Below are 72,089 nucleotides of genomic sequence, written 5' to 3' on the forward strand. Positions count from 1 at the left end.
AACAGCGGAGTAACAATAACATGCGGTAAAAAAAGAATAAAAAAATCAAAGTAGTAAGAAAAATCAAAAGTGAAACCGGAATAACATCACAATAATAGCAGAATAACAGTAGAATAACAGCACAATAACACGTGGTAAAAAAAAATTAAAGTCGTAAAAAAAATCAAAGTCGTAAAAAAAATGAAAGTGATGTAGAATAACATCACAATAAAATGAGAATAATAACAAAGACAATAACACGGGGAAGAAAAAAAGAAAAAAAAATCAAAGTTGCAAAAAAATCAAAGTGACAGCAGAATAACAGCACAATAACACGTGGTAAAAAAAAGAGAAAAAAAATCAAAGTAAAAAAAAAGCACAATAACAGCATAATAACACAGAGGTAAAAAAATAAGAGTAAAAAAAATTTCAAGTAAAAAAAAAATCTGGTACAAAACGAAAAAGAAAAAAAAGGTAACATAATGAGAAAATTAAAGAAAAACATCAGAGAAAAAAAAAAGAAAAGTGGTAAAAAAAAGCACAATAACAGCATAATAACACGAGGTAAAAAAAAAAGTAAAAAAAAAAGTAAAAAAAAAAAAAAAAAAAAGTAAATGACAGTGTTTTTATATGACATGTAAGATTAGATCTTGACCATTCATCTCTAATGTAATCTAATGGTTGAGATTTCCCCAACTCACAACTCACCATAAGAACCAACTCACCAAATCCAATCTCTATATATATATATATATATATATATATATATATATATATATATATATATATATATATATATATATATATATATATATATATTGTGTTTATTAGTATAATCAAGACTTAGAAATTTCAAGATAACGATTTGTAGATGACGATGAGCGAGTGGCGGTTTAGAAGTGGTTTGGAAAGGTGACTGTCCGGTGAGGGACTCGCGGTGGTTTGGAGCTTAGGGGAGCTTTGATCAGTCTTGTTCTCAATCTTATTTCCTGCTTAATTCTGATGACGATTTGACGGGGTCTATCCAATTTATGCGTCATTGCCTTGCTTAATTAGTGTAGTTGGAATCATCTTCCTCATTAACTTCAAGTTCGACTCAGATCTCTCCCGATCATTTGCATGTTCGATTGTTCAATTAATCGGCCTCGGTTTTTTGTGAATTGTGAAGGATGGAGATGAGTCTGTTGGATGTGTATTTTATAGTGATTCTCTTAGATTGTTTTGAGAACTGATTAGCTATATTTTTGGAAGGATATCATACATATCTCATTCACACTTCATTGTGAAATGATTATTCTTACTTCCGTTGATTTAGGAATCAGTCATTTTTTTAATTCCCTTAACACTTTTCTCCCTTAAATAACGGCAATCAGTTCTCAAACTTTAGAATTTTAGGATTAGATTACTGTTATAACTGATTTAGCATATAATCTACATGATTTTAGCATTTGCCATATTAACTTTTGGAAAATCTCCATAATTAACATAATTAAATCAAAATAATTTTAAAAGAGCAATATCCTATTCCAAAGAGTGAATATTCCATTTTGAATATGCAATATCCTAATCTAATTCAATATGCCAGATTCGTTTTTTTTAATGGTTTACTGTGTATTTTTTTTTCAATTATTCTAATACTCTAAAATAGCGACACGTCATCCTGAAATGAAAATTTGTGATGCCATGTCAGCTTTTTGGCAGCTGCATTAAAGAAATATATGATGATATATGATTGGCAATAGAGGGGTAGCCCCTTGCCTTATAAAGTGATAACGCCTCTCTTCTTTTATCAATATGGGACATTCACATGTGGAAATATATGGGTGATTTTCTTCACAATCATCGATCATTAGATTCAATACAAATTATTAAGATCATTTTAGGCAGGTGTACTATAGAAGATTAACTATAACCACTACAGTGTATAGTATTTGTGTGATAGCTATCTCAATCAACAGAAGGTTAAGTTTAAGTTGATGGTTGAAATTTAATTGATAGACTAATACTTTATTAATATGGAATATCCGAATATGTGGTATGTTATCAAGTTTAGTTAAATTATGAGTCTTTACTATTCTTTAATATTAATGAAAATGTGCATATATTATAATAAATCGGAAAAAATTGGAAGAATCAAATTCTTGTATAAGACATTTGATAATGTCTCAGTCTCACCTACTCATGCATCAGCTCACTAATTTACGTGGTTTTCATACATACTCCGTACATTTGAGCTACTATTCTACTACCTCCTATTCAGGATTTTCTTCCCTATTTCCTTATTCAGTTATTCGGGTTTTCTTTCCTATTTCTTTTTTTGGGTTGATTTGTGTGATCCAAATTCAATGGCATATGGGGTGATGTGTTTTGTGTGGTTCAAATTAACTTTCTTATTTCTTGTGCAAAAAGTAAGGGAAAGAATATAGTGAATAAGAAGGAGTATATAAACAAGTAAACAACCATGACGTGAAGAGAGATTTTATCAATCTACTTTCCTCGAGAGAGGTAGTAAAAAAAACTCCCTTGCGGTACAATCCTCATTGTGAAAAAAGGTAAAAAGAAATAATTTACTCCGTATATGCCTTGTAGACTACCTTTTTTTTATAAGGAAAGGAAACTAAGTTGAATGAAATCCAATTTATAACATCCTCACGGATGTGAACGGTAAAGAAAGTCGAAACTTTTAATTTACCAAAAAAAACACATAAAATAACTAATAGAGATATAGGGCAAAGTAGAAGTTTTCAATAAGAAAGGCAGAAACTTCAAACCACTAGGAGAAAACAATTCCAACAAAAAAAAAAAAAAAAAAAAAAAAAAAAAAAAAACTCAAGAAGATAGACAACAAACAAATCCAAAATCAGAACTTACGAAACTGATGAAAAATGCAAAGAAGAGAAATAAATTCCGATCTATAGACAAGATGCTGGGAAAAGAAGATTTATGATATCAAATCCTTCAATATTAACACTGTTTTGCTAAAATCAATATAGGATATTAAGATTAAAAAAAAATCTAGTTCAATTCTTGAATTAATACCATTATTCTTAAATCTTAGATTAGGTAAAACTCAAGAAAAGTGGGTAGAAGAAATTTCTAATAAGAGAGATGAAGAAAAGTTGAGGAAGAAACCAAAGAGATTCAATCCCATTTCCAATTTCTGGAATTTTTTTGCTTTTTGAGAGGATTTTCTCTCTCTGCCTTGTAGACTACTTACATAATCTCAGAGCTAAACGCCTAAGCACATAGACGAATTTGACATCCAATTTTGAGGATTACTTCCGTCCCAAACATTTACTCCCTCCATACCACGCCAATGGTAACATTGACTTTTTCACACTTGTCGAGACACGTTTTGCAACGTGAATATCTTTAGTTACACATTATTAAAAATTATTAAAATTTGATATTCTTATAGCATTCGCGACGATAAATAAAACAAGATCTCACATGACTATAATTTGTCTTATAGATTAAGAATAATATCGAAGATTCCCCACGATCATGAATAGTGCCAAGATTCTCAATGTTACCATTGGTGTGATAAGGAGGAAGTATTTATATAAAAAAAAGGTAAACAAGTTACTGAACCAGTAGTAAAATTTGTAGACATCCGAAAAATTATTATTTTATTATAAAAAAGATTGTGTACCAAAAATTTTCCTCTGATGATTTTTTTACCTTGTGTTTTTCCCTTGGTATCAAATGAGACACGAGCCAGTCAATACAATATTGGACTAGGGTATTCGAATATAGGACTTATTTTCCACTATATTTCTTTCTTAACCACCAGGCTAAAACCTAGTAATTATTTTTTTACCTTGTAAGTTTATGTCACCAAAGATCCAAGTCTATATAAGAATCAAACTCATCATTTTGATACATTTCATTCCAATTAACACCTTTCTTTAAAGCCGGTGGTGTAAGAAGCATACCCTCAGCCATACTATCTATTAAAGCCGGCATATTAAACAAAGCTTCTTCATCCCAAAATACCCCTCTAGACATATCTTGTGCAACACTCTTTTCTGCACTTATATTACTTCTTGGACAAGTTACTATCTTCTTTTCTTCAATCTTATTATACTCGTCATATAAAGAGGTTGAGGTTGACGATGATGAACAAAGATCAAACCTAGTGGCTTGGAGAGCGGCTAGCCTTATGTCTCGAGCTGAGTTAGACTTAGGTCGGGGAGCAAGCTGAACCGAGTCAGGAAAATTAACAGCAGCTCGCTCCCCTCTTAGAGCTAGGGCAGCTACATCGTATGCCCTAGCTGCTAACTCAGCTGTAGGATATGTCCCTAGCCATATCCTACTCTTTTTATAAGGCTCTCTAACCTCACAAACCCATTTCCCGCCATCCCTATGTCGCACACCACGATAAATAGGATGTCGGGTCTCCTTAAACTTTTTTCTACCTGCCTTCCGTTTTTTCGGAAGGCAGGAAGCTCCACCATGCACAGACACTGGAGTTGATAAAACGGAATGTGAGTCTGAGGATGCTGTATCCTCAGACTCACCGGTACTAGACGCATGAGACGAAATTTGTGTGTTCATTATTATTGTGTGGTACTTGTATGTAAGTACTATGTACAACTATGGAATTAATTGAAATGTCATGGGTGAGAAATGAGGGGTTTATGTAGGAAGTTTGGTTTAGGGTGAATTAATTGAGCACGTGATGGTTTTTGTGTAGGACGTTGTAATAATGCACGTGAAAAACGAGTGTGGAAGATAAAACAACAACGTGGGGTAATAAAGATAACGGCGGTAAGGACGGTACAAGCGACGTTTAATGAGTTCGTTGCCAAGTATTAATGCGTAACGGCGTGTTGACGGCGTTTGAATAAGAATACGAGTAGTTGTTATTCGATCTTTTTGTCCCCCACCGTGCACGCAAATTGATATTGACCTGCGTGCATTTTCAACACTTTCTATGATATTTTCCTAAACTCTTAACGATTATTGACTTGCATGAATCTTTACTGGTGTAAAACCGTCTTACGGTATAAGATCATTAAAATGCAAATTTAAATAACGTGTTAATTTTTTAAATCATTTATTGCACTAGCTCTTATATCTACATTAAGTTAAAGGGAAATGATAAATACAACCCACTGGGTTGTATTTAAACATTTAATACCCTTCTATATTTGGTATTAATTTAAAAATTAGAGAGTAAATTACACATAAATCAATGCAATTAATGTATAAGTTAACTATTTATTAATACAACCCAGTGAGTTGTATTTATCAAAACCCTAAGTTAAATTTATAGAATTATTTTTCACCCTCTTATATACACTTTTTCATCACATATTGTAAAACTTTTTTTTTCTCACATGTACTGAGGGAGGGGCATGAGGTAAAAACATTAAAAAGAAAGTTAATAGACGTTTTAAAATGGAATTGATTCAGATCATGAATGAAGGTTTCACAACTTAAATAAAAAGTCTTGACCTACTCAGTTTTGTATAGGTAGGTAGTAATAAGTCTTATTTATAATCCTTGTACGAAGTAACTTACAATAAAGGTGATATGCCCTATCTTTACCAAAAAAAAATGATGGTTTAAATAAATTTACACTCCCTAAGTTACAACAGTTGTAAATAAGAATTTATGATAACCATGATATTTGTGCTCATTCTGTTATATGAGAAAATATCATAATATAGTAGTATAGAATTGTATTTATAAAAACCCAATTTATCATTTATAGGTCAAAACCCTACAATTATAACTTACAACGAGAGTATAAAACTATTTAAACTAACATTTAATTATATTATTATTCATCCGCGCCTCCCTAAGCTCAAATCCTGACTCCGCCATTAATTATAAGTTTAAACGATTATAAGTTAGACCAACAGTTACATACATAAGTATATATTACTAAAATTAGATAACTATGGACTAGATATTTGATAAAATGAATTTCCTTATTTACGGAAACACAGCGTATATATTTATTTATGCTCTCTGTTCTGAATTAATTAGAGGGTTCATATTATGGGCGTTTCTAGAGGTGTACGTGAGGTTAACATCATAGACATTTTATGAATCGCTTTTGTTGTGCATCGGGTAAACTCACGAGTATACGTAATAGCCTGCAAACCATTTATATCTGGTAAGTCACTCGAGAGTGACATGTTCGAAGTGTAGAAGGCATAGACTCGGGCCATAAACACTCCACAAAATTACTCTTAAAAAGACTTTAGACCTAACAAGTCTCCGAGAATTTCCCACAATTTTTAACCATTAATAATACAAACTCTTTTGGAAAAAAAAAAAATTTACTCCTCTCTTAGATTCTTCTCACACTCTAAAGTAGTGCTCTTTTCCCTGTGCGACAATTATGTTCTTTACATAATTACATTGCACTTAAAAAGTAGGAGAAAGACTTGCAATTATTTAGGACCCAAGTCTCACTAAACTCAAAACAATTAAAGTAAATCACTAACATATGCTCTATATACGCAAGCACCTTTAATTAAATTACTAAATTAAGCATTTTTGGTACGTAAATTACTAAGTTAATCATCACGTACAAAATTTATAAGTGGAAAGATGGGTAGGGTATATTAGTTGGTGAGGGTGGGTGGGGGACTAACCCATGATTCACGACCCAAATTAAATAATTGCAAAATAGAATCTTGTTTATCATATCGTTTCTCTATTCCAAAATTATTATTCCTCTTGTTTTTAAATTTTAATGGTTTAACTTTGGTCATTAAGTCTCTTCAACTATAGGAAAATGTATATCGTCATATTTATTATTCCTTACATATCTTAAATACTTTCGACGCCAAAAATATATAATACTCCGTACCATTTAAGGAGTATAAATAAAGTAATAAACGTAGTAAGGATTACATATGATAATGTAATTGGGTGAGAGCAGACTTTTAACACCAATTCTCATTGAAGACGGGAACTTTTCGTCACAAGCCGAAGATGGGCTAAATATCGCCATTTTAACGACAAAATGTAACCATTTTAATGACAAATTATTCTAGCTTAGGAAATAAAAATGGTAACTTTTTAAGTAAAATGGTTACATTTTCGTCTTAAATGGGTCACATTTTACCCCGTCTTCAGCTTGTGACGAAATGTATCCGTCACAAACAAGATGCTTTGGACTTTTAAAGGTGATGGGGCATATTCTGCACCGCTGACCAAGTCAACACACTGAGCAAGGTCAAAGATATCCACAGCAAGTCAACGACTTAGACTGCCTAGCCGATGCAGCCCATCGGCCTGCTAGCCAGGGTATCGGCATGGCAACCCGCCAGCCGGGGCACATATCCGCGTACTCACATCCAAGACCCTACGGCCCGCCGTAGGTCCATCGGCCGAGAGGGTAGAACGGTCTTTCCACCTGATAAGCCACTTGGCCACTTGGCCACTACGTGACAAAAGGTGAAAGCCTATAAATACTCCTCAACCTTCATTGAGGAAAGTCTCTCACAACTTAACCTAAATATACTATTCATCTGGTAATATCTCCCTTATCTCTCTACAATACATATCTAGCCAAGTAACACAACTTAATCCTTTGAGTTTACTGACTTGAGCGTCGGAGTGAGTACGCTTGGCACAAAGCCAAGCCCTCAGTTTGTTCATTGTTGCAGGAGAGGCCGAGAGGAACGATAAGGACGAGAAGAATCCAACCAAAGACATTACTCTACAAGCCACGGGTGGTAACGATACTTGCTCTGGAATTACACCCGGAACAATTGGCGCCGTCTGTGGGGATAGATACTAGAAGCTAGTCACATTCATTCCCAAACAAAAAAAAAAACCAACAAAAACCCACCCAAAAAGCTAAGAAAATGTCGAAACAACAAGATGCAGTCGTAACCGACGAAACTGCATTTTACCAAGATGATACTTTCAACAATTCTGGAGTCATACAGCCCTCCACCGGCGGTGTAGTCCAACCGGAGTTCGGGATGCCATCAATACCCGACACGCCGCTGCCAGCCAACCAGGTCACCATCATGGGACATGTGGTTGACATAGCAAAACTGAAAACGCTCCTAGACCTAATTAGTAGTACGCCTGCTCACACTGTCACGCCGACAAGAGCGGCGGAAACTGTCCGGGAGACCAGGGCCCAAAATGTGACTCCGAGAAATTTGAACGGAGCACTAGGAGAAGCTGACCCAGCCAAGTCACCGGGGGAGCCCAAAGTGGGCGCGGTAGACCTAAGTCCTTCCCGCACTCGTGGGAGGGCAGCGTCCCCGCCGCACGAACGAGGTTCACCCCGAAGGAGCCAGAGGAGTCCGACTCAGCAGAGTTGGAGAAGAAGTCCGAGTCGAAGAAGGAGCCCCTCCCGCTACGGGGGGAGGAGCCAGGTTAGGGACGCAAGGAGCCGATCGCCGCGTATCGTTCGACACGTGGTCAGGCAGCCCCTTAACGCCTACGTCTTAGAAGTCCCGGTGCCAAATAAGCTCAAGCTGCCACCCCTGTCATACAAGGGGGATGGTGATCCCGTCGACCACGCTGAGGCCTTCGAGTCTTACATGTCGGTATGGGAGCAGCCCGATGAGGTCTGGTGCCGAATTTTCCCAACAACCTTGCATGGGATGGCTCAGAGCTGGTACAAAGGGCTTCCTGATGGCTCGGTGTACTATTACGCCGACCTGAAGGGCGCCTTCCTAGCCCAGTACTCCTGCAATAAGAGAAGGGCCGTAGAGACGTCTGACCTCCTGACTATCAGACAGGAGGGGGGCGAGTCTCTCCGGAGCTATGTGAAGAGGTTTGATGAAAAGGTCCAGCAGATTCGAGAAATTAATCCCGAGCTGGCGGCTTTCGCGCTAATGAAGGGCCTCCCGAGGGGAGATTTAAAAAATGAGCTCATCAAGTGCGGAGGCCTGAGCATGGACGCCGCCAGGCAGTTGGCCGAACAAGCCATCAAGGTAGAAGACTATCACAAGGCCTGGGTAGGCCCCAGCGAAGCCGAGCACTCAAGGGAAAAGAACAGCCCGGGGGAAAGACGCCGTGGCGACAACAGGTCACGGTCCGACGAAAGACACCGTAAGAATGATAGGTCGCGGTCGGACAAACCCGCCTGGAAGCAAAGTCCGGCGGATACCGGGGGAGCTCGGGAACGTACTACAAAAAACGGTACGAAGATCGCACCCCCCTGGTCGCATCGGCTGCCGAGGTTTTCGCTTTGAGTAAGAACGAGGGCCAGAAATGGGAAAGACCCCCTAGGCCGAGGAGTGACGGTGACACGAGCCAGTACTGCGAGTACCACGGCCACACCGGACACCTTACCAACGATTGCCGACACCTGAAGGATGCCATTGAGGAACTGATCCGAAAGGGGAGCCTCGGCAAATATGTTGCCAAAGGCCAAAAACCAGATGCCGGCGGATCGAACAGCAAGTCCACCGCTGAGCGGTTAGGAGTAGTCAATGTCGTCATCAGGGACAACGAGAGCAGTGGGTCCGCTCATGAGCACAAACGGCCCCAGGATGAGCCTCATCCGGCCATCAACTTTGTGCCCAACACAGCAACCCCCGCCCCCAGCATCCCAGACATGACCATTGGACAAGAAGACTACGATGGAGTCGTCGCTTCTCATAGCAACCCACTTACAGTCCGCCTGGACATAGCCAACCACTTGGTGAAGCGATGCCTAGTTGACACAGGCGCCTACACAAACGTTATGTACAGAGAGTGCTTTCTCGGCCCGGGACCGAGGATCGAAGATCTCGAATCCCCGCACCGACCCATTGTACGACTTTTCTGGGACGGCCTGGTACCCCTGGGGTCGGTTAGATTGCCGGTGAAGTTTGGCGAGGGGAATACAGCCAAGAGTGTTATGTCTGAATTCATAGTCATCGACGGCGTGTCCGCCCACAACGTCCTCGTAGGCCGAGTCACTTTGAGCGAAATCGACGCTGTAATATCCATCAGGGCCCTGACACTGATATATGTCTCAGACCGGGGGGAGGCGCAGAAGCTCACCTCGGAAAACGAAGACCCCGATTTATGGGAGGTTTACGCTAATAGCTCGAAGGCCGACATCGTTATTATCAGCCCAAACGGAGACGTGTTTGAGCACGCCTTGAAGCTTACCTCATTGGCCTCAAGCAATGAATCCAAATACGAGACGGTAATAACCGGAGTTGAGCTAGCTAAAGCGCACGGAGCGGAGCGTATCATGGTGACGACGGACTCACTCTTAGCGGCCAACCAGATCAAAGGCGAGTGCGAAGCCCAGGACTACGGGACGATCGGGTATCTAGTGAGGGTGAGAGCCGTCGCTTCAGAACTAAAATCCTTCCCGGATACGACGCCCCGGATCCGGAACGATCGGACCATCGGCATGGTCGAAGGAGCGAGAGACCGAGGAGGTAGAGATTGACCCAGCCGCACCATAACCATCGGTGTCAACCTGGAACCAAAATTCAGAGCCGACCTCCTGGACCTGCTGAGGAAAAATAAAGATGTTTTTGCATACTCGGCGGCCGAGATGCCCGGCGTAAGCCGGGAGGTGATTGTTCACAAGCTGAACGTACTCACCACCGCCGCCTGATCAAGCGAGAGAATGAGGAACTCCTCCGTCGAGAAGGACGAGGCCATCAAAGCCGAAGTAGACAAATTACTAGCGGCGGGTTTTATCATGCCTTGTACTTATCCTGAGTGGTTAGCCAATGTTGTAATGGTGAAGAAGTCATCGGGGGCATGGAGAATGTGTGTAGACTTTACCAACCTTAATAAAGCATGCCCCAAAGATTGTTATCCCCTGCCTCGAATAGATAGTCTGATCGACGCCACAGCGGGCTACACCATCTTGAGCCTCTTTGGACGCCTTCTCGGGATATCACCAAGTGTTTATGGCCGAAGAAGACATGCCTAAATGTGCATTTATCACCGCCAACGGCACATACATGTACAAAATGATGCCGTTCGGTTTGAAGAATGCCGGAGCAACGTACACAAGGCTGGTGGACAAAGTGTTCCAAAACCAAAAAGGGCGAAACATTGAGGCTTACGTCGACGATGCTATTGTCAAAAGCAAATCCGACAGCGGGCATCTGGCCGATTTACACGAAACATTTTGTTCACTAAGGAAATACAAGATGAAGCTCAACCCAATGAAATGCAACTTCGGTGTCCGGGCAGGTAAATTCCTAGGCGTACTCGTCAGTGCCAGGGGCATAGATGCCAATCCAGACAAGGTCCGAGCAATCCTAGACCTACCGGAACCAAGGAATCGGAAAGAGGTTATGATGCTGACCGGGAGAATGGCGGCTCTCGCTCGTTTCATCTCTCGGTCAGCCGACAAAAGCACCCCATTCTTCAAAGTGTTAAAAGGAAATAAAGACTTCAGCTGGGGGGAGGAACAGAGCACGGCTTTCAAACAACTAAAAGCTCACCTTCAGACTCTCCCAACTCTGTCCAGGCCGATACTGGGGGAGACGCTATACCTATACATAGCAGTTACCTCGGCCACGGTCGGTATTGTGATCATCGGGAAGAAGACAAACAAAGAACACCCAATCTACTTCGTCACCAAACATCTTTGTTCGCCGAGAGAAATTACCCGCTAATCGAAAAAAGCAGCCTTCGCCGTCGTCATCGCCACAAGGAAGTTAAAACCCTACTTCGATGCACACCCCGTGATGATCCCCTAACCGATCGGCCGTTGGAGAAAGCTTTGGAAAAGTTTGAGCAGTCCGGCAGGCTCATCAAATGGGCAGTGGAACTCTCTGGTTTCGGCATTCAGTACAAACCAAGGCCTTCGATAAAGGGGCAAGCGCTTGCAGATTTCCTGGCCGAATGCACATATCAGGAAGAGCCAAACCCAGGCATATGGGAGGTCTACACCGACGGCTCCTCCACGACGAACGGCTCGGGAGCCGCATCCTTATCATCGGCCCCAAACGGGGACGAGTTTGAGTACGCCCTGAAATTCACCTTCTCGGCCTCAAACAATGAGTCCGAATACGAGGCGGTGATAACCGGAGTCGAGCTAGCTAGGGCGGAGCGAACACATCGTGTTGAAGATCGACTATTTGTTGGTTACCAACCAAATCGAGGGGAGTATGAGGCTCGGGACGACGGAATGGTAAGGTACCTGGAGAGGGTAAAAGCCGACGTAGCAAAATTGAAATCCTTCCAAATCCAGTGCGTTCCCAGATCCGAGAACAATCGGGCCGACGCTCTCTCTAAGCTGGCCAGCTCAACCATCAAGAATGTCAGCCGAACCGTGCTGGTAGATATCAGGAATGCGAAAAGCATCACTGAGACCGTCGGCATGGTGGGTAACATAGAGACCGAGACAACGTGGATGACTCCTATAATGAGATACAAGCTTACGGGTGAAGCACGGAGGGCCGCAATCCCTCGGCCAAAATAAAAAGGATCGCCGCTGTGTACACTGGTATTCGAAGGGGAACCGTATAGGAGATCCGTAATAAGACCACTCTTGAAGTGTGTCGGTCCGGCCGACGCAGAACTAATCGAGAAATTCACGAGGGCATCTGCGGACATCACATGGGGGCAAGAACACTAGCCCACAAGGCTCTCCGAGCCTGGCTACTTCGGCCCACCATGCTTCAAGACTCGAACGAAGACCAAGAAGTGCACGAACCGGATCCGATGCACGCCCGGTGATACACGCTCCCTCCGAGACTTACAGTAGGTGCTTAGTCCCCTTCCCTTCGCGCAATGGGGGATGGACATGCTAGGGCCGTTCCCAACAGCCTCCGGAGGAAGGAAATTCTTAATCGTCGCCGTCGACTACTTCACCAAATGGGTTGAGGCCGTAGCAGTACCAGCAAAGACCACAGCAGCCGTCAGGAAGGTAATCTGGGAAAACGTTATAACCCGCTTCGGATTGCCCCAAGTTATGGTATTTGACCACGGTCGAGAATTTTGGAGCGACCTAATAATGGCGGTTAGAGGAGCTGGGCATCAAGTTTGCGTACTCCTCCGTCCGCCATCCGCGAGTAACGGCGGCGGAGGCGCCAACAAAACCATCCTCAACGGCTTAAAGAAGACAGTCGAAGACCTTAAGGGTAGGTGGGCCGACGAACTACCCGGCGTCCTATGGTCCCTTCGAACCACAGAGAAAGAAGCAACGGGATACACCCCCTTCCACCTAGTCTACGGCTCCGAAGCAGTCCTGCCGATCGAAGCGACGGTGCCGACATTCAGAACGACCACCTTTGACCCAGTTGAAAACGAGGGGCCTAAGGGCTTCCCGGATCTCGGTCGAAGAGAGCGAGACACGGCACGCCCTGAACTTGGCCGTATATCGAACCGGATGAAGAGAGCCTACAACCGAAGAGTCCACAAAAGGGACTTAAAAATAGGGGACCTAGTCCTAAGGAAGTTACGCCACCAACAAAGGAAATATTCATGGCAAACTGACGGCCAACTGGGAAGGTCCCTACAGAGTGGTTGAGGAGATGAGGCCGGGTACATACCGGCTGACAGACATGGGAGGCGTGCCCTTGATGAGCCATTGGAACACCGACAACTTGAGAAAATACTTTGTATAGCGGCGGAGGTATCCAAACCCATTGTGGACACCCCAGCGCACAATCATAACATATGAATGAAACGCCCAGGTTCTCCATCAAAGTGTCTGTCCCCTCCGAAATTCGCCACCAGACGAGGGAAGAAACGCTATCGAAGCCGCAACCCCGATTACCTCGGTCAAAACCGAGAGCGACGGGGAACACGACGGCCGATACGCTAAAAGAGAGACGTACACTCAGCGCAATTGAGACGCCAATCTAGCAGTCAATATGCCTACGATTACGGACGCTTATCGAAGCCGCAACCCGATTACCTCGTTCAAAACCGAGAGCGACGGGGAACACGACGGCCGATACGCTAAAAGAGAGACGTATACTGGCCGCAATTGAGACGCCAATCTAGCGGTCAATATGCCTACACGAGCACGGGACGCTTATCGAAGCCGCAACCCCGATTACCTCGGTCAAAACCGAGAGCGACGGGGAACACGACGGCCGATACGCTAAAAGAGAGACGTATACTCAGCGCAATTGAGACGCCAATCTAGCGGTCAATATGCCTACACGTTTCGGACGCTATCGAAGCCGCAACCCCGATTACCTCGGTCAAAACCGAGAGCGACGGGGAACACGACGGCCGATACGCTAAAAGAGAGACGTATACTCTGCGCAATTGAGACGCCAATCTAGCGGTCAATATGCCTACACAGTTACGGACGCTATCGAAGCCGCAACCCCGATTACCTCGGTTAAAACCGAGAGCGACGGGAAACACGACGGCCGATACGCTAAAAGAGAGACGTATACTCAGCGCAATTGAGACGCCAATCTGGCGGTCAATATGCCTACACAGTTACGAACGCTAAAGACGTTGAACACAGTTGAGACGTGCATTCGAACTACCTCGGTCATGCCGAGTGTGGAAACGAGCGCACCCAATCAGTAACGTGAAAAGACAAACGAAGAACTATGATCGAAGCCCCGGCCAAGCCAAAGGCCGGCAAAGATAACTTTATTACAGGTAATTGCAAGGAGAGTACAAACGACGGCCGTCCCCATGTGGGTAGCCTAAACTCTACCTACCAAAGTTTTACAAAAAGCGAAAAAAACAAAAAAAAAAAAAAGCAAAAGATTACAGACTTGGGATTTGAAGCGCCAAAAGGATGGCAGGGAGAGAAGGCTCAATAGTTGGCCCCCGAACAGCTGAAGCTATCCGAGACGCCGGGTGAGTCCGGTGACGACCGCCCGTCTCCCTATGCCTGCCGTTGCCCTCCATCTGTAGTAACGGCATCTTCGGTGGCCGGCTTTGAGGAAGGCTGACCATCTCCAAGTAACTCCTTGGCCTCAGCTGTCTGAGCCGCCTTCGCCGCTTCCGCCTTCTCAGCAGCCGCTGCCTCCGCAGCCTCAGCTATCTCATCCATGAACTGGTCATATTTATCCCACGGGAAGGAGCCGTCGGGGACAGACCTTCTGATTGCCTCCCTGGCCGCCTCCTCGGCCCGGTCCGGGGTGGACGCACATTTTAGGGAGGAGATCATCTTGGAGCATTTCAATATCCTTCTCTTTTTGAGCAAGGATAGCCTGCACATTACTGAGCACCTCCGCCTGCTTATGGAACCGACCCTCCCACTCGTCCCTCTTGGCAACCACAGCGTCGTAGGCGCCTTTATACCTATTCCGCTCCTCCATCATCTTGGCCGTGGCGCCATCAGCATCCTCAACTTTGGCCCTCTCAGCCCTCAGCAGCTTTTCAGCCTCCTCCGCACGCCTCACAGCAGCATGAAGATCCAGCTTAGCCTTCCCGGCTTCCCCCTTCGCAGCGGAGAGATCAAGCTGGAGCCTTGTAATCAGCGGCCGGATTGGGCGTAGCCTTTTCCTGCTCTATGATAAGGAGGCGGCCGGACGACTCCATCTCCCCACCTCTTGTATATTTTCTCGCCCTCCGCCACGAGCTCGGTGGGAGTAAAACGGGGTAAGGAGTCCACAACGACGTTTTGGTCACCGGCCTTCTCGGCCCGCCTTCTCGCCGCCTTCTCGTGTCGCCGTTCAGGAGGTGAAGCAGCTCGCCGACGATGGATCTACAAAAAATTTACACAGAGCATCCAGGTCACCTTGCGTTGACACGTCAGAAAGCCTGTCGTCAGGAATACCCAACGAGCCGGCTAAATCCGAACCACAAGTTAAATCCGTACCAGTTCGAACCCTCTTAGTTGGAGTGCTGGTGGAAGCAGGCTCCTCCCCGGCAACGGCGGAAGCAGACGGTGGGTCTTTCCTCTTCCTCGGAGAAGGGACCTTAGCAACGGTCACCTCCTCCTCAGAAATGTTGATCACCTCCACATGAGCCTTTTTTTCGGCCGCCGGGGTCGAAGAGGAGTCGCCATTGATGCGGCCGCCGACTTGGGACGCCGCCTTCTTCGATCTCTTGCACACCACCAAGAACCCGTGCTCGAGCGTCTCCCGATCCAACGCCTTCGTCTGTTTGTCCATGAGTTCGTTAGGGGACACTCGGCGATCCTTCACTTCAGCCGTAGGATGACGGGTGAGAACCTTCCCGTCCTTATCAAGCCCCAACCTCCCCAAGTCTTTCTCTGACAGATCCCGACCAAACCGATCTGCAAGAAACCGAACAAGAGTTACATAAAGGAAGTAAAAGCGAAGCTCAGAAAAAGGAACATAGCAAGCAAAGGTGGGCCTCACACCGACCCCACTCACCCCAGCTGAGGGCCGGTATGGGGCCGACGCGACATAGCATCTCGTCCTGAAGAATAATCTGAGTCGGGGGCAGCCATCCCTCCTCAGCATCAAATAGCTGCATTGCCCGCCTCTCATCCGCAGAAAGAGGGACAAAAGTAGCGTCCATCTTAACCTTGTTACCCCGGGAGACGTATTTCTCATACTCTTCCCGGGTCTCACACCGTAGGTGAACGGGGCCCTGAAAAGACCGAGGCAACGGGTAGTCCTCCGGCACTTGGACGTACACCCATCGCTCTTGCCAGTCTTTGCAGGAAGTGAGTTTGTTTACGGAGACATATCCCGCTCCGTCTCGCACGCTTATACCACCCCACCCTTCGGGCGAATGACGGCCGAAGACTATGAAGTCGGCGGAATAAGTCAACCGTAGGGACCTCCCCTTTAAAGAGACAGAGCCATACAAAGCCAATTATCGTCCTCATGGCCAACGGATGCAGCTGGGCCACGGCAAGATTCATAGCTTTGATGATGGGCACGACGTGTTCGTTCAAAGGAAACCGGAGCCCGTACTCCAAATGCCTGATGTACACGCCGATATGACCCGGGGGAGGACAGCAGACCGCCTGACCCTCCCGAGGGAGAACAATTTTGTACCCCTCACCAAGGAAGAAGTGATCTCCGAAAAGAGTTTCTCCGGAGCTGCTTGCGAACTTATTTGTCCAGGTACGGTCGAGGCCAGTCGTACAGGCCTCACCATGGTCTGGAATAGCCCTCCTCCCACCACCAGCGGGAGCCCCCTCACCGCGATCCGGGGTAGTAATCCTCCCACCGTCACCGGGAGCCCCCTCATCTTCATCCTCATCTTCCAACTCCTCCAGGAGGGCCATCTCAGCTACAGGGGAAGGAGACCTAGGCCCCCCAAACCTTAGCGGGATGGCCTCCAGTATCTCCTCCTCATCAAAACGCGACGGGGAACCCCCCGGCGCAGAAGTACCAATCCCGGCATCAGCAGAAGACATGATTCACAAAAATTACTAGCAAGAAAAAAATAAAAGTTTGTTTGTTTACCTTAAAGAAAAACACTCGCCGGATCAAATCTTCCGAAGATTAAGAAGACAAAGACAACCCTTGAAAGTTTGGAGAGATGAAGATTTTAGAGAGAAATTTTCGAAAATTAAATGGAGGCCAAAATCACGGAATAACTACCCTATTTATAGAGAAAAGCCCATGAAGAAGGACCAATCAGGGCACAGCCCATGAAGCGTCAACCAATCAGCGAACACACACGTGTCAAGCATGCAACCGCGGAATGTCAATCGTCGCAACAGTTGAATGTCAATCAATGCAACAGTGACCAAACGTCTTCAACACGCCTACTCACATCTCTTCGACTGTTCATCTCCCTCAAACAAATTCCTAGGTATCTAGTCTCCGCCGGCTACCGATCAACCAAGCCAGGAAGCACCGGCCGGGGGCAATCCAAATCAACCTAAGACTCTCGGCCCTGGTCTCGGTCTCGGCCAGCGTCATGTTCTTTTCCACATCGGATACCCTTTACGCATCCATGTGGAGGGGGGATATGGTATATGGAGCGGCCTAGCAAGAGCCACGCTGGTACACAAGAAGACACCGATACAGAAAGATTTTCGAAATTTACTCTGCAGAATATACGCTCGGCATACATCGGAGCCCATACCACGGCATAGACTACGCTGGGGGCAAATTGATGGGGCATATTCTGCACCGCTGACCAAGTCAACACACTGAGCAAGGTCAAAGATATCCACAGCAAGTCAACGACTTAGATCGCTTAGCCCGATGCGACCCATCGGCTGCTAGCTAGCAGGGTATCGGCATGGCAACCCGCCAGCCGGGGCACATATCCGCGTACTCACATCCAAGACCCTCGGCCGGCCTGCCGTAGGTCCATCGGCCGAGGGTAGAACGGTCTTTCCACCTGATAAGCCACTTGGCCACTTGGCCACTACGTGACAAAAGGTGAAAGCCTATAAATACTCCTCAACCTTCATTGAGGAAAGTCTCTCACAACTTAACCTAAATATACTATTCATCTGGTAATATCTCCCTTATCTCTCTACAATACATATCTAGCCAAGTAACACAACTTAATCCTTTGAGTTTACTGACTTGAGCGTCGGAGTGAGTACGCTTGGCACAAAGCCAAGCCCTCAGTTCGTTCATTGTTGCAGGAGAGGCCGAGAGGAACGATAAGGACGAGAAGAATCCAACCAAAGACATTACTCTACAAGCCACGGGTGGTAACGATACTTGCTCTGGAATTACACCCGGAACAAAAGGTATCTATGGGCTGAAGCCGTCTCCCAGGGCCTGGTCGGAAACGAAAGCCGGAGTAGAGCTCCTTGGCTCAATAATGGTGGAAAAAAAATCGCGGAAAAAGAGAGCTCTTAAGGGCTATAACGTCGAGTGATTGTGTCAAAATGCAAGTAGAATACTCAAAAGATACTCCATCCTATTCTCTAAGATCTTCCATATTTCCTTAAACGATAAAATCACTAAGATCTTCCACTTTCCTTATTTGTCTATTATAATCTCACATTCTCTCTCTTACTTTCATTTACATCCACATATCATCATTCCACTAAATTCTACCCAAAAACAAATGTGGAAGAATTTAGTGAATAGAAGAGAGTATTTCAGAAATAGTGTAAAATGTAAATATTTCAGAGACAAAAGTATACTCCCTCCATTTCGATCATTTGTTTGTCTATTTATTTTGGAGTGTCCCTCAATTGTTTGCCTTACTATTTTAGGAACGTCTTTGATTAACAATTGGATCATCCACACTCAATTTGATTCACTTGTCATCTAATAATTAACCTCCTTTTATCTTGGTCTTCGTGCCAAAATCAAAGGCAAACAAATGACCGGACGGAGAGAGTATATTTACAGGGCGTTTGATTGGGGAAAGGAAAAGAAAATGGAATCAAGAAAGAAAAAGAAGGGGAATGGAATGGGGCTATGTAACACCCCTAATTTCCGTAATATAATTCTATAATTTATTTTCCCATATTTTATATTTTATTTTCCGGGAAAATATCCGTCTTTTATCTTTTGGGCTCGTTGGGCTCGAAAATCAGTGAAGACCCGTTCCTCCTTTGGGTCTCACGTGAATCTTAGGGTTGATGGGTGAGTTTTGGGCCTAAACCTAGAATAAACCCATGAGCTTCTCTATAAATATGAAGGGAGACCAAACCCTTGCTCTTCTTTTCTCATAATCTCACAAAACCCTAAACCTAATTCTCTCCTCCTCTCTTCCTCCTCGTGCCGCGCGCCACCCTGCCTAGGGTTTCGTGCCGTCTTTCTTTCTTCTTCGTTCTTCATCATCTTTCGTGCCTAGATCAATCCTACTTCTTGGATTTATCTATCCTCTTCGTAAGTTTTTATGTTTCGCGTAGTTTTATAGTTTTTATAGTTTTTATATATATATAAGTATATTTATTAGATTCGTTGTCTTTGGCACGTGATGATTCATAAAGGCGTGGAAGTTGCTCCTGGAGAGGACGTTTACATCGTTGAAGACGATCTTTAGGGTTATTTGCTTAATAAGGTAACTAGGTGTTTTCTTTTAATTGTGTTTATGCCAATTGATGTAATTAATATGATTTAATGATTGTTTTGCATGATTGGTACATGTTTGATTATTTGTTATCATGATTAAATATGTTTTCACATGTTCGTATATGTTTAAATGTATTAATTATATATCATATGTTGGTTATGTGTTTATTATGGGTGTCATGAGCGTAATTAGGGTTTACGAATAAACCCTAGTGGCGGCATGATAGGCGGCCAAGGGTTCTTTCCAAGGTTATAGCTAAAGCTAGTATAACATTGATGATGATTCAAGCGTTATAGCTTAAGTTAATACAACTTTGGGTAGCTACTCTAGTTATGGCTGGACCTACTATAACATTGAAGAACGAGATAAGGTTATAGCTGTAACTAATATAACCCTGAGATTTATGGCTCAAGGTTATGGTTAATGCTAGTATAACTTTGAGTTTCGTATCAAGGTTATAGTTGAGGTATGTATAACTTCAAGTTATATATACTAAAGTTAATGTAGAGGTTACTATAACCTCGCATCCGGAGTTTATGTTATGGTTAGGGTTACTATAACATTGAATGGTTAATGTTAAAGTTATAGCTGAGGTTACTATAACATTGAATGGTTGATACTTATTTCACATGTTATGTGGTGTTCAGTTTCATTATATAACGTTGTGTTTGCATATATCGTTTATTGCTCTTGTTCATATGATTGTAGGATAGTCAGTTATATTATCCTATGAGTTGATAGTGATGTTATTCACATGTATGTATAGTCAGTTATACTGTGCATTGTTTGTGGGCTGGTTGTATAGATGACGTGAGGTATCAGTTATATACCAAACGGAATGAACTAATGCAACCCTTCGGGGTCTGGTGTATGGTATATGGTCGGGGGGGTAATGGAGGCAGTTGTTATACGCTCTATTCCCCGAGTGTCGTTCGGTGTACGATTATTGCACCGAGAGTCCGGCCAGGTCTTAGACATATAGGCGGTGGTTATACGCTATACATAGTACCTTGGATGCAGTTGTTATACGATCCACACCGATGGAGGCAGTTGTTATACGCTCCGTCAGTTAGAGGCAGTTGTTATACGCTCTAAGGCGTTCATTTTATACACCGTGCTTGTGATTAGAGGCAGTTGTTATACGCTCTAGTAGGTTGTTGGTTTGGTCACATGTTACGTGGTCACAGTGGTTATATGATGTGCATGATGTCATAATGTGGTTTGTGTTATGCGTCGTCACATGTTAGCTGATTTGGAGTAAACGTTTCGAATACTTATCTTTTTATGCCATTGTTTTGGTAGTAAGTTGTTGTCAAGTTTTCATGAGTATAGATGGTCTCACATGTTTACTAGTTTTGCATTTCAATTGTTAATGATTGTTAGTTATATTCAATTGTTGTAAACATGACTGGGAGAGCATCTAGTTACTCCCGACTGATTGTCGACCCCCTTCTCAGGTTGTTCAGATTGTTGCTGTTTTGGATGATATCTTGCTGGGAAGTTGTGTGCGGCGAGATGAATAATAAATTAGGACCTTACTTTATGTTTTAAGAACCTTGAATAATGTATTAGTTTGGTTTTGGATTAGTAGCGAACCGGATTTGGGCTTGGTGTTTCCGCCACCTTGACCCTTTTATCAGTATCGTACTCTGATATTCTCTTTATATAAGTTTTTCCTTTGTTTTATAATCCGGGTTGTTACAGTTGGTATCAGAGCGAACACGCTCCCAACTCTCGCTTAGTTGATGACTAAAATAAATGACCTAGTTAATGAGTGAGAGTAAATGGGGTAGAAACCAATAGGATTGGTTGGTTTTCTTATGTTTGTAAAGTGTATGAGTAGTTGTTTGGAGTGGTACTTAGGTTCTACCACTTATAACGAGACTTCGTTCTTGCAGATGGTACGTAACGCTAATGGTGAGACCGATGCTGACCGCATCAGAAGACTAGAGGCCGCTTTGGCATCTATGGCCGAAGGTTTCACCAACCACCTCAACAACAACAACAACAACAACAACAACCACAACAACCATCCGCAACCGACTGTGTTTGATCGCTTTGCTCGTCATCGTCCTCCGACTTATGATGGTGCGAATGATCCTACTGCGTTAGAGGCTTGGATTCAAGAGATCGAGAAGTTGTTCCTCGCTACGGGATGTCCTGAGGATCAGAAGGTGGATATCGCCACCTATTATCTGAAGGACGAGGCCGACAACTGGTGGGCTCTTGCTAGAGCTGGTTTGGAAGTTCAACCAGGATATGGTTGGGCTCTTTTCTCTGAGGCTCTGAAGAAAAGGTTTTATCCTGAGGAGATGCGCTGGCAGAAGGAGCAGGAGTTCCTTCGTCTACAGCAGGGTTCCATGACCGTTGAGGAGTACACCAACAAGTTCGTGAAGCTGTCACGTTTCGTTACTTCTGTAGCTATGGACGAGGTTTCGAGGACTCGTCGCTATGAGAAGAATCTAGCTCCTAAGGTCCGGACTGCTATGTCTGGCATTCCTTCAACTTCTTTCCAGCAGGCTTATGATCGTGCTCTTAGCATCTATGATTCTGTCCTTGCTACCGAGGCTGAGGAGAGTGCGAAGAATAAGTTCTTGAAGAGGCCTTATGTTGCTCCCAGTGCTTCCCAGAAGAAGCAGAAGTTCGAGGCTCGTTCGTCTTCCCCGCGTGTTCAGGGTCAAGCTAAGAAGGACTGGTCTTGCTTCCGGTGTGGAAATGCTTACCATCCGGGTAAGGACTGCGACGGTAATGTTCTTACATGTTATCTTTGCAAGTCACCGGGTCACAAAGCTGTTGACTGTCCTCAAAAGCCGAAGACTGATGCTCCGAAGACTAGTGCGCCGAAGGCTGATGCTCCCAAGACTGGGCGAGTGTTTGTTATGAGTCGTGCTGAGGCTGATGCTAATCCTGATGTGGTTACGGGTACCTTTCTCGTTCACTCTTTATCTGCTTTTGTTCTTTTTGATACGGGTGCATCGATGTCTTTCGTATCCGAATCCTTTTCCGTCCGTGCTGGACTCTCTTCCTCATCATCCGTTCATACCTCTATATCCCTTCCTACGGGTGAGATTGTTTCTTGCTCCGTTCTTTTCAAGAACGTACCTGTCAGTATCGCAGGGGCGATCCTTCCTGCCGATCTCGTCCAATTCAAACTCGGAGAGTTTGATGTGATTTTGGGTATGGATTGGTTATCTCGCTATGACGCTAGGTTCCTATGTCGTGATCAGAAGATTGTGCTTAAGAGTCCTACAGGTTCGAGGGTTTCTTATCAAGGTGTTAGGGTTACACCTACGGTCAAGTGGGTTTCTGCTATGAAGATGGTTAACATGGGTAGAAAGGGTCATCAGATCTATCTGTGCAGTGTCCATGGTGTTTCAAATTTGAGCCTAAGCTAGAGGATATCCCCTGTGGTTAGGGAGTTTTCCGATGTCTTTCCGAGTATCTACCTGGTATTCCTCCGAGCGAGATGTAGAGTTCTCGATTGAGTTCTTGCTGGGCGGTCCCATTTCGAAAGCTCCATATCGAATGGCACCGGTGAGTTCTGAGGAACTTAAGAAGCAACTTGAGGAGATGATCGATAAGGGTTTTATCCGACCGAGTGCTTCGCCGTGGGGTGCTCCTGTTTTGTTCGTTAAGAAGAAGGATGGTAGTATGCGGTTGTGCATTGACTACCGTGAGCTGAACAAGGTTACTATCAAGAATAGGTATCCTTTGCCGAGGATCGAGGATTTGTTCGATCAGCTCCGTGGTGCTAGTGTGTTCTCGAAGATCGATCTGAGGTCAGGTTACCATCAGATTCCAGTTAGGAATGAGGATATTCCTAAGACTGCTTTTCGTTCAAGGTATGGCCACTATGAGTTCGTGGTGATGCCGTTTGGTTTGACGAATGCACCTGCCGTTTTCATGGATCAGATGAACCGCACTTTCAGCGAGTATTTGGATAAGTGTGTCGTGGTGTTCATAGACGACATACTGATTTACTCGAGAGATGGGGCTGAACACGAGCGTCACCTTCGTGTTATCTTGGAGATTCTGCGTAAGCAGAAGTGGTATGCTAAGTTCTCAAAGTGCGAGTTTTGGTTAAAGGAAGTTACCTTCTTGGGTCATGTGATATCTGGCGATGGAGTTATGGTTGATCCGTCGAAGATTCGAGCCGTGGTCGATTGGGAAAGTCCAAAGAATGTGAACGAGGTTCGGAGTTTCCTTGGTCTAGCTGGGTATTATCGTCGGTTTGTACATGATTTCTCTAAGATTGCGAGACCGATGACTCAGTTAATGAAGAAGGAATCCAAGTTCATTTGACCGAGGCTGTGAAGTCGCTTTTCAGGAGTTGAAGAAAAGGTTGACTACCGCTCCTGTGTTGACTCTACCAGAAGATGGCGTTGAGTTCGATGTGTTCTGCGATGCGTCTAAGTTTGGGTTGGGTTGTGTCTTGATGCAGAAGGGTAAAGTTGTGGCTTATGCTTCTCGTCAGTTGAAAGTTCACGAGACGAGCTATCCGACTCACGATCTTGAGTTAGCAGCAGTGGTGTTTGCACTTAAGCTGTGGCGACACTACTTGTATGGAGTCTCTTGCAACTTTTATACGGATCATAAGAGCTTGAAGTATATCTTCACTCAGAAAGATCTTAACATGAGGCAGAGACGTTGGTTGGAGTTGCTTAACGACTACAAGATTGAAGCTGATATCATGAGGGTAAGGCAAACGTGGTTGCGAGATGCTTTGAGTCGCAAGGTGTGTCATGGTATGAGATCTGTGTTGGTGTTACCCGATGACTTGAGTCGAGAGTTCCAGAAGATGAGCCTTGAAGTAGTTCTTCCTGGTACTTTAGATTTGAGTGCGATGGTTGCTGAACCCGAGATCCTTCATGAGATCCGAGTTAAGCAAAGAGAGGATGAATACTTAGAAGGAGTTCGAGTCGCTATAAGCGAAGGGCGTGCCAAAGACTTCGACGTTGGACCTGATGATGGTCTACGATTCCATGGTCGTTGGTGTGTGCCTAGCTGTGAGGTCTTAAAATGTAAGATTCTCAAAGAGGCTCATAGTACTCCCTATTCGGTTCATCCTGGTGGTGATAAGATGTATAAGGATCTGAAGCTAAAGTTTTGGTGGCCGGGTATGAAGAAAGAGATCGCCGAGTTTGTGAGCTGTTGCTTGGTTTGTCAGAAGGTTAAGTTCGAACATCAGAGACCTGGTGGTCTACTGCAACCTTTGGAGATTCCCACATGGAAATGGGATTCGATTTCGATGGACTTCGTTATGGGTTTGCCGAGGTCGCCGAGAGGAATGAATGCGATTTGGGTCGTGGTTGATCGTTTGACTAAGGTCGCGCATTTCATTCCGATGAAGGAGACTTGGAGTCTCGAGGAACTAGCGAATGCTTATCAGCGTGAGATCATTCGTCTTCATGGGGTTCCTAAGGATATCATCTCTGACCGTGATCCGAGGTTTTGCTCTCAGTTTTGGAAGAAGCTTCAGTTAGCTTTGGGTAGTGAGCTTAAGATGAGTACGGCTTTTCATGCCGCAATGGCGATGGTCGGCGAGCGTACGATTCAGACGCTTGAGGATATGTTGCGAGCTTGTGCTTTGGAGTTTCAAGTTAGTTGGGAGAAGAGTTTACCGCTTGTGGAGTTCTCCTACAACAACAGTTATCAAGCTAGTATTCAGATGGCTCCGTTTGAGGCACTCTATGGAAGAAAGTGTCGTAGTCCTTTGTGTTGGGACGATTCTAGTGAGGCTGTCGTTCTTGGTCCAGAGTTGGTTCAGGAATCGATTGAGCAAGTGAGGTTGATCCGCGAGAAGCTTAAGGCAGCCCAGGATCGACAGAAGACGTATGCAGACTTGCGGCGTAGACCGATTGAGTTTGAGGTTGGCGATAAGGTTTTTCTTAAGGTTTCGCCGATGAAAGGTGTTAAGAGGTTTGGGCTTAAGGGAAAGCTTAGTCCTAAGTACATTGGACCGTATGAGGTGCTCGAGAGAGTTGGCGAAGTAGCCTATAGGTTGGCTTTACCTCCGAATCTGTCGAAGGTTCACGATGTGTTTCATGTGTCGCAGTTGCGTCGTTATCGCAGTGATCCATCACATGTTCTACAGGCTGATGTTATCGAGGTTGAACCTAACCTGACTTATGAGGAACGTACTGTTCGCATTTTGGAACGTCAGGAGAAGAGGTTAAGGAATAAGGTTGTGCCTTTGGTTCGGGTTCTGTGGAGAAGTCAGAAGTTCGAGCAAGAGACTTGGGAAACCGAAGCGTCTATGCGAGAGAAGCATCCACATCTTTTCGAGTGAGGTAGTTCTCTTATCAAGTTTCGAGGACGAAACTTCTTTTTAGGGGGTTGGATTGTAACACCCCTAATTTCCGTAATATAATTCTATAATTTATTTTCCCATATTTTATATTTTATTTTCCGGGAAAATATCCGTCTTTTATCTTTTGGGCTCGTTGGGCTCGAAAATCAGTGAAGACCCGTTCCTCCTTTGGGTCTCACGTGAATCTTAGGGTTGATGGGTGAGTTTTGGGCCTAAACCTAGAATAAACCCATGAGCTTCTCTATAAATATGAAGGGAGACCAAACCCTTGCTCTTCTTTTCTCATAATCTCACAAAACCCTAAACCTAATTCTCTCCTCCTCTCTTCCTCCTCGTGCCGCGCGCCACCCTGCCTAGGGTTTCGTGCCGTCTTTCTTTCTTCTTCGTTCTTCATCATCTTTCGTGCCTAGATCAATCCTACTTCTTGGATTTATCTATCCTCTTCGTAAGTTTTTATGTTTCGCGTAGTTTTATAGTTTTTATAGTTTTTATATATATATAAGTATATTTATTAGATTCGTTGTCTTTGGCACGTGATGATTCATAAAGGCGTGGAAGTTGCTCCTGGAGAGGACGTTTACATCGTTGAAGACGATCTTTAGGGTTATTTGCTTAATAAGGTAACTAGGTGTTTTCTTTTAATTGTGTTTATGCCAATTGATGTAATTAATATGATTTAATGATTGTTTTGCATGATTGGTACATGTTTGATTATTTGTTATCATGATTAAATATGTTTTCACATGTTCGTATATGTTTAAATGTATTAATTATATATCATATGTTGGTTATGTGTTTATTATGGGTGTCATGAGCGTAATTAGGGTTTACGAATAAACCCTAGTGGCGGCATGATAGGCGCCAAGAGTTCTTTCCAAAGTTATAGCTAAAGCTAGTATAACATTGATGATGATTCAAGCGTTATAGCTTAAGTTAATACAACTTTGGGTAGCTACTCTAGTTATGGTTGGACCTACTATAACATTGAAGTACGAGATAAGGTTATAGTCAGTAACTAATATAACCCTGAGATTTATGGCTCAAGGTTATGGTTAATGCTAGTATAACTTTGAGTTTCGTATCAAGGTTATAGTTGAGGTATGTATAACTTCAAGTTATATATACTAAAGTTAATGTAGAGGTTACTATAACCTCGCATCCGGAGTTTATGTTATGGTTAGGGTTACTATAACATTGAATGGTTAATGTTAAAGTTATAGCTGAGGTTACTATAACATTGAATGGTTGATACTTATTTCACATGTTATGTGGTGTTCAGTTTCATTATATAACGTTGTGTTTGCATATATCGTTTATTGCTCTTGTTCATATGATTGTAGGATAGTCAGTTATATTATCCTATGAGTTGATAGTGATGTTATTCACATGTATGTATAGTCGGTTATATCTTTGTGCATTGTTTGTGGGCTGGTTGTATAGATGACGTGAGGTATCGGTTATATACCAAACGGAATGAACTAATGCAACCCTTGAGGTCCAGTGTATGGTATATGGTCGGGGGGGTAATGGAGGCAGTTGTTATACGCTCTATTCCCCGAGTGTCGTTCGGTGTACAGTTATTGCACCGAGAGTCTGGCCAGGTCTTAGACATATAGGCAGTGGTTATACGCTATACATAGTACCTTGGATGCAGTTGTTATACGATCCACACCGATGGAGGCAGTTGTTATACGCTCCGTCAGTTAGAGGCAGTTGTTATACGCTCTAAGGCGTTCATTTTATACACCGTGCTTGTGATTAGAGGCAGTTGTTATACGCTCTAGTAGGTTGTTGGTTTGGTCACATGTTACGTGGTCACAGTGGTTATATGATGTGCATGATGTCATAATGTGGTTTGTGTTATGCGTCGTCACATGTTAGCTGATTTGGAGTAAACGTTTCGAATACTTATCTTTTTATGCCATTGTTTTGGTAGTAAGTTGTTGTCAAGTTTTCATGAGTATAGATGGTCTCACATGTTTACTAGTTTTGCATTTCAATTGTTAATGATTGTTAGTTATATTCAATTGTTGTAAACATGACTGGGAGAGCATCTAGTTACTCCCGACTGATTGTCGACCCCCTTCTCAGGTTGTTCAGATTGTTGCTGTTTTGGATGATATCTTGCTGGGAAGTTGTGTGCGGCGAGATGAATAATAAATTAGGACCTTACTTTATGTTTTAAGAACCTTGAATAATGTATTAGTTTGGTTTTGGATTAGTAGCGAACCGGATTTGGGCTTGGTGTTTCCGCCACCTTGACCCTTTTATCAGTATCGTACTCTGATATTCTCTTTATATAAGTTTTTCCTTTGTTTTATAATCCGGGTTGTTACAGCTACCTCTAATCTACTTTCACAAATTCTCCCTTATGACGGAGATACCCGTCGCAAACTTGCGACGGGTACCATTTTGTCTCACACAAAACCCATGGGGTGAGAGAGAGAGCACATGGGGTGGGTGCCCACCTTGTCCCCTCTACCCATTTCCACTCACATAATACCCGTCGCAATATCCGACCCGTCGCAAGGGAGACCTACTCATCTACTTTATTATTTGGTTTGTTCAACAAAGGAATCAAAATAACACTAACAACCACCCTTTATGCTCAACTACCAATCACCACCACCATCAATGGCAAAGATCACCTTCGACTATCACCTTAAGCAGCCGCGGTAGTTCTATCATTGCCGGAGATTCTCCTGCCCCACCACCGTACTCAACCATGCCCTTATTTTAAACACCTACCCCACCATCACAAACACCACTAGAAGCCTAAAAAAACACTCCCCCACCATCGAAGTTCACTCCCTCGCCTCTAAAAACCCTTGATTGGGACGGGGGAGTACACTTCGGCGGTGGAGGAGAGTTTTCCAAGGTTTTGGATGGTGTTTATGATGGGGGTTTCGATTGACAGTGAGGAATTGTGGGGGCATGAGTGTCATGGGTGTAAGTGGGCTGAAAGTGTCTCCGGCGTGTCGGCTTTCGCATGGTGGTAGTAGCTTGCGGTGGTGGCAGCGGAGGGCTTGGTGGTTGTAGTAGCTTGCAGTGGTGGCAGGCGCTGGATTTAAAGACTGTAAAATCCGACGACGAGGTGGCTGTGGTGGTGGTCATGTCGTGTTGGTGGCAAGTGTGGTGGTGGTCACAAGTATGGTGGCAGTGATCAATGGTTGATGTGTGAGGTGGTTGAGACTTGAGAGCAATGTTATCAGGATCGGGATTTTACTTTGGATCGATGGGGAGGGTAGGATCGAGTCGGTAGAATCGGATCGTAGAATCGCAAGATTCTACAAACTTACTAAATATAATTTTTTATTTGGTAAAAACATATAATTGAAAACCAAAACACTTACTGTATTTATTAATATTTATTCATAAAATATTGGTAATTAATGATTTTAGTATCATTGTATGAACAACTTACACGAAATTTGGGTTTTACGGTGTCATTATATAAAAATATATATTAATTTTTTTTATTATGGAATCCGATCGTAGTATCGTATTATGATCTCATCTCTAGAAATTTTCAAATTAATAGGTTCGTAAGATTCTACAACAATGATAGAATCATTGGATCCAGGATCGGTCAAACATTTTTGGATCGTAAAATCGTAGAATCGTTGAATCGAATAGCGATTCTGACAACAATGCTTGAGAGAATGAGGGGTAATGAGTTAGAGGGAAGATAGGGGGAAAGGGAATGATTGAAAGAGCCAAACAAACACCAACAAAGAGAATCAATCACTTTGATTCTCTTTCTATTTCTGAATACCACCAATCAAACGCCCCCTTAATGTATCAAAACAAATGGCGTTAACTCTTTTTTGCTTTCAAGTATTTGATTACAATGGACAGATACTTGAAAGCAAAGAGTGAAGGTCACTTCATAATTTGAAAAAGGGGTATCGCTGCCCAACACACATGAAACCATTGATCTTGCTTAAGATGATCTTAACTTAAGACCTCTCACAACCTCCTTTTATTGCCCCCTTTATTCTAATCGGGGGGAGAGAACCGTGTTAAATCAAATGGTCTTAAACAAGCATTGGTGCACCCGAAATGTTTGTCCAAATCATATACGAGCAATTTTCATACTAACATAGTCAATAGTCATGGCTCGTGAGTCACGAAGGTATACTCTTAACTCATAAGTCTCTAACACCATTACATCAGAGGACCACAAGAGGTTGCTTATGTTTCCACACCATAAATAACTACTTTTCTAAAACATTAATATTCTCAAATGTCACGTTCTTTCACATTATCAAAGGTCATTTTATGGAAATGCATCAGAAGTTATGTTATGATCAGTGACCACCTGCGGCCGAGATGGGTCGGTTGAGAAAGAACCTTGACGCTTCTTCAGGCTTGCCATTCTTTTCCGATGTCCTCGTCCTTGTTTATGTTGGTCCCACTCATGCGAACCACGAAGAATCCGGTTTCCACATGCCTGTATCAAGTGGAAAAACAAAATGTTGGGTGAGAACAGTTTGAATGATGTAGCTTCATGGAACTACTTTTGAAAAGATTGAAATTGAAATGGAGATGTTGACCTCACAAGTGTACACAGTCCACAGATCCCTTTCAGTGAGTTTCTGGATGACGGCATTGCTTGTGCTGTTTGAGCCTGGAGTTGAGATCACGTCGGAAGTGAGAAAAGAATCGATAACCTTTGCAGCTGGTTCGATAACTTGTACAGTCCATGTATCCTCGGACTTTCCTGATAACATGAAGTTTAGTTTGAGTGTCATTGTACAATATGTAATTGCCTACTACGGAGTGTTTTCCAAATGAATATCAGTGGTGGAGCTAGGGGGGCTAGCAGGGGCGCTCACCCCCGCTGGCGGATGGAAATCGCAAAAGTTTTAGTTAGAATTTTCGAAAAAAATTCAAGTTTCCCTTATACTATTATCCGTTCGCCTCCGCTGAAATATTTCGCCCCCGTTGGCCTCAAATCCTGGCTCCGCCACTGCAAATGATACTCCTTCCGTTTCTTTGATTCTTCCAGCAAAGAAACTCATAGAGGGTACGATTATAACACGGATTGTTATACTCCGCTCACCTTCCAATCCTACCAGGAGCAGGAATAAACTGGTGGTTTCATTTCTTTTAAAAATGAGAAATGAAAAAAAAAAAAAAAAAAAAGCAACAGCGATCATTTCAAAAAAAATTATGTGAACAACTCGGCAACAATTATGGAGTATAGATACGCAAGATGCCAAAGAAACCTATGGAGTATAGATACGCAATAGTTTCAATCTCTTGCATCAAGGCAATAATTATGCGAAATAGCAGATATGACGAGGTAAAAAAAAATTACCACGCAAAGATTCTGTCGAATCCACAAAATGAATGTTCCAGCCAAATAACGTCTGCAATCGCTTTATCCTCCTCTTCTATAGAAAACAAAAATCAGCAACAATTAGCTCCTTTGTAATTAAGATTCATCATGACAAATCTAAACATGCTTCACAATTCAGTACCAAAAAAGTTACGAAGTACATCAGTAGAACATGAGACTTCCCATGGATGACCACAAAACTCAAAGAGGAAGCTTTTCATGCGGTAGATTGATAGGTATCTTGAATTTAAGTTTAACACACAAAGTTCAACGACTAAGTCACATGAGGTTGATGGTCATACACAGCAAGACGTTAAGAATAGGGATTCATAGATTGCGTTTGACAGAACTTTTAAGAATGAAACTCTAATTTCAAATCATTACCATTTATAATGAGACAGAACCAGTACAGGCAACTAACAACAAAAAGGCAGAAAGCTTACTTGCCGACGTACGAGTCTTCGTGTGTTTAACTTCAGTTTGGAAATGGCTTCTTCTAGTAGCTCTCTGGTTGGGGAACCAGAGGGAAGACTCAAAAATTCCCTCACATTGCACTTCAATGAAGCTGATTCTTCATATGAACTTTCTATAGCTTTCCTGCTTTGGGAATTGAAAGCGCAAAGAAAGTCTTCAAACTCCCCGACACCAATAGCCTGCCTCAAACCTCGTGTATAGTCGGCATTCATGGTGTAAATATCATAAACTTCATCGAGCAAACCAGCCTCCATCATCAGGTCCACTCTTTGATCCACAAATTGATCCAGTACAGAGAGAGATGCATCAACACAGATAAAACAGCAATTGTATCTTGAATCATTCCCAAGACAACCCCAGTTCTGTCTGCCACATAAAATTTGAAAAGTTTAGAAAACAACAATTGACAATGATAAAGCCTTCGACTCACAATGGTTTAGGGCAGCTGAAAAGTTTAGTGAAAAGTTCCAAAGTTTATCCAACTTAGACATAAGGCCTTGTTTGCTTTTGATGTTTGGAAGGGGGGTGGGAGGGAGGGAGGGGGTAGAGCAGAGATGTTTTTCTTCCAAATACATCTTAGATTCGAATGATTTTGTTCTGACTTGGAGGGAGGAAACTGGATCCCTCCAAATCTCTACACCCGGGTAAGGGGTAAATCTCTCAATTTAAGACACATCATTGGCGTGAGAAGTTTATCTGAAAGTCTGAAACTTCAGATCGTCAAGGCAGGAAGTGCCAAAAACTATAGTTATTGGTTTCTGAGTGAATATTTTGTTAAGCTGAAGCATAGTGTTCACAATGCAAAGGAAAAGGTTTAGCTACAAACATCGGTTGCTACGTGGTACTTTGTAGGGGTATATCTAAAGATCTGGAGACTAGACACATAGCTAGATAGTTGATCTATTGGACAGCTCAAGCCCCTTGTAAAGTACGAACTTAATCATAAATGGCGTACTAATTTGAGTACAAACCTCTGTAATCTTTTCCTGAAAGAGTTGGCTCGGAAGGACTCCAGATTTAGAGAACAACTCTAGGTATTGCCTGATCTGCAGAAGTTCCAATAAGATTTATTCAATCATTCAAGGGGTGATCGTGATACTTCCAGTTAACAACCAATAAGTACCAGATTAAGTAAGCAGCCCTAGTTATTACCTACTCTGCAAAAGTTAGGGAGCGAAAAGGTAGCGTAGCAGAATGGAAAGTCAAGAAACACAGACAGGGTTTGCTCAACAAAAAAAAGTACTGGATAGTGGGTACTAGAAGTTAGCCTACATGTGAAAAATAACAAAAAAAAATTATCAATTTGGGGTCGGCTAATATAAATTGTCCTATAGAACTATAAATGTGAGATGGAAAAACAATTAAAAAATATTAAGACAAGAGAAACTACGCTCGCAAATCGGGAGGAAGAAAAGACAAGGGAGGGAGGGGAGGAGGAGGGAGGGGGTGATAGATACAGTCACACAGCCGTAAGCTTCTATATCGATGACAAGGTGGACAATGAATATTGTTTGATAAAAACATGGCTACAAGTCAAATACAGCCGGATGACAAGCTAGCTGCTTCAACCCTTGGTGTTCACAGAGGGAGATTGATGAACCTTTTTTCTGGCGCCAATTTTAAAGGCCTGTAATAGGGTATAAAGAAAGAAGGGGGATCCTTAATGATGTATCAACTTACAATTTCTTAGAGTTAGTACAGTGCCGGATTCTCGAACAACTAACCCATCCCCCACCAGAACTTCCTAGAAAAATAAAATATTTATAGTAAACACTGCTCATCCATTTGCCAGACGGGGTGTAATGTCAGTAGGAATATCATGTCAACATTTGACACTCAGTGTATGTAAGCCGTGGATAACTAGACTAACATAGATATCAATCATGACTAGAATTCAGCAAACTGAAAAACATAGAATCAAAATGAAGAAAGTAGCATATAAAACTGTGGCACTTACTTTTCTATAATCATTTGGATGTATCCTGTTGGCTGCAACAGGATCTACAGCTCTAAGACGGTCATAGCTGTAACTACTCTCTTGCTGTTCATCATACTCATTTTCTTGCTGATGATCTATGTCTAGAAGAGAAAAGCTTAAATTATGCTCATACTTTTTTACTAAAAGCATGAAATTTTTTTAATTATCCCCTTTGCTCAGAAGATATCTCTTAATGCTTACCTGACCAATCCCTTGAATGTCTGTCATCCGCATCTCCTAAGGCATCGTCAAGTAGAAAAGGACTGACAAGAGCCTGAATGTGACATGGGAATGACATAAATTAGAAACAAACAAGCTTGTAAAGAACGTTAATTTCTTTTGAGGACTTGCTCATTTACATTACAATCTACACCAAACTACAACTCTCAGATTCTACAAAGTTGTAAGCAAAAAGGGATACAGCGTAGGTGAACTCAAACCAAAGAGCTGGGGCCTGAGAGGTAATGCATAAAACTTAACCAGGCACATGAAAGCCATAGCATACCTGTATATAAAAGTTAGTTCCGCCAACTATAACAGGCAAGTGATTCCGAGCTATTATCTCCTCGATAAGCTGAAATCCAAAATATTTCAATTCATCAAAATAAATACTTGTTTAATCTCTTCATCAATAGAAGTAAATAGTATAAAGATGCACATCCAAACACAGTTTACCAACGATTTTTTCTTATGCTAACAGAAAAATGATAACACCGTCCACCAATCTAACTTCACATATACTCCCTGTGTCCCGGTCATTTGTTCTCCTATTCCATTTTGGGGTGTCTCAGTCAATTGTTGTCCTTTCTATTTTAAGAATGAACTTGATGAGCAATTTGATCATTCACACAATTTGGTCCACTTGTCATTTAGTAATTGGCCCCCTCCTCTTTCCTTGGTCTTTGTGCAAAAACCAAAGGACAACAATTGACCGGGACGGAGGGAGTATTTACGTTAGAATTTAAAAAAAAAAAACCTCATGCTTGCACACTTGCAATTTATTGATGATAACCTCGCCAAACCAAACCAAAAACTATGAATTGTACCTTGCACACTCACAATCTCTTCATCACTAGAATTAAACAATACAAGATTGCACAACCAGTCAACCAGCCACAGATCCCCAGCAACCCTTGTTTAAAGTCCACAAAAATGGTGAAAAGTCAGACCACCAATCTAAGTATCACTTTGTTACAAAATCTTACTTTTTCACACTTACTTCCTCAGTTCCCCAACTAGGCTCCTACCCACAATCAAAAGTCTAAAGCAAAACGCGCTAGGCGTCCAGTCTCAGTCATCGAACCAGAACTCATACATTGTAATGGGCATCTAATTCTGTGTTTCCAAGTATATTACCCAAAAATTCCATCACATTGAAGTCATGTTCTTTTGGACCGAAACTAACAGAACTGAAGCGAAATAACATAGCCTCAACCAAACTGATTACTGAACTGAATCAAACTGAACTAAAACAAAATTCCAAAGCAACGGCGGCTAACTAAGACTAAGCCCTACATAATATATGCAACAATCAAAACAAAATGCCGAAAAATCAATCAATTGCTCACAGGAATAGCAGCATCTCTGAAATCCTTAGAAGTGAATTCAACAGTTGGACTAATTGTTCCAAGTAAATGATGAACAACTCCTGCAATATAAAAACCCACATAAGAAAAACTAATCATAACTAAGTTAAGACGGTCTTAAACAAGAAATGGTGCCTGAAAAATACAGAAAAAACTACAATCCAAGTAAAAAGGAAATACCTTTTTGCTCAAAAGAGGTGACTTTATTGGTAAGAACATCTAAACCATGGTAAACTTGCATGGAATCAGCATTTATGACTTCAATTGGAAAACGGGTACTTAAATCAATGGCTAATTTTGATTTTCCTGAACCAGTAGGTCCCATAACCACTACTATTCTGGGTTTTTGAGCTTGTCCGCCATTGTTGGGGTTTTGGAGTTTCATCGAATCGTCCTCCATTGTTTAGGACTTTGAGTTTGATTGGGTTTTCTCGACTTCGAATGGTATTGATTGGTTTGGGTTGGGATTGGGCTTGAAATGGAAAAGCTATAGTTCCTATCCGATTTGCGGTTTTTGTAACACGTGCCTTCACAGCTTAGTGAAAAATAGAAGGGATATTCTACATGGTAGTATGGTATCTTATAATTTTTTGACTTTCTACATGGTATCTCTACACTTTTTAAAACATACATGGTGGTACCCCTAATTGTTGTTATTATCACTAAGTGTACTCCTAAACTTTATTTTCCGTTTTAACTCAGTTTTGGTCGCTAAGTGATTACTTGGACGGGTAACCAAGCTTGTCATTTATCATCCCATGACATAAGGACTCTATTAGGCTCAATATCTATCTTTGAACATGATAATTTGGCAGGGGATCAATAAATTTTCCGTCAAAATTTTTTTAGCCCATATATATCAATAAATATTAGGATCGAGATGGGATATTGAGCCTAATAGAGTTCTTATGTCATGGGATAATAAATGACAAGCTTAGTTACGCGTTTAAGTTATCAATTAATGCCTAAAACTGAGTTTAATTGACGGAAAATAAAGTTTAGGGGTACACTTAGTGATAATGAGAACAATTAGGAGTACCATGTATGTTTTAAAAAGTGTAGGGGTACCATGTAGAAAGTCGAAAAATTGAGGGGTACCATGTAGAATATCCCAAAATAGAAATATAGAATTATTTTTCTTAAACATTCTTTTTTAGGGCTTGTTTGGATTGAGGGTAATAGGAGGGGAATGATTAGGGGAGTAATATGTGAGGTGTATTTCTCATGTTTGGTATACGGTTAATTATTCACCTCCTGGAATTATTACCCTTGTGAAGGGGTAATACATTACCCACCCTCCCCCCTGGGTAATGATTAAGGGAGTAAAAATCTACTCAGTATTCATTACTCTTATGCCAAACATATCATCAAACAACTCATTACCCCACTAATTAATTTCCCCAGTAATTATCGCCCAATAAAACTTACCCCCATAATAATTCCATGGATTCCAGACAAGCCCTTAGACTACTTTAACATGTGCTTCTTAGATCGATACATTTTACCGAGTATTGTATTTGTTAGGTTAACTCCGTGTGGATATCTCAAAATCTCTATATCAAAAAGTGATAATTAATTGTAGAGGAGATCGAGTGAAACCCAGTGACTCTCTAGCCTCCTTGAGAAAATAAAACATGAATTTTCTAACTTGGTCATCCAGTTCGCTATTTTAGCCTAACAAGAACAATGACTAATGACTATTATTCCCTCCGTTTCGGTCAATTGTTGTCCCTTGGTTTTGGCACAAAGACCAAGGAAAGAGAAAGGGGCCAATTTGTGGACACGGGGGGCCCACAGGGGCTTGGGAAACAAGCGTTTGCATTTGTGGAGTCGCCGCCAATTTATTGTGGAAAATTGGAAACCGTTCGAATACTTCGCGTCATGTCAAGACACAAAGTAGTGACATGAACACTAAGAACTCGTTACCTTTAGCATTCTATGTCTAGAATGACTCTCGTGGATGTCAATGAACACGGATGTTCACAGAGATCTGGAGTAAGGGGTGAGGATACGTATTAGGAAGTCTTTTTAATGAACACCTAATCCCGCCCGCCTCGATAGCGGCTTCTACTAATGATTAGAGAAATCGTCTGTACTCGATATGTTGTCGATTATATGCATGCAATACAACATCCAACGTTTTAATCCTAGCATGTGAAAATTAACTAAGTAGGTAAACATGTAATTTAGCATACAATACAACTAGTATTGGTGCCCGGCTTCGCCCGGGCTAGGGCAGAGCAAAAAATCCGATTATCCAAACTGATCCGATATCCGATCCGAATCTGATCCGAATGTTTGGATATCTGATCCGAAAGTTAAGTTTGGTTTGGATATCTGATCCGAAATCTTTGGTTTTGGTTTGGATATGGATATTAGAATTAAAACATTTGGATATCCGATCCGATCCGAAACTATAGTTTTCTAGTATAATTTCGAGAAAATAAAATTTTATTTGATACAACAACTTAATTAATGTTTAAAATATTAGAGAAATATCTAGGTGGTACTTAAATTTTATGTCGAGAACATTAGAATAAGAATACTAAAGAAAATCATCATGTAAGACTATGAATATAATTGTGTTTCAAACTTAATTTTAAAGTGTTCCGGGTGTAATTCCAGAGCAAGTATCGTTACCACCCGTGGCTTGTAGAGTAATGTCTTTGGTTGGATTCTTCTCGTCCTTAACGTTCCTCTCGGCCTCTCCTGCAACAATGAACGAACTGAGGGCTTGGCTTTGTGCCAAGCGTACTCACTCCGACGCTCAAGTCAGTAAACTCAAAGGATTAAGTTGTGTTACTTGGCTAGATATGTATTGTAGAGAGATAAGGGAGATATTACCAGATGAATAGTGTATTTAGGTTAAGTTGTGGGATCCTTTCCTCAATGAAGGTTGAGGAGTATTTATAGGCTTTCACCTTTTGTCACGTAGTGGCCAAGTGGCCAAGTGGCTTATCAGGTGGAAAGACCGTTCTACCCTCGGCCGATGGACCTACGGCAGGCCGGCCGAGGGTCTTGGATGTGAGTACGCGGATATGTGCTCCATTTGGCGGGTTGCCATGCCGATACCCCGCTAGCGGAGCCGATGGGTCGCATCGGCTAAGCAAGTATAAGTCGTTGACTTGTTGTGGATATCTTTGACCTTGTTCAGTGTGTTGACTTGGTCAGCGGTGCAGAATATGCCCCATCAATTTGCCCCCAGCGTAGTCTATGCCGTGGTATGGGCTCCGATGTATGCCGAGCGTATATTCTGCAGAGTAAATTTCGAAAATCTTTCTGTATCGGTGTCTTCTTGTGTACCAGCGTGGCTCTTGCTAGGCCGCTCCATATACCATATCCCCCCTCCACATGGATGCGTAAAGGGTATCCGATGTGGAAAAGAACATGATTTGGCCGAGACCAGGGCCGAGAGTCTTAGGTTGATTTGTATTGCCCCCCGGTGCTTCCGGCTTGGTTGATCGGTAGCCGCGGAGACTAGATACCTAGGAATTTGTTTGAGGGAGATGAACAGTTGAAGAGATGTGAATAGGCGTGTTGAAGACGTTTGGTCACTGTTGCATTGATTGACATTCAAATTGCGACGATTGACATTCCGCGGTTGCATGCTTGACACGTGTGTGTTCGCCGATTGGTTGACGCTTCATGGGTCGTGCCCTGATTGGTCCTTCTTCATGGGCTTTTCTCTATAAATAGGGTAGTTATTCCGTGATTTTGGCCTCCATTTTATTTTCGAAAATTTTTCTCTAAAATCTTCATCTCTCCAAACTTTCAAGGGTTTTCTTCTTCTTAATCTTCGGAGGATTTGATCCGGCGAGTGTTTTTCTTTAAGGTAAACAAGCAAACTTTTATTTTTTCTTGCTAGTAATCTTTGTGAATCATGTCTTCTCGCGATCGGGATTGGTACTTCCGCGGCGGGGGTTCCCCGTCGCGTTTTGAAGAGGAGGAGGTGCGGAGGCCATCCCGCTAAGGTTTGGGGGCCCAGGTCTTCTTCCTCCGCGGTGAGATGTCTCTCTGGAGGAGTTGGAAGATGAGGATGAAGATGAGGGGGCTCCTGGTGACGGTGGGAGGGTTACTACTCCGGATCGTGGTGAGGGGGCTCCCGTTGGTGGTGGGAGGAGGGCTATTCGGACCATGGTGAGGGCCGCACGACCGGCCTCGACCGTGCCTGGACAAACAAATTCGCAAGCGACTCGGGGAAACTCTTTTCGGAGATCACTTCTTCCTTGGTGAGGGGTATAAAATTGTTTTCCCTCGGGAGGGTCAGGCGGTCTCTTTGTCCTCCCCCGGTCATATCGGCGTGTACATTAGGCAATTGGAGTACGGGCTCCGGTTTCCTTTGAACGAACACGTCGTGCCCATCATCAGAGCTATGAATCTTGCCGTGGCCCAACTGCATCCGTTGGCCGTGAGGACAATAATCGGCTTTGTATGGCTCTGTCTCTTTAAAGGGGAGGTCCCTACGGTTGACTTATTCCGCCGACTTCATAGTCTTCGGCCGTCATTCGCCCGAAGGGTGGGGTGGTATAGCGTGCGAGACGGAGCGGGATATGTCTCCGTAAACAAACTCACTTCCCGCAAAGGCGGCAAGAGCGATGGGTGTACGTCCAAGTGCCGGAGGACTACCCGTTGCCTCGGTCTTTTCAGGGCCCCGTTCACCTACGGTGTGAGACCCGGGAAGAGTATGAGAAATACGTCTCCCGGGGTAACAAGGTTAAGATGGACGTTACTTTTGTCCCTCTTTCTGCGGATGAGAGGCGGGCAATGCGGCTATTTGATCTTTGAGGAGGGATGGCTGCCCCCGACCCAGATTATTCTTCAGGACGAGATGCTATGCCGCGTCGGCCTCATACCGGCCCTCAGCTGGGGTGAGTGGGGTCGGTGTGAGGCCCACCTTTGCTTGCTATGTTCTTTTTCTGAGCTTTTGCTTTTACTTTCTTTATGTAACTCTTGTTCGGTTTCTTGCAGATCGGTTCGGTCGGGATCTGTCAGAGAAAGACTTGGGGAGGTTGGGGCTTGATAAGGACGGGAAGGTTCTCACCCGTCATCCTACGGCTGAAGTGAAGGATCGCCGAGTGTCCCCTAACGAACTCATGGAAAAACAGACGAAGGCGTTGGATTAGGAGACGGCTCAGACACGGGTTCTTGGTGGTGTGCCGAAGAGATCGAAGAAGGCGGCGTCCAAGTCGGCGGCCGCTTCAATGGCAACTCCCTCTTCGACCCCAGCGGCCGAAAAGGCTCACGTGGAGGTGATCAACATTTCTGAGGAGGAGGTGACTGTTGCTAAGGCCCCTTCTCCGAAGAAGAGGAAAGACCCACCGTCTGCTTCCGCCGTTGCCGGGGAGGAGCCTGCTTCCACCAGCACTCCGACTAAGAGGGTTCGAACTGGTACGGATTTAACTTGTGGTTCGGATTTAGCCGGCTCGTTGGGTATTCCGACGACAGCTTTCGACGTGTCAACGCAAGGTGACCTGGATGCTCTGTGTAAATTTTTTGTAGATCCATCGTCGCGGCGCCTGCCGTTCTCACCGAACCGCGACCGAGAAGGCGCGGCGAGAAGGCGGCTGAGAAGGCTGGTGACCAAAACGTCGTTGTGGACTCCTTACCCCAGAAGTTTACTCCCACCGAGCTCGTGGCGGAGGGCGAGAAAATATACAAGAGGCTGGGGAGATGGAGTCGTCTGGCCGCCTCCCTTATCATAGAGCAGGAAAAGGCCACGGCCCAATCCGGCCGGCGATTACAAGGCTCCGCTTGATCTCTCCGCTGCGAAGGGGAAGCGGGAAGGCTAAGCTGGATCTTCATCTTCTTTGTGAGGCGTGCGGCGGAGGAGGCCGAAAAGCTCGCGAGGGCTGAGAGGGCCAAAGTTGAGGATGCTGATGGCGCCACGGCCAAGATGATGGAGGAGCGGAATAGGTATAAAGGTGCCTACGACGCTGTGGTTGCCAAGAGGGACGAGTGGGAGGGTCGGTTCCATAAGCAGGCGGAGGTGCTCAGTAATGTGCAGGCTATCCTTGCTCAAAAAGAGAAGGATATTGAAATGCTCCAAGATGATCTCCTCCCTAAAATGTGCGTCCAGTTCCGGGACCAGGCCGAGGAGGCGGCCAGGGAGGCAATCAGAAGGTCTGTCCCCGACGGCTCTTTCCCGTGGGATAAATATGACCAGTTCATGGATGAGATAGCTGAGGCGGCGGAGAAGGCGGCTGCTGAGAAGGCGGAAGCGGCGAAGGCGGCTCAGACAGCTGAGGCCAAAGAGTTACTTGGAGATGGTCAGCCTTCCTTAAAGCCGGCCACCGAAGATGCCGTTGCTACAGTTGGAGGGCAACGGCAGGCATAGGGAGACGGGCGGTCGTCACCGGACTCACCCGGCGTCTCGGATAGCTTCAGCTGTTCGGGGGCCAACTATTGAGCCTTCTCTCCCTGCCATCCTTTTGGCGCTTCAAATCCCAAGTCCGTAATCTTTTGCTTTTTCTGCTTTTTCCGCTTTTTGTAAAACTTTGGTAGGTAGAGTTTAGGCTACCCTCATGGGGACGGCCGTCGTTTGTACTCTCCTTGCAATTACCTGTAATAAAGTTATCTTTGCCGGCCTTTGGCTTGGCCGGGGCTTCGATCATAGTTCTTCGTTTCTTTTCACGTTACTGATTGAGTGCGCTCGTTTCCACACTCGGCATGACCGAGGTAGTTCGAATGCACGTCTCAACTGTGTTCAACGTCTTTAGCGTTCGTAACTGTGTAGGCATATTGACCGCTAGATTGGCGTCTCAATTGCGCTGAGTATACGTCTCTCTTTTAGCGTATCGGCCGTCGTGTTCCCCGTCGCTCTCGGTTTTGACCGAGGTAATCGGGGTTGCGGCTTTGATAGCGTCCGTAACTGCGTAGGCATATTGACCGCTAGATTGGCGTCTCAATTGCGCTGAGTATACGTCTCTCTTTTAGCGTATCGGCCGTCGTGTTCCCCGTCGCTCTCGGTTTTGACCGAGGTAATCGGGGTTGCGGCTTTGATAGCGTCGAATCTGTGTAGGCATATTGACCGCTAGATTGGCGTCTCAATTGCGCTGAGTATACGTCTCTCTTTTAGCGTATCGGCCGTCGTGTTCCCCGTCGCTCTCGGTTTTGACCGAGGTAATCGGGGTTGCGGCTTCGATAGCGTCCGTAACCTGGCTCCTCCCCCCATAGCGGGAGGGGCTCCTTCTTCGACTCGGACTTCTTCTCCAACTCTGCTGAGTCGGACTCCTCTGGCTCCTTCGGGGTGAACCTCGTTCGTGCGGCGGGGACGCTGTCCTTCCACGAGTGCGGGAAGGACTTAGGTCTACCGCGCCCACTTTGGGCTCCCGGCGACTTTGGTCGGCTTCTCCTAGTGCTCCGTCCAAATTTCTCGGAGTCACATTTTGGGCCCTGGTCTCCCGGACAGTTTCCGCCGCTCTTGTCGATGTGACAGTGTGAGCAGGCGTACTACTAATTAGGTCTAGGAGCATTTTCAGTTTTGCTATGTCAACCACATGTCCCATGATGGTGACCTGGTTGGTGGCGCGGCGTGTCGGGTATTGATGGCATCCCGAACTCCGGTTGGACTACACCGCCGGTGGAGGGTCGTATGACTCGAGAATTGTTGAAAGTATCATCTTGGTAAAATGCGTTTCGTCGATTCTGTTGCATCTTGTTGTTTCGACATTTTCTTAGCTTTTTGGGTGGGTTTTTGTTGGTTTTTTTTTGTTTGGGAATGAATGTGACTAGCTTCTAGTGTCTTTTCCCACAGACGGCGCCAATTGTTCGGGTGTAATTCGAGCAAGTATCGTTACCACCCGTGGCTTGTAGAGTAATGTCTTTGGTTGGATTCTTCTCGTCCTTAACGTTCCTCTCGGCCCTCTCTGCAACAATGAACAGGCGAGGGCTTGGCTTTGTGCCAAGCGTACTCACTCCGACGCTCAAGTCGGTAAACTTAAAGGATTAAGTTGTGTTACTTGGCTAGATATGTATTGTAGAGAGATAAGGGAGATATTACCAGATGAATAGTGTATTTAGGTTAAGTTGTGGGATCCTTTCCTCAATGAAGGTTGAGGAGTATTTATAGGCTTTCACCTTTTGTCACGTAGTGGCCAAGTGGCCAAGTGGCTTATCAGGTGGAAAGACCGTTCTACCCTCGGCCGATGGACCTACGGCAGGCCGGCCGAGGGTCTTGGATGTGAGTACGCGGATATGTGCCCATTTGGCGGGTTGCCATGCCGATACCCAGCTAGCAGGCCGATGGGCTGCATCGGCTAGGCAGTCTAAGTCGTTGACTTGCTGTGGATATCTTTGACCTTGTTCAGTGTGTTGACTTGGTCAGCGGTGCAGAATATGCCCCATCATAAAGTAAATTCTAAAGTATGGATATCCGATGGATATCCGCATCCGATCCGATTATTTTGGATACCCGAACATTGGATATCCAAAACATTTGGTTTGGATATTGGATATCTAATTTCAGGATTTTTAATATGGATACCCGATCCGAACTAGCACTTTGGATCAAATACCCGATCCATACTCTGCCCTAGCCCGGGCTACATCTATTTACCATTAAATTTTTTTCATTAAATAAAATTAGTTAAAGTTGCATAACCCATAAATTTATCATTAATATATTTTTTTATGACATATCCTAAAATTACGATGAAATAAATTTTGAGACAAATTCACTACTTCCGCTATTAATATTTTACTGTTATTAATGAAATAATAGTAATAACATTTCACTACTTGCCCGTAATCATTGTTACTTTCACTACTCCCGCCGTAATTATTGTTACTGTCACTACTGCCGCATTAATATTGATTATTTCACTACTCTCGCCGTAATTATGGTTACTTTCACTATTGCCGCATTAATATTGATTATTTCACTACTCTCGTTGTTGTTTCTACCACTTTCACTAATAATATTATTACTTTTACTATTCAAATAAGTGATTACTATCATATAACTATATCCAATAATGTTACTACAATTCTTTTCTTTACTAACGAAATTACTTTTACTACTTAAGCATGCAATTTTAAGAGGATTCTATATTTATATAAATATATTACATATATGCATTAAATCAAATCGAAATAATTATGCAATATTATATATTATGGAATCTAACTTGAATTATTTATAACCTACTTATATTATATTTTTGTATGTTAAATAATTAACATCTCTATGCATCTATTAAACTATAAAGTTTAATAAAATTGCATAGATTTTAAATTTAATATATAATTTTATGATGATAATAATTAATAGCATAAGTGTAAATGTTTATACTAATTAATTTTTTTATTTTAAGGAAATTGACTATCTTCTAGTCTTCTATAAATATTTAGGAAAATTACCAAACATCTTTTTTTTCAGTTTCCTTGAAATTGACCATCTTAATTAATTATTTTATTTTAAGGAAATTGACCTTCTTAATTAATTATTTTATTTTAAGGAAATTTACCATGTTTTAGTCTCTTACAAATGTTTAGGAAAATTACCAAACTTCTATATAATTTAATTTTAACCCAAACTATATAATATTTGCATTGAAGATCCCTTAATCGGGTCCATCACACGGTGCTAGTGATTTAAAACTATATAGTATAATTAATTTGTATAACTTTCTTTAATTACATGGAAGTCCCTTGGTTTCTGGATTTAATATATATTATTGATTGATAAATAAATCGGTTACCTTTTCAGCTAGTTTGCCAAAGACATTTGTATATAATCGGTTACCTTATCAGCTCTTAATTTTCAGCTATCTTATAAGTTACCTTTTTCAGTTTTCAGTTAATTTTTCAGGTTTCAGCTACCTTTTCAGGTAGTTTTGCCAACAGAGCCTTAGTATATAAAGGCTTAAATTCATTATTGATATATACAACTCAACATTAATTCTTATAGTTTATTTTGGTTTTGTGCCAAAACCAAGCAAAGATGAGTGAGCCAATTATTGGATGACAAGTGGAGTAAACTAAATGTTGATGATAAAATTGCTCATTAAAGGCACTTCCAAAATAAAAAGGTAAAGAATTGACTTAGACATTGAAAATGGAATAAATCAACAAATGCTCGGGGCGGCGGACTGGAATAAAGGACAAGGCAAACCAATATGGCCAAATTATCAATAATTAGTGTTTGTTACACTTTTTATGGAGCAATCTCAGAGATGTTACAACAATACAAGATCAGACTTGTGTGAACAGCCCGGCTCATTTTCCAGTAATGCTCAAATACTTTATTACATTTTTGAGCAATCCTCATACAAAGGACAAGGCAAACCAATATCTAAATAACAATACAACATGCCATAACAGCATACGGTTGTCCTACACTCAGATCACTGGATGTCACACCATGTACGTCATCCCCACCTCTATGACGTTCATGTGAGGAACTCTTAAAACCGCAGCACCTCTCCGACAATTCCTTCTTAGGAAAGCATAAAAGTAGTTGATTACAAGTTTCTTAAGGAACCATGATTCTTTCTTTGCTCGAACATCAGCATCCCCAAGCAAATACGTGAATCCCGAGTCAATAGCCTCTCTGAGGGCGGACAGTTCGTACTCTACACTTGGGTCATCCTCTGACGACATCACACTAGATGGCAACAACTCCTCGTTGCTTTCTTCAAATTTTGGGTTTTGCATCAAAGGTGTTAGCAAATCATCGGCCACACTGTTACTTGGTCCAGACTCTCTTGACCGGACTGAGACACAGTCATCCAAATCATCGTCCACACTGGCCTCTAGGGCAAGATCTATGGCCTCGCTTTTTAGGAACTTTTTGAGGCTATCGATAAGCAGTTGTTCAAATAAGTGATGGTCTTCCTTCCGGACATCCTTGTAGCCATATCGAGCAATGCATCGAAACATATGGTAGTCTTTAGGGCAAATCCTTCGAAAAAGGAAGCGTTCTTCTTGAGGTACGACAGGGACCGGGACATATTTGATGCAAACAAAGATGATGGTAGAATGAATCCCCGGGAGACTAAGAAGGAACTGCCCTAAAATTGAGGGGACACCCAGAACTAATTCATTGTACATTAGTCCTATTCCGGGGACCCTTACAGTTCCTAAGGTTGAACCGAGATCATCCATGACCTCTACGGAGAGTTTATTTCTCACTTCACTCCGATACTTGAGCACACTCCCATAGTTCCACGTGTACATTACCAACAACAAAAAAGCAGCAAAAGCGAGAGGAAGCCAACCACCTTCTAAGACTTTTGATAGGACTGCCGATAAGTAAATGAGCTCTATTGCCCCGAAAACTATAGGGAACGCTAGAGCAAGAAATAAATTGGTTTGCCAGATTAATAGCATCACGAGTGTTACCAAGGCGGTACTCACCAGCATGACTCCAACCTCGGCAATGCCTGAAATCACATGTTCGGGCCGGCCTTAGTATAGGTAATTTTGGTAAAATAAGGTTTAAAAAAGAAAGAAATTGGTAAGGGGAAAATGCTGACCATATGCATTTGCAATATTCGTGGTACTTCTAAAGGATGCAACCACTATCAGACACATTACCATCAGGAACCAATTGATTACAGGGATGTAAATTTGGCCCATGAGCGTCTTAGATGTGTGAACAATCTTCAGCCTTGGGAAACATCCTAGTGACATAGACTGCTTTATCACCGAAAATGTAGCAGAGATCATGGCCTGGCTGGCAATAACGGCAGCAAGCGTAGCAATCACAAAGACAGGCCAGAAAAACCCGCCTTTTTTTGCAAATAGTTTTACAAATATGTTAAAAATATACGGAGTATAATTTAATTATGATTCAAGAAGATGAATGATGTTTAACAAGGATTACCTGGCACACAACTGTAGAAAATACGGTCAGCTGAGGTCGGATACTTGATCAAATACGCACCCTGGCCCATGTAAGCAAGCAGAAGGCAGGGAAACACAACTGAAGTAAATGCAATCTGAAGAAAGAGCATAACAGATTTTAGAATAAAAAGAAATTCAAAAAGAACAATTTAAATTTAAAGTAGACTAATACCAGTAACACCTGCAAATCTGCAATGACCCAGACCCGTACTAACCCAAGGCGTAATGACCTGTTTGCTAGGTAAAATTATATTCAAGCAAAAATGTGTACCTGTATGGATCGAACAGAGAAGTGACCTAGGTCAGCAAACATTGCTTCAGCTCCTGCAATCATTAAACTTAGCAAGTCACCAAGGTAACGATCAAATTAACAAGCTGACGAGGAATTTCCAATATGGTTTTTGGATATAATGAACTAGTTAGTTCAAAGTGGGTATAAAAGGCCGATAAATGCTCTTATGTTTTCACGAAATAGCAGATACCTGTGATGCACAAAACACAGCCACCAAGAGCCGACCATGCTTGTTTACCATTCTTGATAAAGAAAAGGTAGATGTAAGCGGGATTTAGGGCCTTGACAACAAATATGCCGTGTCTGCACATATTGTAAACTCCAATAGATGCCAAACAAACGAACCACAAAGCAAGGACAGGAGCAAATGAGATCCCGACTTTGCTTGTCCCAAAGCTCTGTATGCTAAAAAGACCAACCAGGATGATCATTGAAACAATGACCACAGCATCTGTCAACATATCAAACAATTTACAGCTGCTCATTCTACAAATAATCTTCACTTCCTAAGCTCAAAACTTGTAAAGAACACATCAGCATACAAGCATAGGTACACTTACTGGAATCAAATCCATTTATCTCACCCTGCAAGCCACTCACAGCTGACATTACTGCACAGCGAAAAAACATGTACTCCAATAATTACATAACATAAAACGCATTAGCAACAGTAAATAGTAATTAACACACTGCAATCAATCGCAGATTTTTGCTTTTCTATTCTATCTAAAAAGGCTATGATAATCTCATACCGGACATAGCTGGAGTTAAGATACCATCCCCTATAATCAAGGAAGTTCCGGTTAGAACCACAAACAACAAAATTGCTTTCAAGGAGGATTTCTTCTCCAAAAGCTCTTTAATATTCAATGCCCTTTCAAGTTCTGGGGTGGGTAATTTAAGTCTGTAACTCGAGATTCTTTCATCAGCTGGTTGCCGGTTTGGAAGCATATTCACATTAGCATACCTAGATATCAGTGAATATAGTGCAAAGGTTCCTCCTTCCCCGTTATCATTAGCTTTAAGAACTAGAAAAACATATTTTGTTAAGGGGACAAGAGCTATTGTGTATAGGACTACTGAGAGAGCCCCCAGCACATCTACATCAGATGTAATAGACACCTTGCTAAACACATCAGTGAAGACATACAATGGGCTTGTACCCAGATCACCATACACAACACCAAGAGTTTGAAATGCCAAAGCAAGAGTATGCCATCCACAAGTTTCCTTATTATTATTATGGTGGGCATGTGCAGCAGTAATCTCCATGGCTTCAACATCAAAAGAATCAGCCCTTTTAGGCTTCTTAATAAGCCTTCTCCTAATACTAAATCTATTCCTCAACTCATCCTCCTCCTCCATTTGTGACCAGTCTTGAGAATCAACTTCACTACCATCAACCCACCTTGATGATGTCCCACTTCCACCACTCCCAACCCATCTCAAACTACCCTTCTCTTCTTCTTCTTCTTCTTCTATCCCTTTCATTCCTTCCTTCCTTAACTAATTAACTAACACTAACAAATTGTCCAAAATTTCCAATCTTTTAATTTTTAATTATGATAATGCTAGTTAAGTTATTTCTATAACTGTCAATAACTCTTAAGATGAGATGAATGAGGAAAGTTTTCAAGATGGGGTCATTTTGATGTGTGAGAGACAGAAATGATTGTATGAGACCATAATTAAAGTCATAATCGAGTTCGCTATAGGTCAGTAATAATTGCACTCAAATCAAGGCAATTTACAAAATTTGGCCGCCCAATAACCGTTTCACACACCTATCATCAATCTTCTCATCTGTCCTTTTCTGCTTCTAACACACCTTTTTAAGACTAGTTGTTGTATTATTATTACTTACGGGTTTTGCCTTCTTTGCTTATTCTTTTACACAAATTCTCATTATAGACGGACACTATCCGTCTATATGTATAGACGGATACCATTTTCCCTAATAAAATATCCGTTTGCTATAAAGTGGGAAGCACATGGGGGTGCCCCACCTTGTTCCCCCTACCCATTTTATTAGAGGTCTTTACCCGTCTGTTCGCCCCACCCGTCTATACCAAGACCTATTGATTCTTTTAACCAATTCTAATTTAGTAACGATTTACATAATTTGAAGCAGAAAGTAATGAGCAACACTGTAAAATAGGTTGAAACTCCTACAACGCCGCATCGTATTAGGGAAGCAACACCGTAAATAGATTGAAACTCCTACAACGCCGCTTCGTATTAGGGGAGAAAAGCCTTAAAGATGATGTATAAGCATGTTTAAACAAATAGTTTTAAAGTGACTCAAACCCACTCATTTACAACTTTTCTTACTCGCCGTTAAAGTGTGAGCATATACAAAAAATGAATGCTCGGGCTCAAATATCCAAACACGTTGAATAATCTCACAAATAATGTTTGAACAAAGATGGGGAAGCAAAAGATAGAAAATAGGTTTATTTTTACAAGGAAGAGAACACCTACCATAGAACACAAGCGACTCGGCTAACTCCCGTTCGCAATTTGTCCTTAATCCTCTACAGTTTTATTTGAGTTAATTACCTTATTTGGAAGTATTATTTAAGGAAAGTCAAATACAATGTAGGTGAAAAATCTTGATACGCAAGCAATACCTCAATGTATTATTATTTGCGAGTTCTTTGATTGGCAATTTTTTTTTTTGGTGTAAACCGGGGTGTCCACCGTCGACAACAGTGTATAATCCCCCCCGCCGCGCGTGCTCTCACGAAGAGGTAAACGGCTGGCCAAAGAGTTTGCTCCATTCCCATTGGCAGGGATCGAACCCCTGACCTCATGGTTAAGGGATGAGGTGACCTCATGGTTAAGGGATTGGCAATTTATTTTAATTTGTTCAAGTTTATTAACAAGAGTTAACCGAATTAAAGGAATGCATACATTTTCCCCCACCATAACAATGACAATTTTCTTATGTGCCAAGTTCAATGAAATACATATCCTTTATTTTATATATCATGGTAGTAATAAAAATTGCCCAAAAAAGTTAAAGCAACAAATACCAAGAGTAATTAGTTCCCCTCTATCCTTACGTGAAATAAAATACATTGGCAATATAAGTTTCGGCTAACAAAAAGTACGAATGGGCTCATTGAAGTGCATCTCAAAGTTAGACATTATAAAACAAAATCCTTTTGTACAATAAAAGAAATGAGATAAGTGCCTTGAAGAGGTTAAATTCATGTCATTCCAAACGCTACTAAGCTAAAATCTAAGCATATAAGTGATAAGTTTCTATATGGCCCATAGGCCATAGTTCCACTCAAGGTTAATCCCAATGAAGGTAAGGTAACACTGGTGAGGCATGATCGGGTGAAATGCACCAGCGTCTAGCAAAGGGGAGGAAAAAAGACGCTAAATTGCATGAACCGACCGACCCTGAACAGCTCCTATACGATCCAACCTGAAATCATGAAATCATGAGAATGTGGTATATAATACACCATAGTGTCGGTATTATACGAAACAATCCAACTAAGAAGAGAACTCTACTCACTAATTTAACAACTCTATTCTAAAGAGAACTTTACCCGTGTCATTTAGGCTTCTAATAGCCTAACCCATAAAACTAAGAGAACTCTACTCACTAATTTAACACCAACTCTATTCTAAAGAGAACTTTACCCGTGTCATTTAGGATCCTAATAGCCTAACAGATAACAACTAACCACAGACTCCTATCCTTCCATCCCTCCCCCTTTCCCCTCTCCAACAATATGCCATGCCTCCTTCCCTTTGAACCCACTATCAGCCATTAGCTCCTATTGCGACTCCCCCTCACTCCATCTCCCTAAGGTCGCCCAAATTGTACTCCACAATGATACCTTCTTTTTGTGCATCCTCCACCATTGACTGACTGCTCAGACATTACAACAAATAATTCGAAAACTACAACTCAACACAATTAGACAACGGTAATTAGCGGCCTTATATTATCACTACTTCAGGCGTGGTGGTCAGTACTGATACAAGCGGCAGTTTCATGGCTAAGTTCAAGGTGGAAACGCCAAGGAAGGCAAGTTATGAGGTTGAAAAGGCTAGGATCCTATGGTCTGGTCTAAATAGGTTAGGTGGTGTGTCGTCGGGTCACGGGTGGTTAGGTGAGCTTGGTGACGGTTATAGGCGGTATGGGCAGCGGTGGGCAATAATCTGGGCATAGTGCCATAGTTCTTGAGGGTGGTCGGTGGCGTGTTTTGATGAGAAGTGAACGACAATGATTTGGGTAGTTTGAGATGAAGGATGAGGGGTAAATCTGACTTTTCAATTTTAAGTAGCACAAATAATTTTCCTAAAATAGAAACGTGAACTATTGACTGAAACACCCAAAAAAAGGAATACGTAAACTATTGCCAGGGAGAGAGGGAGCATCTGTTTTAAAGAGTTACTTGAGTTCTGATTTTTTGTTATTCTCAACCCTTCAAAGCTCAGATTTTTTTGTCATCCAACAATCTAATTAACTACTTTTGTAGGCTGCTTGTGAATATAATGGCCTAAATTAAAGTGTTTTGTAAAATCCTGGTAATATGGTTCTCATGAACTACTTTGCAGATGATGGTTCATTTTTTCGGGTGTGGACTAATGGGGCACTTTGAAACTGTTTTTGAGAATAAAGGCTGCATATTACCTACCTCTCGCCTCTTTATAAGTACAGGAGTAAGGATGGCGATAATGTTAATTGACCGCAACATTATGTAGTTAGAAAATTAAACTGAAAAAATGTGTGTAAAAAAGAAAAACCAGATGAAAATTTCTTACCACTTCTTTGTTTTTTAGGAACTGCAACTCGGGCATTGTAGCGACCACCGTTACCATTACCTGATACATTTAACAAGCAAACACTTTATACAGAACAAAGATAAATAGAGTATTAACCATAATCAAAATGTTTGTGATTAACACCCAATAAGTCACTTTTTCTAACGTGGAAAGAACACGAGGTTTGCACAGAAAGTGGACAATGTTTCCGAAAAATGAGTCTCCTATTTGGATCAACCCCTTCCTCCCGATCTGTTGTTCACATACTAATCTCTTTCCTCTTTCTCTCTTTGTTCCTCCCTCCCTCCTATACTCCTCCATCTCTCAAGTATTACTCTGTATCATTAAACAATGTGAGTTCATTAAACCATTTCTTATATGCTCGCCTAAAAAAAACCATAATCAGCAGTTACTGAGTTGATAATTATTAACAAGCATGTTAAAATCTCCTAAATTCGAGTTCCTTTGCATCTCACAGTCTCTAGTCTAGATAATACAATAAACAAGCTTTAAAAAGGAATATCTACAAATATTAAGGAGAAGGCCTATGAATCACATTTCCTCTTTGGAGCATAATTTAGTTCGCCCTGGAACCTCAATTTTCATTCAACAACTAAGAGTAATAGTCTGAGACACTTTGAATGGGAACCAATGGTTGAGAGTCTGAGACCCTTACGTAACTAAGAGACACATGTGCGTCATATTATCTTCAGTAATGCCAAGAGATACAAACTGAAGGATATTTGTGCAAAAACTTTACAGCTAATAGTTCAAGATAATCTATATATATATATATATAAAAGAGAGTTTTTTCGAGCGATCTGAGAGCGTCCACATCATCAAAAATCAATTTAGGAAAGTATAATTTTTAATGTAAAAAATAAAGTGGTAAATCTTTTAATTATTATAATATGTATATTTCCTAAATTATATTTAAGTGATATTTCCAATTTTTATATCAAACTTTTACATTTCATTTGGCAAAAAAATATCGTTAAAAAAAGTATGAAAATAATATAATTAGCTTTGTGTTAAAAAATGCTATCATTAGAATATAAATTTCATATTATTTGCACATATTAAAGATGGTGTACTTCTTAATACGTAAAATTGTGTACTTTTTAGTATGTTTTGTCCCACATTGGAAAATAAGTAGGTGTGGTGAATATACTACATATAAATAGTAGAATTGTCCCATACCGAAAGATTAGTATAAGGTGATGTGATCCTATGATTATAAATAGGATGCATATTTGGAACTTATGTGTCCACCCAAAATTTTTTGAGTCTCATAAATATTGTTTTAAAGAGCTCTTAAGATTTTTTATCATTATCTACGATATGATATAAAAAATAAAGTGGAAATCGTTGGGAACTACCCGGGAAAGAGTTAAGAACATGAACAAGAAAATAAAAAAATAACTAAAGGTTTTACTAATGGTAATCTCCTGACACAATACAAAACTAAAAATTTTACTAATGGTTGTCCTCTGAATGCAGTAATAGAGCGTTAATGAGTCGTTATATGTACGATGTAGAGATCCATATCTAATGATCGAGACTAAGTGATTTTACCTTCAAAGAAAAATAATATGTATACAATAGTGATTTTTTAAGAAGAGACATGTATTTCTTGGTATGTTATATCTTTCACATTGAAAAATAATGTAGGCATTATGAACATACTACGTCTAAATAATTAAATTATGTATCTCACATTGAAATAATAGTATACGGTAGGGTGATTCTATAAATATAAATAGGAGGCATCCTTGAAACTTATGTATTAATCCAAAAATTTTTGATATAAAAGATATAGACTTTTTAGCATGTTATATGTCCCACATTGAAAAATAATGTAGGTGTTGTGAATATATTATGTATAAATAATAGATATGTCCCATATATATACATTTTCTATATTATATTAAAGTGATGTTTATAATTTTGATATAAAAAATTTATATTTCATTTGAAAAAAAAAGTATCGTATGAAAATTATATAATTAGATTGTGACAAAAAAATGCTATCATTAAAGTGTATACTGTATTGTATTGTATTTTCTCATTATTAAATCGGGTTGATGTCAAAGTAGGTGAAAAAAAAATGGTGTACTTAGTATGTTATTTGTCCTACATTGATAAGTAACGTAAGTGTGGTGAATATACTATGTACAAATATTAGAATTGTCCCACATCGGAAGATTATCATAAGGCATGGTGATCTTATGATTATAAATGGAAGTCATAACCCAAAATCTTTTGATTCCCTTAAGTATTATCAGGGATAACTCTTAAAAGAGTTTGTATTACTGTCTCTATAATAATGGTTTCTAACCTAAGTTAATGTTTGGAAAATCTTTTAGTTATTATAATATATACTATGTATTTCTTATTTTATATTCAAGTAATGTTTCTAATTTTTATATAAAAACTTTTAAATTTCATTTGACAAAATAATGTAGGTAAAAAAATTATGAAAATAATATTATTAGATTCATGGTAATAAATGCTATCATTAGAGTATATATAGATTTCATATAATTTGCACATATTAAAGATGATGTATTTCATAGTATGTTATATCTCCCACATTGAAAAATAATATAGGTGTGATAAATATACTACATATAAAAAATAGAATTTTCCCATATCGAAATATAGCATAAGGTGGGTGATTCTATGAGCATCCTTGAAACTTAGGCATCAACCCAAAATCTTTTGAGTCGCTTAAGTATTGTCTTGGAGAGCTCTTAAAAGTTTATATCATTATATTTTCTACCTATAGATTTTATATGTCCCATATTGAAAAATAATGTAGGTGTGGTAAATATACTATGTTTAAATAATATAATTAGAATTGTGTTAAAAAATATTCTATCATTAGAGTATAGGTTCTTATCATTTGCACATATTTTAATTATGATAAAAAAAATATAGAAAACAAACGTCCATGGTAGCATGTGTAATCTATCAAAGTTCAAGGTTACCATGAGAAATTTCCAATATTATAATGATATAGTTAATAAAATTTGCATTTAAAAGAGAGATATCCGTACCAATAAAACAATAAAGGGGGTATTATTTTTTAATTGTTATTTTATTGTCACGCCATCAAACTTAACGTCCATTTAACATCCTTTACATTAGGGGGTACCATGGACAAAAAAATGGAACCTCAAGGGTACTATAGGCAGATTTTTTAAAGTAGGGGTAACATGGAAAATCTAACAAAATTAAGGGGTACCACGGGAAATTTTCGTATCTCAATTATGTTAAATTTTTTTTGAAGAAAAACAACGTACAAATATTAATGGAGAGTACTTGATCATATTATTAAATTTAAATATAACTATTAGGATATATGAGCGAGCAATTATACGTATTCGGTATTCGAGATCTGGTTGGATGTCGAACTAAGTACAAAAAAGATGGAGTAATTCTGAGTATGTTACTTGTCCCACATTGAAAAATAATGCAGGTTTGATAAATATATATTACGTATAAATATTAGAATTGTCCCACATCAGAAAAAAAATCCAATTTTTGTGAATATATTACTTATAAATAGTAGAATTGTCCCACATCGAAAGATTAGTATAAGGTTGGGTGATTATATGATTATAAATAATAGTTAACCCACGTATATATAAATCTTTTATTTTTTTTGAAAGAGATATTTTAATAATATGTAAACAAATCATTAGACATATAATGTAAACATTAAACGCTTATAACGTTTTTTTTTTTTTTTTTTTTTTTTTTGCATTATAAATAAGCTAATTACCCCGTTGCAACGCACGGGCATTCAAACTAGTAAAGCAAGATATACTGGATATGACTATATGAGTTAACTGAAAGAATAAACAAAATCAAAACTCGTCAAGGGCATTTGCTCACCTTGTCAGTAATGTAGTAGTTGTATAGCTCTTTGAGCATCCTAACAACCCTTGGAAGAAGAGACAATGAATTGCAAGAAAGGTCTACCATCATCAACAAATCTGCATACAGAAGGGCCGCCAATCTTAATCCTCATACCCGAATTGAAGTTCATTGTAATCCAGATCATATTGGAGTAAATGATCTAATCCCTCCATTCCATTGAGATAGTCCACATTTATCCTTGTCGGTCACATGATGCAAACCTTGACAGATAGTGTCCCGTTTATCAATTCACATGGTACAGAGTAATGTGAAAATAGTTCTGATAAATAAAGCATGCAAAAGGTTGGACGGTGTCTTGAGATATATATTTGGACAGTTAATGGCCAAAGTTGCCAGCGTTTGAAAGTCGAAGTCAGCTGAAGGTGGAATAATTAGAATAGTGATAGTACAAGTTTTAGTCTGAAACGTGTTCTTGACATCAATCGTCAACTGAGTACTCTGTTGATTTTTGCGCTTACCTTCAAGATTCTATGTAGCGCATGATTCATCAACTAAGATTAGTCAGGTCAGGGGAAGGCTATTGTTACTTGAAATTTACTCCGTATGAGTTAAAGGCCAAGACAGTAATCCAAATTAAGGAAAGAGAGAAAAAGACTGATCTTTTTGTTCACCATACCAAGCAAATGAGGCTCATTTGACTGGATGGTAAGAAAGTTATTATTCTCCCTCAATATGCTTCATCATTCAACTGTCTGAAGTGTTAAATCGTGAATGATAACTAAAAGACCGAAATTAGAATCAATTCTACTCAGGTTGTCCTCATGGTCTTTCCAGATGCAACATCAAAACCAACGACGAAAAAATGATACTTGAATTATATACTGAGTATTATATACTACACATAAAAAAATGCAGATTCAAAAAGGAGAAAATGCAACTAAGCCCTAAAACAAGAAAAGAGTCTAAGGAGATACTGAAATTTACCTCACCAAACTTGAATTGAAAAGGATTAATGTGAAATGATTGAAGCCCATGTACTCTCCAAAAGCAAACCAATCATAACATAAACAAAAATCCTAACCTGCAAATTAATTAGAATTTAGAAGGCATAAAAGACAACAATTATTCAGTAACTGAGTTCATCAACACAGAACACTAAAAATCAAACCATCATAATTATCTTCATTTTAAGAAATGAGTTTCTCGCAGAGGTGTGACCTGACGAACCCGCCCACACTGATCAAGCATATCATCATCTTCATTTTAATCGGGTTACTGTCAAGATTTACTCAGGTCGTCATAGATGATATTAGTTTGAGGTGAAGAAGGAGGTTTGATTAATAATAAAGGAGAGAGGAAAAGAGGAAAAGAGGACATAAGAGTGTATAGATGATATTGGAGAAATGCAAGGATCTCAAATAAAAGGAGTGATGGGGAGGAATGTAAAGGAACAGAGAAAGAGGAAAGACAGACAGGAAAGATGACCTGATCCCGGGTGTTCTGCATAAAGACAAAACAAGAATAAACCACGATCATGCTTCATATAGTTCATCTGCACAAGAAGAGTGTGAATGGAAAAGGAATGAGTGATTGAGTATACACACAAGTTTAAGACAACTTCACCATTACACATGTCAACTTAAACATCTGTACAGATACTCGCAACGATTAAGCTAGCTAGTAAATTCATCGAGCGAGGTATTCCTCGTGAGCAGGTACGAAACCCGTCAAACTAAATCCAAAAATTGAAACTACACAAAAGCAAAAAAAAAAAGGTAGAAAAGTTCCATGACATCGAAAGTGAGGCCAGCGGTGTCGGAGTTCTTCATGGAAACAGCGCAAGCTTAAATTCACCAACTTGACCAACAAAGGTTTGAGACTTTGAGTGAGAGCACCCATGGAGTACTGGCTAATTGAAGTGAAGATAGCAGGTCTAGCAATCTGCCATAGGCTTTCATACTCTTGATAAAATTTAGTAATTGTATGTTATTAGCCTCTGGTTGTGCTCATGAATCATGATATCATTTGACTTCCATCACATAATTCCTATTAACTATAAACTATAAAAAAAATTAGGACACTCTACTAATTTGCTTTGCTGATTTAAACCTATTCATTTCTAAATAAATTAACAAGAAACAAAGCTGCAAATTACTTAATCCAGCAACCAACGAACCACAATAACATCATACTAAGGATACACAAGTAATCATTAATTCAATATATGGAGAGCATAAATCAATAGCAAATCAATACTATTAGAATCAAAGACCACATCAAAATCCGACAATCACAAATCAGATTAATTAACCTAATCAATTAAAAAACAAATTAAATTTTACAGATGAAAATGTAAATGAAATAACTCATATCATTAGAAACTCACCATTAAATAGATCTCAGTAGCTGAAAAACATCAAATTGGAACAATCAATCAAGCGGCTTCGTGTAACGACAAATTTTGTATTGCGATAACTGAAATACAATACAAAGCGTCAGGTGACATGTCTACCAAGCATGTCAGTTGACGCTTGATAGACATGTCTACCAAGCAGGACATGTCACCTGACGCTTCCAAGAAGACCTACGCAGCTATCCTGCGTAAGGGGTGCGCGTACGTTTTGCAGGGGGTGCACGTGTAGAGGTACGCGCGACGTTGACTTGTATTCTTGAGAGGGTCGAACGACTTGAGTCTCTCTTGAATATTTGTTGTGCTTGTTGACTGCTTACGTTGAATTTCACGAGATTTTCAGAGAGAATTTCAGAGCTTTTCTTTTCTTCAATTTTTCTATCCTTTGAAATGAAGGAACTCCGCTCTATTTATAGAGAAAAAGTTGGGCTTTCTCCAGCTTAGGGCCGCGGGCTCATTTCTCGACCCGTTTGCAATTTTAGCCCAATTTGACTTCTGTTTGGACCTGAATAACTCAGAATGACCCGAATTTAATTTAAAAGGGACAAAAATAATTAAATTGAGTAATTTATTTATTATTAACTCAAACTAATTAATTTATTTGATTTTCGACACTTAAATAAATTTTTAGTGCCTACAAATTGCCCCCTCGAGACTTTGTCATGCCCACTTTTGAATTGTTTCAGCGTGGCGGGGTCTCGATACATTCTTTTAGTTTAATTTGGAAGTCGACGGGCATCTATCATGTTGCATCAATAGCATTTTTTTTGGCCATCCTGTCATTATCTGACTTGGCGGATGACTGGCTGCGCACTGTGTGATCTTTATGTCACCCTGGTCATTTTGTAACCTTGACGGACGACATTTGAATTTTATGCTACCTTGGTCATTTTGTAACCTTGACGGATGACACTTGAATTTTAGTCACCCTGGTCATTTTGTAACCTTGACGGGTAACAGGGTAACATCTGAATTCATATTTGTCTCACCTCGTCTTGTTTATTCCTTGAGTATATTTGCAAGTGGCCAATTTTTTTTTGCAATTCTTGACGTAACAAAAAGAAGCTCACCTCATTGATTATCTTAGCCATGACCTCATGTGTAAAAATGTTGCAAATAAAATTTGTTTTAACAAACTTCTTATTATTGTTTTCTGTTAGAGGTGATTCATACTTCATCCTGTAAGAAAGTAAGAAATTTATTATTGCATTCAGTTATTTCCTTTCTTTCTTTTCACTTCAATAACTCATGTTCTCTGATATAATCATTTTTTTTTTGTCTTTGCAACTTGTACGTTCATAGCCATCAGCTAAGCATATACTTGCTTCTTCTAGCTTTTATCAACTCTCCAAATGCTTAGAAATTTATTATTGCATTCAGTTAAAGAAAGAGGATTCCTTTTGTGCTGTTTGATTTCTTCTTTTGCTGGAGCCTTTGGTTTCTTTTCTTTCTCTGTTCCCACAACTTTTTTTTATATGCTTCACACAAAGCAGTGGCGTCGCGCCTTCACCTATGGAGTTACTGCGTTCGATTCGTTATACCAATAGTGCGTGTTGGTTTTTGTTTACTGAAATTAATTTGTATTCACTCAAGTTTTCTTGTTCCAAATGACAGCATGACTTGCTCTACAGTTATCTTTATGGTGGTTGAAGCTACTTGGTAGCTGACTCGTGTTGGGAGCGAAAGGCGTAAGTGCCGTCATCGACTTCGTCAGCAACCGAAGTTCCAAACCCAAACGAATGGAGTGTGTCTTAACCGCTGCCGTTCTCACAGGACCTGTTTATATACCGGTTCGAAGTTAATGATTACCTGCTCCTGTTTTTTTTTATCAGCGACAGGGGTGCTCGCTATGGTCAGAGACTCCTTCACTCGATCATCGTCATGCTTGAACAAATTCGATCATCGTCACGCTTGGACAATTTGACCTGGTGTTTGCTTGTCGCGGTAGCCGAACAATGTGACGATGCGCCAAATTTGTTTTACCTTAGATTTCATCAATTACTCGGCTGATATGTGCTCCTATGTTCATGGCTAACTTCAACTTTTCTTTGTTAATTTGGTTCAGGTGTATATCGAAATCGAACTGATAAATCAATTATCTTTTCTTCGTCACAAAACACACAGTTTTCTTTTGCTTTGAGATTTATTTATTTTATTATTATATTTTTTTTTTGTGTGCAGGGGCAGGTAGTTTGAGGAGCACCTCGAATTTATGAATACGCCTATGATTATGGGAGACGGTGGAGGCCTCGCAAAGAATGTTCAACTTCATCAAGAATTTTTTCAATTATCGTCAACATTTTTCTTACTTCTTGACATTAGAAGACTTATCAAGCTTTTCGTACCATTTGAAGGTTGTTGAGCTTCTTGAGGAATTTTTTATTTAAAGATTGGTCAAGCTTATCAGATTACGAAGCTTTTAAAAGATTTGAAGACCATTGGAACTTCTTGAAGACATACAGGCTGTCCAAGCATCTCGAAAAATGTTGAAGTTTTGAAGGCTACCAAGCTGCTTATTGCTTCTTTTAGCTGTTAGAGCTATATTGGAGATTGTATGTATGAGGGCCTAAAGCTTTCTGAAGACCGTTGAGACTTCTAATAACCATTGATTCTTTCAAAGACCGAAGCCGAAGCCCTCGAAGACGCTGAAAGTATTTAGAAGAATAATGGAGCTCGAAGATTTGAAGCCGAAAGATACTCAAAAGTTATAAAGACTCGAAGCTTGTCAAGCCCTTTAAAGAATAGTGGAGCTGCTTTTGATCTCTGGAGTGACGTTTGAACCGAGCGGTTGAAGTTAGAGATATTATTATTCCAGCTAGGCCAGAGCATTCCAAAGTCTAAGTGTCATGTGTTCCGAAATTTCAGGAAGCTCTTTCTTTTTCTTACCTTGTGTTTAATTTCAATAGAAGGATATTTCTTCGGACGGGTCATTTCAATTCTTACATGACCTACCATGCAATGAACCCACTGGGTCATTTCGGTTATCATGTGAGCTATATTTCATGAAGACTTCCATCATATTCCATGTAGAGATTTATCGGAGTCTTGAAGCTAAGATTTGTCGGAGCCTTGAAGCTAAGATTTTTCCTGGGAGGTCATTCAAATTCTCATATGAGCTACCATGCAATGAACCCGATGGGTCATTTCGGTTAACATGTGAGCCCATGATACTGAGCATCGAGCTGTCAAGCATTGAAGCATTGAAGATTTCTGTGGGGAGATGATTTCGATTCTCACATGAGCTACCATGCAATGAACCCGTTGGGTCATTTCGGTTAACATGTGAGCCACCATGGAGTGAACCCATCAACTATTGGAGATGACTACAAGCATGTGTTATTTCAAATCTCATATGAACTACCACGCAATGAATCCACTGGGTCATTTCGGTTATCATATGAGTTATTATGGCGGCCAAGCTTTGAAGATTATTCACTCCAATGACTGAAGATTATGACAATGGGAAAACAATTTCGAAGTTTCTTCGAAGTATTATACATTTACTTGAAGAAGATTATATTACTTGAAGATTCCTGAAGAGGATGGAAGTCTTGAAGGCTATTTGAAGACGATGGAAGTCTTGGAAGACTATTTGAAGACTAATCAAGCTGCTTCTTGCTTCTCAGAACCGTTTAGGTTATTTTGGAGCTCATACATGGATTTGACGATGGAAGGTTTTTTTTTTAGGTATGATACAGTTTTTGTGGCTGCACTTAGGCTACATTTTCACCCAAGTTACCTACGTACTTGCAAAGTAGAAACAATACTTTACAAGATCAAGCCAACGTAGTTCAAAGAGGTTTGCAGTTTTGACTCTTGCTTAGGAGCATGGCTTGCAGTTTACGCTCTTGCTTAGGAGCCTGACTTGCAGTTTACGCTCTTGCTTAGGAGCTGGGGTCTTGCAATTTTAAACTCTTGCTTAGGAGCTGTTATGCAGTTTATCCTCTTGCTTAGGAGGCGGCATGCAGTTTATCCTCTTGCTTAGGAGGCTTGTTATGCAGTTTATCCTCTTGCTTAGGAGGTTGAACTTGCTTATTTAGTAGCAGTCTCAATATTGCTCGCCTTGGATTTGACGTATAAGGAAGCAGGTACTTCTTTGTTATTTTCATCTTTATCGAGTTTAAAAGTTTTTTGTTGATTTGTAAGTGCTATAATTTGTCTCTTTACTTTAAGGGGTTCTACTTCAATGATATCTACTATCTCCATACGCTTCATACTAGAAGGAATGAGACTTTTGACGTTGCTGTTATCCTTCACTTCTTTGATTTCTAGATTTGCAGAAGCAAAATGTCGACGTTCACTGTGACGTGCATTTATGGACATCCCTAGGCGATCGAAGACCCCGTTTGTAGTAGAAAAGCGTTGAAGCACCAAAGTCTCTTCTTTTTCATGCAATGAAATGGTTGACGTGACCGAGCGTTCTCTATGCGAGCTTAGCCTCTTAAACACATATCGATGATTACTCAAAGGTAGTTGTCGCTCCTCTGTAGTTGCAGATCTTCCTAGTCAATTAAATACAGACGAACGTGGTCTTATTTTAGGTTGACGTATCCTATCAAAGACGGAGAACGTTGTTGGAAGAGGTACATAGTTCTCCTCTCCACTTTCTTCATTTGTCATGATAGAGATAGTGTTGACACTAACTTGGTTAATGTGATCTTTTAGGTGCTCTAGCGTTATTTTATTTCCTTGTTTTCCTCGTTGATAGGCATAATGTGTTTCTAGTTTTGCTTGTCCCCTTTGCTTCTTTCTTGTTATTCTGTCCCAGTTTTTATGACCATCCACCATTTTGTTATTCTTTGTAGGTTGGCTTATGTCTGGCGATGCTTGAGCTACAGACAATAATGCCTTTCGGCTCCAGATAGCTAATGGTTCAAGACCTTCAAACTGAATCGTGTTTACGCACCATCCATTCTCATTTGAGAAACCATTTTGTACTTCATGTGAAGCTAGGATTGGCAGAGTTATAGGATGTTCTATGTTAACAGAAGCATGATTAGTTGTTACTGTTTCATCAAGGTCCAAGATGATTTGTCCATCTCTGGCAAGTTGCATGATCTTTTCCTTAAGAGTTATGCATTTCTCAAGGGGATGACTAACCAATCTATGGTAACGACAATAGTTAGGATTAGTCGTCTTGTTAGCTTGTTCCGGTCGTTTTGACTCTGGCAACTGTATTACATTCATTTCTAGGAGGTCATCTAACATATTTGACAGGTCAGAGTCAGCAAATGGATACTTCTTAGCCAACAACTCTTTCAATGTAGATCGCCCTCTTTTGAAATCTTTGATAAAAGCATTTTGCTTATTGTCGAGTGTGGGATTCCTGGATATCTTCATTGGTTTGTTGCTAACACTGACGGCCATGGTCTCTTTGGCTTCTTCTTCGACATTTTGGTATTCCTCCTTTTCATCATACTTTTGAAAGTACGTTGCTTTTCTTTGATTGTGCCCCTTAATTGTGATTTCCATGTCATGAGCGCGCGTCGTATCGGGTCAAGTCATAAATGACGACCACTAGTAGAAAAACCCCTTATTGTGTCGCCGCTATCGTGGCGGTTCTAATAGAAAACGACATAAAATGCACAAAAAAAAAAAATGGGCGGGAACAAAATTTTTATGCTATAGTAAGTCTATTGTGGGCTTGTGGCGGTTTTAATAAAGAACTGTCACGATAAAATGAATTATTTGTGTCGGTTTTAAGTCAAAACCGCCACCATTGATCATGTAATACTACGGTTTTCTAAGTTGGTTACTCGGTAGAATATGGCTTACTCGGCCGAGTAAGTGTGTCGTGTGTTTCTGGACAGTTTACTGCCCAGGAATACTCGGTCGAGTATGTGAATTTTCGACCGAGTAGAGGATACTCGGCCGAGTATACTCTATACTCGACGGAGTATCCGGTCGGACGGGTATTGATTCGCGGTTTCTAATCATTTTAATAAAACCTAAGCAAACAACGTAACTCTAATCCTCTCCAAATCTCTCTCTCTCAAGTGCGCGGATCGTTCGTGAATCTAGTTCATCTTTCGCTGCGTCGATTGTGTCGGTAAGCCTTTGATTTCATAAGTTCTATTGAATTGTCTTTTAGGGTTTTGCCCTAATTTGTGATTTGGGGGAAAGGGGTTTTGGCATGTGGTAATTGGGATTATGTGATTATTGTGTGTAGGTGACGAGGTCATGAAGAATTGCTATTGATTGCTTGTGTGTGCTTCGATTGTGAAAAGGTAAGGTTCCCCTACTCGATTTACTGTTTAATTATTATAAGATTGTGTGGTAATTGTTGTACGATTGATAATATGCTTGATTGTTGTTGGTATATTGGAGTTGGTGTTGGTGTTGTGATGATTGATGGTGATGTTTGCGAGGTGCGTCCTCGGCTGAGTGAAGTCACTTGCGGGAGTGGCTTCACGCCCTAGTTTCGCCCTCTGTGGAACCCGCTACAGGAGGGGATGTACACATTAATGAATAGGGTTATCGCTCGTTGATAAGCGGGGACTTAAATGGGTACAGTTGCGACCCCCCACTGGCAGGGCTACATACTTTAGTGTGTAGTCCGTTACATGTTGTGATTGGGAGTTGGAAGTGGATGATGATCAACTGTTTATCTTTTCGTACTTGTCTTATGTTGATTATGGAGTAAACTGACCCCGTTGTTGTTTTATAAAATATGTGGTGATCCATTCGGGGATGGTGAGCAGATTGTGACAGGTGATGATGTTTACTAGCTATGGGGACAAGATGGGGAATCATCATTCGAGTCTAGCTTCCGCTGTCATGAGATTTATCATTCAGTTTTAGTTATTGAACATTAGTAACCTTTATTTTGGTTTTGGATTTTGGAACATGTAAACATTAATCAGTTATACTTTAATAATTGTTGTTTTGGAATGGTAAATTTGATATACTAGCGTCGGGAAACCGAGATGGTGACAGTCTCTCATGCTAGGGTGGTCGTGGTAAGACATCTTGGTATGTGGGGGTGTCACAAAGTGGTATCAGAGCGACGATTCTGGAACCTAAAACCAATGAACCTAATGAACATAGGGAGTCTAAATAAAATGAACCTGGGGAGAGTTGTTGGGAGCTACCTCAAAGACTTGGGAGACGTCCCGAAGTCGTATTAAGGCCCTTACAATTTCTAGCCGGTCAACATGGGGTGTCTTGGGAATCGTTGTGTATTTAAAGTAATTTGTGTTGTAAGTGTAGCTGTGATTTTGTGAAATTGTTGGATGAAATGAGAAAGTAATGTGTGTTGTACTTGTACCTTAAAGTATATGTTGGATGAAGTATATTTTTGGGTTGAATGGAAGTGATTGGAGTATATGTAATGTGATGCGGGGTATGTGTATATGATCATGAAGGTGTTAATGTTTGGTTTGTTGGTAGCAGCATGTGATTAAGGTCATGCGTCTATATACATGAATGTTGTGTTTAAATTACATATGGGTATGATAAAAGTTCACCTATGTAATTATTTCTAGAGGTACTGAGTTGTTATCATTTCCCTTACTCATGTTCAAGTTGTTTTGTTTAGACAATTTGATTTGTATGAAGGCCAATTATGGAAGGGTTGTCTTAAAACTATTATAAGTCGAGTTCTAGAAATGATATTATTGTAATTCTAATTGGAGGTGATAACTTCTCCTCTTAAGATTCTAACGATAGGTCACACGCCCAAAATGACCAAGTAACGAGTGAGATATGACTGTTTTACGAAAACTGGACATTGCTGAGAATTGTGCCAATACTCGACCGAGTAGGACTACTCGGCTGAGTATCTTTTATACTCGACCGAGTAACCCATATTCGGCCGAGTAATCTTTCTGTGATAATCCTGTTCAGCTTCTGGAGTCGTGAACTCGGCCGAGTAGTCTCATTACTCGACCAAGTGTCCTGTACTCGGTAGAGTACGTCATGCACTCGACCGAGTATCTCTTTGGGCGGTTGCTTTGAGTCGACATATATGTTCTTACACATGTTTTTAGTAGTAGGTTATGTGCACATGTATGTTTTGGGTCTTAAAACATTCTTTTAAATATGTGACGGTTTTGATACGTAAGTTACCAGATGCTATGACATGGAGAATGCCAGCTTATGAAGGATATGTGTGGGATATGGAGGATATGTGTTATATGTGGTGTGAGGGATAGTGAAAAAATAAAGGGAAGATTGATGAGCTAATCGAGGCAGGGAGCATGTATTGTGAGATGTGGTGAGTGATATAGTCGCGTGTCGAGTAATATAAAAGTAAGTGTATATGGGCAAGAGTAATGTAAGTGTAAAGAAACGTGAGAATGAGAGATTGAAAGGAAGGATGTGAATAGTGACAACTTGAGAGGTGTAAGGATTTATAGAGGGAGATGGTTATATTTGACTTAGGTGGAGTAGATTGTTAGAATGGTTATTGAGGGGCTTGTTGGAAAGGTTGTTGTGTGGGTTGGTTGAGTGGTTGGAATGGTGGCCTTGGTTGAAAAGTTCTTCCTTGGAAGCACGGTGGACCTTGGTTAAAGGGTTGATTTTGTTTGTTGGCTTGGAAGTTTGGTGGATTTTGTGATTTTGATTGTAAAGTCAGGTTTTGCATATTTTGAGAACCATAGGAAAAATTTGTTAAATACTCGGCAAAGAATGCACGGGTCGTATTGTGTAGTAGCAAGCGCTATCATTGGATACATCAGTTAAATAGTTTAGAATTTAAAATGTGTACTCACTATGCTAAATATTTTATTTAAGATATTTATTACTTTTAACCTATGATGATGAAAGTAATTGGCGTAGACTCACATATAATGAAAAAAATACCCATTTATCAAGATAATTATTGGGTCGGTCCAATGAAAAAAAAAAGTCTATTGGGTCGGTCTAATTTTTTTTAATTATTAATTACCCCCTCCATACCACACCAATGGTAACATTGAGAATCTTGGCACTATTCATGATCGTAGAGAATTTTCGATATTATTCTTAATCTATAAAACAAAATATAGTCATGTGAGATCTTGTTTAATTTTTTGTCATGAATTGTAATACTACGGTTTTCTATGTCTTTGGGTACTCTATCGAGTGGGGCTTATTCTGTCGAGTAAATATGTTTTTATACAAAATAGTGTTCTGTCTGATGGGTACTCGATCGAGTAAGTGGGGCACTCGATCGAGTAAGTGACTTACTCGATCGAGTAAGTGTGTTTTACGGGTGATTTTGACGGGTTTTGTTAATAATGCGGGATTAGTATATAAAGCCTCCGTCATCTTTCTTAATCTCTTTTATCATTCTAAAAACCCATTTTGAGAAGAAAACAAGTTACGTAAGTGTGTTCCTCGCATTGTTAACAAATCCCCAAGGTTAGGAGTGTCAGATCATCTTGTTCTTTACGCCGTTGTGATCCTTGTATCGAGGGTATACTTTTTATATAATTTTTATAACGTTTTGTTAAAGTTGGTTGAAACCCTAATTGGGTAATTTGGGGGTTTTGGAGAGTATTGTTGATGTTAGATTGTGATTGTATGATTGTATGTTTGATAGGAAGTAATTTCAGTGAAGGGCGATGTTGATTAGCTGATTGTGACGATCTTGGTGATTGCTGTTCCAGGTAGGGTTTTCCCTACTCAGTATTAATTACATAAGTGTGGTTGGTGATTACTGTTGTTGTTGTATATCGTATTGGCATTTGATTGTGATTTGGTGGTTGTTGATAGTGTAGTATAATTGTTGTTGTATAATTGTCTGTGATCTTCGGGACGCGTCCCTGGCTGAGTGAAGTCACTTGCGGAAGTGGATTCACGCCCTTGGTTCGCCCTCTGTGGAACCAGCCACATGAGGGGATGTGCACATTAAGGAAACTTGGGTTTATCGCTCACTGGTGATGAGCGGGGATTTGGTGGGTACGGCTACGGTCCCCCACTGGCGGTGTGGAGTACTTGTTGCGATGGGTACTCTGGCAGGACTACACACTTTAATGTGTAGTCAGTTGTGTGGAGATTTGTTATGGAGACTGGAGAATTGTTGTGTTGTTGAGCTGTTTTGGCATTTGTTTCGTTGTGGCTTTGTTTTTGTGTAATTAGTACTGACCCCGTTTAAATGTTTTAAAAACTGTGGTGATCCATTCGGAGGTGGTGAGCAGTTATTGAGCAGGTATGAGACGATGCGCATGGGATAGCTGGGATGAGTCATCACGTAGCAGTTTTAGAAGTCTTCCGCTGTGTCGAACATTTTGTAGTTGTTTAGTAGTTGACAGTTTTGAGAACTTTGTATTTCCTTTTAACAGTTTTTGGAGTTTGGCTTGTATCACTTAAACTTTATTATCATTTAAATATGTTTCGTTATTGTCTATTTGAGTATCATTGCCTCGGGTAACCGAGATGTTGACGTTCTCATACCTTAAGTGGTCCTGGTAAGGCACTTGGAGTATGGAGGTGTCACATGAATGTTATAAGAATACCAAATTTTTATAACTTTTAATAATGTGCAACTAAAGATATTCACGTTGCAAAACGTGTCTCGACAAGTGTGAAAAAGTCAATATTACCATTGGTGTGGTATGGAGTGAGTATTAACCTAAGTGTGATCTCGTTTATTGAAATTATTGGATCATTATTAATTATAAAACCCTTTCAATAGTATTAAACATTACATAAATATGAATTTTAGTTAGTCTAATTAAATTGTATTCAACGTATTTCGAAGATTATATTTTGTTAATGTTTTCAAGATTTTCACGTTTGTACATAATTTCTGGGATTAATGATAATTTTAGTGTGTTTGTGACTTTTAGTTTCAATTTGTTTTCGCTAATTAAAGTCCTCGAATATTTTTTTCAAAATATTTACTTTAAATGTTTTCGCTTTGTTATTTTTCTAAGGAGAGATATTTTTTTCCGTTTTCTGCAACAGTTAGTCCAATTAAATTGTATTTAACGTATTTCAAAGATTATACTTTGTTAATGTTTTTAAAATTTTCACGTTTGTACATAAAGTGAATGATTGATTGATAATATCATCTAATCCTTCAATTTTTTTTTTTTGAATCAATTAATTCTATAGACATCATGGGAGGACCCCATCTATATTCTGTATAAAACTATAAAACAAAAACCACTAAATACCTTATTAGACACGTGTCAACCTATGCTTTCTCAATTTCCCGCCTAACGACAAGCAGCGACTCTGTATTAAAAAAAAACCTAAACAATTCCATACGTATTTTACTATTTTACACACATTGTACTCTTAGCCGTCATTCTGCACCTTCTAAGTTCTATCTCATCTCAAATTTCTAATTGCTCTCATGGCAATCTTTCTTTTAATGAAATTTTAAATTCTTTTCATATTGATTCCTTATTACGGAGTATTTTGTAGTTTTATGTACACGGGTTTTAATTATGGGAATTCATCACCATGAGTTCAATTACAACACCTAAATCAATAGAACCTAATTCCTTGGGAGAGATCCTACACTTGGATCTTTGTTCATCCAAAAGGAAAACTCAAGAACAAAAGAAAAGGAGATTTCTTTTGTGCCCATTTGAACCGAAAATACAATGTAAGAATAATGTCTCTTCCTTATTTTGTTTTAATGTTTGCATGCATAAGACCTTTATTAATTTTATGACAAATTAATTTATAACATATATATATGAATATGTAAGTATATAGATCTACTTTTCTTTCAAGGTTGCCATTTAGGGGTTAGACTACGAAGGATTTTTCGAATGATGTCCTCGGACTCGAAATTCCTTCCTAGACTTTTAAGCTCATTAATAATACAAGAAAAACGTGAAGAGAAACTATTTAAGGACTCGTCTTTTGACATTCTAAACATCTCATACTGTTGCATGAGAAGGTCAATACGGTGTTTTCTTACTTGGGACGTCCCTTCATAGGCAAGTACAAAGGAATCCCAAATAGATTTTGCCGTAGTACATCCGGAGATCCGACTAACTTCCCCCTCACCAACACAATGTTGAAGAATCGACATTGCTTTGGAATTCTTTTCGGCGAGTTTGAAGTCATTTTCATTGTAATTTCTTTCCTCTTTAGTCTTGGTGAAACCGTTTAAGATATCGGTTTCCTCAATGGCAAGAGGTCCATTTTGGATGATGTTCCAACATTGATAATCGATACTTTTGATATAATGTTCGATTTTGAGTTTCCACCATCCAAAATTCGAACCGGTAAAGACCGGGATCTTGGAGTGTTTCTCGGAATCCATTACCCACGAATCAAACTCTAAGGCGATTAGCCTCGATCAAGAGCACGAGGCTCTGATACCAATTGTTGAGTTTATGGATTCAAGTACCTAAGAGGGGGAGGGGGTGAATTAGGTACTATTTTTTTTTTAAATTTAACTTCAACTTTATTGATTAAAGTGAGCTAAGAGAACAAAAGTGATGAGTGAATACTTCGAATAATATTTGCAAGATTAAACGAGTATAGAAATGAATGTTTTTGAAGTATGAAAGTAACAACTGTTTCGATTGTAGCTATTTGTCTCGGTTTATGGAATACGAACTGCAGACCAAATGTGACAGTATGATGAACTGTTACTTCGAAGGTTAAGCAAAGCAAAACAAACAAACAAAATAAATTGCAGCGGAAATAAAGTAAGACAATAAACACGAGATTTTTGAATTGGTTCGGCAAGAAACTCAAGTGCCTACGTCCAACCTACTTTTTATTGCTTTCTTTTAGTGATCTAATCCGACAACTAAAAGACCCGTACAATAAAAGACACCAACCTACTCCGGTTGTAAAGCTAGTCCAAGAACTACTCTGTTCTTATGACAAGCCAACTCGCAACCTACTCCGGTTGCCAAGAGTTGAAGACTACTCCGTCCTAAACTCTACTAACACACTTAGAATGTTATAAGGATCAAGTTTCCACTAACATATTCTTAGCAAAGAATAGAGATGGACAACTTTTACAAGATCAACAATTCATAAGCAAGAGAGTTTGGTATAATAAAGTAACAGTAGCCACGACTGTAACAACTTGAAGACTTTTGAAAGTTTTGCAAAATAAACACTCGGTTTTTAAAGCTTTGAAAAACAATTTGCAAACTTGAATTAAATCTCAGAAAAAGTCTTGGGATTTTATGAGGGAGATGGCTCGCCTTTTATAGAGAGAATGGGTGAGGAGGTTGCTAGGGTTTTGAAGGGTCAAAGACCACACATGTGAAGAGCTTTAGCAACCACTCAAAACATTCACCAAAGAAGGCTCTTTTGCAAAGGCAAGAATAGAGAAAGAGTGTTTGAAAGATATCCTTAAAAGCTCATGCAAATTCAGAAAACAAAGAAGAAAAACAAGTCACATGATGACAAGTTTACACAAATATGGCAAAAAGCAATTCTTGTTTTCCAAAAGACCAAGGGGTTGAATTTCCACAAAGAGGAAACATTTTGAAATTAA

At 40.7% G+C, this 72,089-nt stretch overlaps 3 protein-coding genes and 1 long non-coding RNA gene across 4 annotated transcripts; all 4 read right to left on the bottom strand.

Annotated features, from left to right (window-relative positions):
* Nucleotides 1-3,448: 3,448 nt before the first annotated feature.
* LOC141617751 (dehydration-responsive element-binding protein 1B-like) lies at nt 3,449-4,592 on the bottom strand. Its single transcript, XM_074434925.1, has one exon. It carries the CDS (start codon nt 4,534-4,536, stop codon nt 3,814-3,816), a length of 723 nt encoding a protein of 240 aa, XP_074291026.1. The 5' UTR covers nt 4,537-4,592; the 3' UTR covers nt 3,449-3,813.
* A 25,559-nt stretch (nt 4,593-30,151) lies between these two features.
* LOC141614290 (tRNA dimethylallyltransferase 2) lies at nt 30,152-35,960 on the bottom strand. The gene is made up of 10 exons (XM_074433050.1): nt 35,646-35,960; nt 35,448-35,527; nt 34,385-34,453; nt 34,081-34,153; nt 33,859-33,980; nt 32,873-32,947; nt 31,871-32,263; nt 31,407-31,482; nt 30,640-30,806; nt 30,152-30,536 (listed from the first exon to the last, which is right to left on the bottom strand). The coding sequence occupies exons 1-10, from the start codon at nt 35,863-35,865 to the stop codon at nt 30,363-30,365; spliced, it is 1,449 nt and encodes a 482-aa protein (XP_074289151.1). The 5' UTR covers nt 35,866-35,960; the 3' UTR covers nt 30,152-30,362.
* A 9,723-nt stretch (nt 35,961-45,683) lies between these two features.
* Nucleotides 45,684-49,287, bottom strand: LOC141614235 (putative potassium transporter 12). Its single transcript, XM_074432996.1, has 7 exons — nt 48,354-49,287; nt 48,162-48,212; nt 47,792-48,052; nt 47,581-47,633; nt 47,290-47,404; nt 46,940-47,194; nt 45,684-46,846 (listed from the first exon to the last, which is right to left on the bottom strand). The coding sequence occupies exons 1-7, from the start codon at nt 49,090-49,092 to the stop codon at nt 45,819-45,821; spliced, it is 2,502 nt and encodes an 833-aa protein (XP_074289097.1). The 5' UTR covers nt 49,093-49,287; the 3' UTR covers nt 45,684-45,818.
* Nucleotides 49,288-56,737: 7,450 nt separating this feature from the next.
* On the bottom strand, nt 56,738-58,073 carry LOC141617814 (uncharacterized). Its single transcript, XR_012531222.1, has 3 exons — nt 57,760-58,073; nt 57,259-57,355; nt 56,738-56,802 (listed from the first exon to the last, which is right to left on the bottom strand). It is a non-coding gene; the product is annotated as an uncharacterized LOC141617814 (long non-coding RNA).
* Nucleotides 58,074-72,089: the final 14,016 nt, after the last annotated feature.

This window comes from Silene latifolia, chromosome 1, assembly GCF_048544455.1.
Source record: "Silene latifolia isolate original U9 population chromosome 1, ASM4854445v1, whole genome shotgun sequence".
Lineage (NCBI taxonomy): Eukaryota > Viridiplantae > Streptophyta > Magnoliopsida > Caryophyllales > Caryophyllaceae > Silene > Silene latifolia.

What these genes read in the sequence shown, in the direction of transcription:
- LOC141614235 (XM_074432996.1), bottom strand. Translation starts at nt 49,092, where the DNA reads ATGAAAGGGATAGAAGAAGAAGAAGAAGAAGAGAAGGGTAGTTTGAGA. An exon ending in CTGTGTTTTGTGCATCACAG is followed by an intron (nt 47,634 to 47,791) that starts GTATCTGCTATT and finishes TAATGATTGCAG; the next exon opens with GAGCTGAAGCAATGTTTGCT. An exon ending in TCTCTGTTCGATCCATACAG is followed by an intron (nt 47,405 to 47,580) that starts GTACACATTTTT and finishes CTCTTTCTTCAG; the next exon opens with ATTGCATTTACTTCAGTTGT.
- LOC141614290 (XM_074433050.1), bottom strand. Translation starts at nt 35,865, where the DNA reads ATGGAGGACGATTCGATGAAACTCCAAAACCCCAACAATGGCGGACAA. An exon ending in ACATTCAAGGGATTGGTCAG is followed by an intron (nt 33,981 to 34,080) that starts GTAAGCATTAAG and finishes TTTCTCTTCTAG; the next exon opens with ACATAGATCATCAGCAAGAA. An exon ending in TTCGACAGAATCTTTGCGTG is followed by an intron (nt 30,807 to 31,406) that starts GTAATTTTTTTT and finishes TCATGTTATCAG; the next exon opens with GAAAGTCCGAGGATACATGG.
- LOC141617751 (XM_074434925.1), bottom strand. Translation starts at nt 4,536, where the DNA reads ATGAACACACAAATTTCGTCTCATGCGTCTAGTACCGGTGAGTCTGAG.